This window comes from Lampris incognitus, chromosome 21, assembly GCF_029633865.1.
Source record: "Lampris incognitus isolate fLamInc1 chromosome 21, fLamInc1.hap2, whole genome shotgun sequence".
Classification (NCBI taxonomy): Eukaryota; Metazoa; Chordata; class Actinopteri; order Lampriformes; family Lampridae; genus Lampris; species Lampris incognitus.
Window position 1 is genome coordinate 4,014,500 of NC_079231.1, and position 70,357 is coordinate 4,084,856.

General features: G+C 46.2%; 3 protein-coding genes and 8 non-coding genes across 12 annotated transcripts in view; 10 read left to right on the plus strand and 1 right to left on the minus strand.

Annotated features, from left to right (window-relative positions):
• The window catches only part of LOC130131549 (N-chimaerin), a 31,275-nt gene extending 12,739 nt beyond the window's left edge, over positions 1 to 18,536 (plus strand). For both annotated transcript variants that reach the window (XM_056301282.1, XM_056301281.1), the window contains 9 exons: positions 2,079 to 2,205; positions 2,835 to 2,996; positions 10,274 to 10,351; positions 11,315 to 11,399; positions 13,950 to 14,123; positions 14,873 to 14,950; positions 15,682 to 15,819; positions 15,936 to 16,041; positions 17,700 to 18,536. In XM_056301282.1, coding sequence (XP_056157257.1) covers positions 2,079 to 2,205; positions 2,835 to 2,996; positions 10,274 to 10,351; positions 11,315 to 11,399; positions 13,950 to 14,123; positions 14,873 to 14,950; positions 15,682 to 15,819; positions 15,936 to 16,041; positions 17,700 to 17,871 — 1,120 coding nt within the window. In that variant the 3' untranslated portion in view covers positions 17,872 to 18,536. The remainder of the gene's footprint in view (positions 1 to 2,078; positions 2,206 to 2,834; positions 2,997 to 10,273; positions 10,352 to 11,314; positions 11,400 to 13,949; positions 14,124 to 14,872; positions 14,951 to 15,681; positions 15,820 to 15,935; positions 16,042 to 17,699) is intronic.
• An 8,492-nt stretch (positions 18,537 to 27,028) lies between these two features.
• Positions 27,029 to 27,101, plus strand: trnam-cau (transfer RNA methionine (anticodon CAU)). The gene has a single exon. It is a non-coding gene; the product is annotated as a tRNA-Met (tRNA).
• Positions 27,102 to 27,914: 813 nt separating this feature from the next.
• trnam-cau (transfer RNA methionine (anticodon CAU)) lies at positions 27,915 to 27,987 on the plus strand. The gene has a single exon. It is a non-coding gene; the product is annotated as a tRNA-Met (tRNA).
• Positions 27,988 to 28,624: 637 nt separating this feature from the next.
• trnak-cuu (transfer RNA lysine (anticodon CUU)) lies at positions 28,625 to 28,697 on the plus strand. The gene has a single exon. It is a non-coding gene; the product is annotated as a tRNA-Lys (tRNA).
• Positions 28,698 to 32,729: 4,032 nt separating this feature from the next.
• Positions 32,730 to 32,800, plus strand: trnag-gcc (transfer RNA glycine (anticodon GCC)). Its single transcript has one exon. It is a non-coding gene; the product is annotated as a tRNA-Gly (tRNA).
• A 2,077-nt stretch (positions 32,801 to 34,877) lies between these two features.
• trnad-guc (transfer RNA aspartic acid (anticodon GUC)) lies at positions 34,878 to 34,949 on the plus strand. The gene has a single exon. It is a non-coding gene; the product is annotated as a tRNA-Asp (tRNA).
• An 874-nt stretch (positions 34,950 to 35,823) lies between these two features.
• trnag-gcc (transfer RNA glycine (anticodon GCC)) lies at positions 35,824 to 35,894 on the minus strand. Its single transcript has one exon. It is a non-coding gene; the product is annotated as a tRNA-Gly (tRNA).
• A 1,242-nt stretch (positions 35,895 to 37,136) lies between these two features.
• Positions 37,137 to 37,207, plus strand: trnag-gcc (transfer RNA glycine (anticodon GCC)). The gene has a single exon. It is a non-coding gene; the product is annotated as a tRNA-Gly (tRNA).
• A 3,960-nt stretch (positions 37,208 to 41,167) lies between these two features.
• trnad-guc (transfer RNA aspartic acid (anticodon GUC)) lies at positions 41,168 to 41,239 on the plus strand. Its single transcript has one exon. It is a non-coding gene; the product is annotated as a tRNA-Asp (tRNA).
• Positions 41,240 to 45,223: 3,984 nt separating this feature from the next.
• Positions 45,224 to 59,187, plus strand: LOC130131466 (TSC22 domain family protein 1-like). The gene is made up of 2 exons (XM_056301148.1): positions 45,224 to 47,807; positions 59,077 to 59,187. Exons 1-2 carry the CDS (start codon positions 45,634 to 45,636, stop codon positions 59,123 to 59,125), a joined length of 2,223 nt encoding a protein of 740 aa, XP_056157123.1. The 5' UTR covers positions 45,224 to 45,633; the 3' UTR covers positions 59,126 to 59,187.
• Positions 59,188 to 70,212: 11,025 nt separating this feature from the next.
• The window catches only part of zgc:65895 (uncharacterized protein LOC393546 homolog), a 6,723-nt gene continuing 6,578 nt past the window's right edge, over positions 70,213 to 70,357 (plus strand). Inside the window, exon 1 of the mRNA XM_056301149.1 lies at positions 70,213 to 70,357. This exon is cut by the window's right edge and continues 271 nt beyond it. The gene's annotated coding sequence lies outside the window, so the exon portion shown is untranslated.

Below are 70,357 nucleotides of genomic sequence, written 5' to 3' on the forward strand. Positions count from 1 at the left end.
GCCTCTTTTCTGCCTGCTGAAGTGTCTTTCTCTGTGTCTCTCATGCCTCTCCATTATAATTGCGTTCCATAAATACCCCACCCATAAACCAGTGGCCCACTCTGGGCTGTCAGAAAAGGAAAGGTTGGATTTTGGGTTAATGATCTATGGGCGGTGTTTTTTTTTTTCCCCTCCAGGTTGTTTTATTAGTATCCGCTTAGGAGCCAAGATGAATTTGGCCCAGTTCGCAACTCTCCATCATAGGTCTGCGTCTCGAAGTTTGTACCGTTTATTCTCCAACGTTGTTTGACGTGAGCCCAGGATTGTTAATCGGGCATCATCATGTGGTGTAGTGTTAGTTTTCAGTTAAAAATCAGCAATAGGATTTGTCAAACTGTTGACTATTTTGTAAAAAGTGCAAAAAGGGGCATCCAGGTAGACTAGTGGTCTATTCCGTTGCCTACCAACATGGGGATCGCCGGTTCGAATCCCCGCGTTACCTCCGGCTTAGTCGGGCGTCCCTACAGACACAATTGGCCGTGTCTGCAGGTGGGAAACCAGATGTGGGTATGTGTTGTGGTCGCTGCACTAGCGCCTCCTTTGGTCGGGCGGGGCACCTGTTCGGGGGAGGGGGAACTGGGAGGAATAGTGTGATCCTCCCACACGCGACGTCCCCCTGGTGAAACTCCTCACTGTCAGGTGAAAAGAAGCAGCTGGCGACTCCACATGTATTGGAGGAAGCATGTGGTAGTCTGCAGCCCTCCCCGGATCGACAGAGGGGGTGGAGCAGTGACTGGGACAGCTCAGAAGAGTGGGTAATTGGCCAAATTCAATTGGGGAGAAAAAGGAGGGGGGGGGTAACTTTTAAAAAAAAAAGACAGGAAAGAAAAGTGCAAAAAGGTTTTTTTTTACTCAAGTCAGTGAGAGCAAAAATTGTAGTTGATAGTTGTGATCACATTATTGAACAAAACGATCTTAATAATTATTTTAACCATATTTGTGCAGACCTGTTTGCAGAAAGGGAAGTTATCACAGGCTGCCAAAGGAACGCTGCTAAACCGGACCAGCGGCTGTGTTGGATTATCTGCTCTGCCAGACACTGTGGCAGCCATCCAGCCACCAAGTAGAGGTTTTGTTGTGTCTATTTGCTGGTAACATAATAGAGGTGGCTGTTGAGTTTGTGACTAAATGAGCCAACTGTGGCCCACAGACACAAAAAAAAGGGTCTTCCCCTCCACTTAATACACTCTGAAATCCCACCATCAGGCCTAAAATGTTGAATGCTCCACTGCTAGACCCATGTGCTAAAGCTCAAATGAATGATATGCTTTGGATTCCAGTGAGGCATAGAAGTAAAATTTGCAATATAATGTTTCAGTCCAGGCTCCATGCATGATCTCTCCTAGTAGCACTTAACTCAATCAATCTATCTATCTATCACTGAGATCTTTCGCTGAGTCAGTTATTACTTTTTCTTTTATCGGTTGGTATGCGTCCCTCAACCTTAAATAGGAAAATGCACTAACAAAGGTGATCGAGGTCTGCAGTAGCATCACAGGTACCCAACAGGGTCTGTCTGATTTATATAACAAGCGGATGTTAAGGAAAGCAGAATCCATCCTGTCTGACAGCACCCACCCCCTCCACCTAGAGTTTCACACCATGCTCTCTGGTTCCTGCTTCAAATACCCAGTAGTCAAAACCAACAGATACAAACACTCCTTCATTCCCTCAGCCATTTCACTGCTAAACTCCAACAGTAAGAGGTAATACCAGCTCCGCCTTCATAAACACTGTTCACACTGTTTACTGTTGCATTGCTTTTTGTTGGCTTTGTTCTCCTCACTAAATGTTGTATTTATTTGTATTTATTTGCCTTATTTGTTCTATGGAGTGTTTGAAAGTTGCCGCTGCTACACAACAATTGCCCTTCTGGGGACAAATAAAAACCTACTTGACTTGACTTCTCGCTCTCTCTTGCTGAGTGTGCCCATTAATAAGTCACACAACTAGACCAACCTTCCAATGTTCGCAGCTTTCTTAACTTTTAGGTTACAAGGATACTTACCTCTGTGTGCAATCCTTCTGACCCACTCCAGGTTTGGCAACCAGACCAGAAACTTCCGCCTGTACCATGATGGGAAACATTTTGTCGGAGAGAAGAGGTTCGAGTCCATCCACGATCTGGTCACAGATGGCCTCATCACACTCTACATTGAGACAAAGGTGTGTGTATGTCGACTCTGTGTGTGTGTGTGTGAGCGTGTGTTTGTCCATCCAGTTTTCCTTCTTTTCCGACTTCTTTTGTAAAGTGTCTGTAAAGTGGTCACTCAGGCTGTGGTTCAGTCAAACATTAACTCAGTCGGTCAGCCATAGTAATTAATACACAGGGTAGTTGGCCTCTTTGTTGACCATCGGTGCCGAGCCAAGACACAAGTGTGACCTGTTCCCACATGGCTTTGTAGCCAGAGATATGCCAGTCAAATTGATGGTAATGTGTCCCACGTCTCTCTGGTTGGCACATTTGGCCCATCACATGGCTGACCTGTTTGTTCAATCATCTAAATGCCCTTATATCATTGAGTTCAAGATATTTCTACATATTTCCCCTCTGATTGCCGGGATTTGCAAACTGAGCTGAATTGGCCCAGTTACCCTTGTATCCGGCTTAGCAAAGACCGGAGATCCTAAAACAATGTAATATATTGATAGCAGGCAAAATAACAGCATGTCAGCACTGTGGCGTTTCTTCAGCGCTGACATTTTCCACATAGAGTCATATGTAGTGTGTCAGGGTTGAGAGAAGAGGCGCTTCTGTGTTCTGTTGCTCAGTAAAACCTCTCCTTCTGCATCAGGCGGCCGAGTACATCGCCAAGATGACCATCAACCCCATCTACGAACATGTGGGCTACACCACCCTGAACCTGGAGCCCACGCTGAAGAAACACCTGCCCCGCAGCCCCGAGGCCCCCGATGGGCCTGCCCCTGCCAAGGATGGGGGCAACACAGAGGAGAGGGTAAGGAGGAACACATATGTCGCCACCTGGATTCACTCAGACATGAATGAAGGGAGACAAGTGTGCATGTACACAAACATGCGTGTGCTCGTCTTCGCACTTAGATTCATCAGAGCGGTGACACTTTACAACGGGTCTTATTGGGGTGTTAACCCTGTCAAAATGAGAGTGTTTTCCCTCAGATTTTGCCTTTAAAATTTGTAATCCAGATACAAATGCAGTGATTTGCATCATTTTTTCCCCAGTATAATTGCACGCATATAATCATCACTTTAATCAAGGTGTTTCACACTGAGTAGGAAATCTTTGCTGTCGCAACACCGAGATGTGGAATAAGTACAGGAACTGTAAGAGCAAGTTGTGTTGGAGCCCTGAGATCAGCACGAGGTTATAGGATGGATAGGTCCAGGGGGAGGAGGAAAAGCTCAAGGGATGAGGAGGAGGAGGACAGATCAGAGGGGAGGTTTTATAAAATCAGCTGGATGTCAAAGCAAGCACCCACACGTTAACATCAGTACACGCGTTTTTATCGGACCCTGGAGCGTATATTTATATGAGTCGTGGAACAGCTTCGTTCCAGAGAGATGGAGAGAGAGATATGGGAGGTGAAATGGGAGGAGAATGGGTGCACGGGCGAAGCGGGGAAGAGAACAGGGTTGTGAGCTGGTATGTCGGTAATAAAAAATACCTCCAACCACTTCCACTTCTATTAGAAAATACCAAATGACGTAGAAAGCGGGGGAGTTTTTGTTGAGCCTGGAGTTCACCCCCGCAGTGTGTCGAGTCCCAGAGACCGCGCACACCAGTAATTATCAGTTGTGCTTTGTATTGTGTTTTGCTGTTTTGCATCAGTGGATGGTTTGTCTACAGCCTTTTTTATTTTATTTTTTGTCTCTGATGCTGCTCCCTTGGCCGGGTCTCCCTTAAACATCCATCCATCCATTATCCAAACCGCTTATCCTGCTCAGGGTCGCGGGGATGCTGGAGCCTATCCCAGCAGCCATTGGGCAGCAGGCAGGGAGACACCCTGGACAGGCTGCCAGGCCATCACAGGGCCCACACAGACATACACATTCACACCTAGGGACAATTTAGTACCCTTACACAGGAGCTCCTTAATCTCAGTGGGGTTACCTGTTTAAATAGGACCACTGAGTGGGGTCACCTGTTTAAATAGGTCCAGTGACACGGTTAGTCCAAGATTAATTTACATCATGTGAAGTAAAAGAGAAGGGTCAAAGTATGGGAACTTGAAAGCGAAATGTTCAGGATGGCTACAGAGAGGAAGACTACAACAGAGTAGCGGTTGTAGGTGACAGGAAGGAGAGATGATGAGGAGGGGGAAAAGAGGGGCAGGCGTGGAGGAGAGGAGGTGGCCATCGGCCAAGGGCTCTGCGGTAAAGTTACATAACGGCAGTTCTCCTGCAGAAACCTGATCTATTCCTAAACCCAACCATCTCACCAGAGACCGAGAAAGCAAGCCGATGGACACTGATCGATTAGATGGAGGGACTTGGTACCAGTCAGTGGACCTCTTCTGCAAAATGACACCGTCACGCTTACCAGTGACAACAAGAAGACACAAGTGAAAGTGCTGTGAGATGTGAGGTTCCTGCAGGACGCTGCCAATAAGCAAATGCTAATGAATGGACTGATGAGTCCAGAGCTCTGCAGTGGCGCAGGGTGTTTTAAGTGCATGCAAATGTTGGTAGGTACAAGTTAGTCAGGCAGATAATGTGGATGCGTTTGGACATTCGCTGCAAAACGACACATGCGCATGGTGTGAGGACCGTGCACATGATGTAAGACAATCGAGATAAACGTAAGAAGGTTGGCATAAATGCATGCACACACACACAGCAAAGCAGGTGTAGATTGTGCAATGCGTGCCGTGCTTTACCACTTGTGAGTCTCTTGGGGCTTTGTGGGACCCGCAGTCCATGACCACCTACACTGCACCTCATACATCACTGTCTTTGTGTGTGTGTGTGTGTGTGTATGTAGTGGGGGTAGCTCTGTGTACGTGTGTGTTTTCTTAATGGGGGGAATTTGCGGACCCAGCATTATGGCTGTGACATTGAGTACAGAGGTTGCTCTCTGTGGGATGACGACTCAGGAGGACCGGGGTATTAGGGTTAGACCCGATAGATTTGGTCACATTAAACAGGAACGTTAACAGGAGCTATGAGAACGTGAACGGGTTCTGCCTCTGTGCAGATCCACGGCTCATCCGTGGTGATGATGTTCTTTTTCTACGAGAAGCAAATCACAGGGTTTGTCTGAACATCTTCCTTTAAGGGGTAAAGATTGTTAATCTCTACACTGAACCAACTTGTACTGTTTCATTAGTCAGACACAAACAGACGTAACTAACAGCACAAAAAAAAAATTCCCTTATGGGCGTCCGGGTGGCGTGGCGGTCTATTCCCAGGGCTTAGCGTTTTCGGTTTTCAGCGATTTTCACTGAAAAATACCCAGATTTTAAACTGATTTTCACCCGGGTTTTATGTTTCCACGAATCCAGAAGTTGTTCCTGTTCGTGTGAGGTTATGTAACAGTGTTCTCTTGTGGCGAAATTCAGCATGCTGGATGGCTTTGAAAAAGAAAAAGCGAAAACGCTGAGCCTTGTCTATTCCATAGCCTACCAACACGGTGATCACTGGTTCTAGTCCCCGTGTTGCCTCCGGCTTGGTCGGGCGTCCCTACAGACACAATTGGCCGTGTCTGCGGGTGGGAAGCCGGGTGTGGGTATGTGTCCTGGTCGCTGCACTAGCGCCTCCTCTGGTCGGTCGGGGCGCCTGTTCGGGGGGGGGACTGGGGGGAATAGCGTGATCCTCCCACGCGCTACGTCCCCCTGGTGAAACTCCTCACTGTCAGGTGAAAAGAAGCGGCTGGTGACTCCACATGTATGGGAGGAGGCGTGTGGTAGTCTGCAACCCTCCCCGGATCGGCAGAGGGGGTGGAGCAGCGACCAGGACAGCGTGAACAATTGGCCGGACTGACTGAGCTGATAATTATCACTGCTTAATTTCTGCCTTTTTATTTAATTGCCCAGCGACAGGAAACATGACTAAGAGGTGAGATGCTAGGGAGAGTGGGTGAGGATTGAGGTTCCAGTGTGCGGCTGACGCTGGGTGCACACAGTGGGCTGCTTTGTCCAATGACAACCCATAAAAACGCGCCTACGATTTGTTTGATTCACCGGCCAGATTTAGCCCACACAGGAACTGCAAGAAACCCAGTGGACCTCCTCCTTAAACCATCATAAGATAAGGATGAGAGGTCTCCCGTGCGAACCAAGGGTGTGCTTTCTTGCTGAAAACATCCCTGCACCGTACATACCTGTGCTTGGTGCACTAAAATCAGCTAAACTGACTGAGTTTGGAAATCAGTGGGTTTCTCTCTACTCCAGTATAACAACACTGATCTGATTCTTAATTTATCCTCGTAGAGAAATTCTCTTTTAACTCTTCCCCCTCGCCGAATGGAGCCGGTAATGCAGGATTAGCTGCAGAACAGCGGGGCGGCATGGCTCAGGAGGTAGAGCGGGTCATCTAGTAATCGGAAGGCTGCTGGTTCGGTCCCCGGCTCCTCCAGAGAGCATGTCGAGGTGTCCTTGAGCAAGACACTGAACCCCTAGCTGTTCGTGATGAACAGGTTGGCGCCTTGCATTGCGGCCTCCACCATCAGCGTATGAATGTGTGTGTGAATGGGTGAATGTGAGGTATACACTGTAAAGCGCTTTGAGTGGTCTGTAGACTAGAAAAGCGCTATATAGGCGTCCGGGTAGCGTAGCGGTCTATTCTGTTGCCTACCAACATGGTGATCGCTGGTTCAAATCCCTGTGTTACCTCCAGCTTGGTCGGGTGTCCCTACAGACACAATCGGCTGTGTCTGCGGATGGGAACCCGGGTGTGGGTATGTGTCCTGGTCGCTGCACTAGTGCCTCCTCTGGTGGGGCGGGGTGCCTGTTCAGGGGGGAGTGGGAACTGGGGGGGAATAGCGTGATCCTCCCACGCGCTACGTCCCCCTGGTGAAACTCCTCACTGTCAGGTGAAAAGAAGCGGCTGGCGACTCCACATGTATCGGAGGAGGCATGCGGGAGTCTGCAGCCCTCCCCGGGTTGGCAGAGGAGGTGGAGCAGCGACTGGGACAGCTCAGAAGAGTGGGATCATTGGCTACAATTGGGCAGTAAAAGGGGCGGGGGGGAGTCGACAAAAAAAAAGACAATTGGGGAGGAAAAGAGTGGGGAAAAAAGCCACAGATAAAATCACTATATAAATGCGGTCCGTTTACCATTTAACAGCATCCCTGGAACCGGTATAGAGACTTAGTTTGTTGCACAAGAGCACTTGACCAGGGCGGGGGTCTTCCTTTCAGAGGATCTTGAACTTTGACCCTTAGATGAAAGGGCGTCCTCGTCACGCAGTAAGCTTTCCTTTCACATCTCTATTGGATACCAGCTTCCTAAAACAGCGTTCCCGCCACATGATTAGGACTTGTAGGTCTGGAAAAACTCACCAGCCGCTTGAGTTTTTACACCGCTCTCATTTGCTATGAGCACGATCCTTTGTCTGAGACAGGAATGTGCCACGTAACATACGGTGGACCTCAGGACGGCGGAGCGCATCACTTCACAGTGATTGGGGGGGGGGTGTCTGAAACCCCCGGCGTGCCCGTCTGTCAGTTGGCTATCACCTCACGCTGAAGGCAAGATGACATGATGGGAAAATATCTCCACAACAGGCGCACAATGAAGGTGCAGGGGTGTCGCACAGCGTTCCGGGCTGGATTGAATTGCCGGGCCACTTTTCCTCAGTCCAAATGGGGTGACAAGAGCTGCACCTTCAGAAATCCATCCTGCACTAACGGCTTCTATGGGGGGGGGGGGGTGTTTCTCTCCCTGTGTTTCTAGTTCACATGATCGACACGCTCTTTTGTCAGGGGGTGTTTTCCCACCATCCCGTGAAAACGGCCATTAAATCTCCATGACCGGTCCGACATATCAATTGTGTCGTGTGTATGTGTGAAGCGAGGACAAAGGATTTGCAGACAAATAATTCTGCAATGAAAAAGAAGGGTTTTCATTTTTTTCCCCCGAATTGTGATTTGGGCATATTGTGATCGCTGTAAAATATAATTGGTGACTTTGAGGGCAGACTCGTCACCGCTTTGCATGGATGCAGCTGTTGTATAATGAACATCTCTGGCGGTCTGTCGAGAAGAATATTCTGCAAATATTGCAGTAAATTATGAGACCGCGTGTCCAAACAAGTATATGTGAGTAACCACGGGCGACGCTTGCCACCCGCGTTCGCCCAGCGAATTGCCACCGTAAGGCTGACCCTATCAGCTACGACTGGTTCTGTTTCTTCCTTCTGATCGACAACAGCCGGGGCTCCGGCGCTCGAGTCGGTGACATCATCACGTGGCGAAAAGCAGCGCCGCTTCTCTGACAGTAAAACTATTAGAGGCTGGCTTCACGGTGCGGACACCGAGCCTCTGCACGCAGTCCACCTCTCCTGCACCCCATGTTGGACCCAACCAGGGCACGGTAGAAAGGCTCAGTTCTCTTTCGGGGTTGAGCCTGGCACGAGTGTGACTGACTGCAGAATGGACAAGTGTTGAAGGTAGGAGAGAGAGAGAGAGAGAGAGAGAGAGAGAGAGAGAGAGAGAGAGAGAGAGAGAGAGAGAGGCTGTGAGGGAAGCTAGGATGAGAAAGTCAAAGAAAGGGAAATGTAGGAGAGATGAAAAGTTACGGAGTAAGGAGGGAGAGAAAGGATGGGCGAAATTGACATCCAACCAATGTTACCCTTCAGTTACAAAAGGCAAGTGATGTTCAGCATCTATTCTGTACTACTTATTCTCTCTCTCTCTCTCTCTACTCTCTCTTTCTCCCCCCCCCCTCTCTCTCCTCCCACTGTCTCTCTCTCCCCCTCCCCCTTTCTCTCTCCCTCTCTATTCCCCCTCCCCCTCTCTTCCCCCTTTCGCTCTCCCCCCCGTCTCTCTCTCCCCCTCTCCCCCTCCTCTCCCCCCCGTCCCTCCCCCCCCCTCCCCTCTGAGATGGCCGAGGTGGCAGAATGGAGAAACAAGAATGGGTTTGTTTCAATTGGTTGATTCTCTTCTCAATGTGACCTGTGAAATCCATCTATTACTGCGCCGTAGCCCCCTCCCCCCCTCCCCTCTCTGTCTCCCTTCCTCCTTCCCTCCTTTATTGGTTGCTCCTAGTGAGTGTGTAGACTCAGAGTAGAAGGGGAAAGAGGATTAACACACACACACACTCGTGGACGCGCAGACTAAGGTGTGCTCACAGACAAGATCACCTCGCCGCTGAAGCAAGGACTCGGGACCGCACATCCTCCCGCTCTCACACAAGTCCAGTCTCCTGTCGGTCGCCGCAAATTAGCTGAATCAACAATGAAATGAGTTGAACTTTTTCTTTTCTTCCAGCCTTTTCATTTTACCTCCCTGTTTATTGTGTCCTCAGACGGCTTTATTGTTGCGTTGGCTGTTTTTTTTTTCTTTTCTTTTCTTGGTTTTTTGTTTTGGCTGCTGGCTGATATCAGCCCCATCGGGATGCAGAGCTAATCTGATTGGCTGATCTTTGCGGTTCTTAGCCGACGCGATTGGTTTGCTGCTCAGTGTGGGACTCGTCGGTGATGCATGTTGTTGTCAGAGAGGGCAGGCGCTCTCCAAGCTCCGATCCAAGCTCACCTCTCTGAACATCCAGTTGTGTGCCACCTACGCGACAAGGAGGCTGTTTGTTTCCGTCCGCACGTCAGGAATGTCTTCGTTTAGTCCTAAATTTGGGAACTTTTGCCCTATTTTTCAAAGCTGTAACCTTTGAAACAAAAGAATTTTTCCTTCGAACATTTTCTCGTTTTCCAAATCCCCGCTACGGCAAGGCAGGGCTTAGTAGTCGTGTGTTCTTCTTCGTTGCCGAGAATTTTTCCATTTATTTTACTGGATTTGCATATTCCCCTTTGGGGTTTGAACCCAACCTGAAAACGACAAGTGCCACAATGCCGAGCCGGGAGACTTACATTGTCAGGAATGGGGAGAAGCGATCTGGAAGGCGGGCCGACGTGGAGGTGAGGCAGAGCGGGTCAGCCCCGGGTTCGAAAGTCGTTTCAGTTCCCTCCCTGGCCCTCCCCTGCTCCCCCGCGGACGCCGGGTCTAGGTCAGGTGCCCGCCTCAGCCCGGCGTCGGCCCCCTCCAAGCCCGCTTCCCCCGCTTCTGCTTTCTGGCAGCCAATCAGAGCTTTTGCCCTTTCTCAGCTCACGTCGCTGGTGAGACGAGCCACCCTGAGGGAGAGCGACCTCGCGCCCAAATACGAGAAGGTCCACAACTTCAAGGTGAGACACACTCCTGACCTCCTCTGCTCCTTCCTGTATTTTCCTCCCTCTCTCTCTCTCTCTCTCTCTCTTTGTTCTTCTTTATTCTATATATTTTTTTCTGTCTCTCTCTCTTCTCCAGTTGTTTGTGGTGCCTGCTGAAATCACCGACTCAGCTTTTTTTGTTTGTTATTCTAATTCACCTCAGAGACCACTGGGTGATAAGGACACACACACACACACACACACACACACACACACACACACACACACACACACACACACACACACACACACATACACACATAGTCATTTGCATTTATATTTGGCCGGTGCCCTTCAGAGCGCTGTACGGCGTTGCAGAATACATTACATCAGTAGAATAATGTTGATTTCCTGATCAGCATCATTAGAGGCGGCAAGGAGGTCATTTGTCAGAGGCATCATGCCCTGTCACCGTGTGTGTGTGTGTGTGTGTTACAGGGAATTTCTCTTTAAATAATGGCCAGGGCCACACTAATTAATTCTCTCCAGCTGTCTCTCCCCATAGCCCCCTTCAGTTTACTCTTCATCTCATCTTCCCTCTTCATCTAATGTCTTTCAGAAAGCTACATTAAATTATTGTGATCCTCCGGACGTCTTCAGCTCCTTTTAGCCATTGTTGGGTCGTTTAATTTTTCCCCCCCTATAGTTTTTTTTAAAGCGTTACGTCATTTCCACAGTAACGCTGACCCCTATTGGTCGACAGTGGGAATAACATGCAAATCAAAATAGATGCGCGGGCGGCCTGACGCCTCCTCAAGGGGGCCTTTGAAAACAAACACAGATCAGCAGGTTTCACACCGCAGAGTTATACATTCATAATTAAAACTTTGTTTGTTTTATTTCATTAGACTCTATTCAGACTGGCGTCAAAGAGGTCCTCGGTCCCTCTTTTCTCTTTTCTTCTCTCCTCATTTCTTTCTGTCACTCTTTTCTCCCCAGGTTCATACGTTCCGGGGACCCCATTGGTGTGAGTACTGTGCCAATTTCATGTGGGGTCTCATCGCTCAGGGCGTCAAATGTGCAGGTAACAACCACCCACACACACACACACACACAGTCTCTCTCTCACACACACGCCTAGATTCTTTCTTTCTTGTGTTTTCTCCGCGACTTTCGTGATCGCCCCCTCCCTTCTCCTCCTCCTCCTCCCCTTCTGTTCTTCTTCTTCTTCCTGAATAAAAAGATCGCTCACTTGTCCCCCAGATCCTGTCCGCTGCTCACCTACACTAGTCTAAGCAAATAAAAAACTGCATCGGGCTGCGCTTAAGGGCAAGATCTGAACTACTATAAAGTCTCGCTCGTTCTCTCTCTCATGCACAATTCCTCTACTCTGTTTTTCCAGTACCCTTTCCCTCGTGCTGTGTGAAGTCAGAGCCTGTTACGAATTGTTTACCTGTCGTCTTCTCTGCTGCTGATCGTCACTGCTCACAAAAACACGCCGATATCGACAAACGTGATTTCATTTTCAATCTTTTCCACCCTCCTACACTCCCGTCTTTTCTATCCATTTTTTTTCCTCCATTGATGTGTCATGTTTTTTTTTGTTTTTTGTCCCTCACTTCCTTCACACTGTTTCTCTTGCTCTCATGTGGCTTGAAATTGAGCTGAAGTTAGCCTAGTGTGCTGTTGAGTCATCTGCGGTTTAACATTGATTTTATTTTATTTATTTTTTTAACATTAAAAATATGACTGCCAGGCCAAAGAACAGACTGTGAGCCATCAGTGACAGCTCGGTGTGGGTCGCCTTGTGAAACCATGTCAAAACAGTGACGGTGATTCGACTTGTAAATTCTATGCAATCCCCCCCCCCTTTTTTTTTTTTCCCCAATTGTATCTGGCCAATTACCCCACTCTTCCGAGCCGTCCCGGTCTCTGCTCCACCCCCTCTGCCGATCCGGGGAGGGCTGCAGACTACCACATGCCTCCTCCCATACATGTGGAGTCGCCAGCCACTTTTTTTCACCTGACAGTGAGGAGTTTCACCAGGGAGACGTAGCGCGTGGGAGGATCACGCTATTCCCCCCCAGTTCCCCCTCCCCCCTGAACAGGCGCCCCAACTGACCAGAGGAGGCGCTAGTGCAGCGACCAGTACACATACCCACATCTGGCTTCCCACCCGCAGACACAGCCAATTGTGTCTGTAGGGATGCCCGACCAAGCCGGGGGTAACAAAGGGATTCGAACTGGCGATCTCCTGTGTTGGTAGGCAACGGAATAGACCACTACCCGGATGCCCTCTATGCAACTTTTATCTGTTGTCCACACCAGAAGGATTTAAGGGGCAGGTCCAGATGCACCAAAGAAAAAATTATTTTCGATAAGGGACTGTATAGACCCGACAGAGGCAGTCAGGCCTGTGTAGGGATCGAAGCTACGCATGGAAATACTCAAGGAGATTGTGGTGTGGAGTAGCAGGGACACGTTCTCATAAAAGTCCCATTTGCATAACCAGATTTGAAAAAATGACAAGTGTAGCTATGATCTCTTAACAGCTGGAAAATAAACTATATATCTTGTCTGGGCTGCTGGCCTGGCCTGGTATCTAGTGTAGGATTATAAAATTATTTTTATCGAATCACTTGTCATCTCCTCTCTCTCTCGCTCTCTCTCTCTCTCTCCCTCTTCCTCGTTATGTCTCTCTGATGCTCTCAAACCTCTTCCAGTTTCAACTCCCAGACAACAAATATGTTGACATAACAGGAGAGTTGTTGTGGAAACAGTGCAGTGTCACGTAGTTCATGTACAAGTACACTAAGCAGTGACATTATTTTTTGGCAAACTCCAAAACTGTGCAACAAAAAAGAAATGGAACAACGATGAGAATAAAATGAAATAAAATAAAATTTAAAAAGTAAAAAAAAAAATATCCAGGGAGTATACAGAAGGTATATCCCAATTAATATCTAAATACAATGTGCAGTTACTATACAGTACAAGTCCAAGTGTGCAAATAGGCTGAATGAGTAAAGTGTGTGTGGAAAGTGTCTGAGGCAAAATGGCGGTAGTGTTACCAATGTAATTGTGTTGAGTTTAATGTCCTTATTGCCTGTGTGAACAAACTCCTGAGTCTCTCTGTATTGGCCTTGTGGCTATGGAGGCGTCTGCTTGACCGCAGCAGCTGAAACAGTCAGTTATTTGATGTTGGGGATCCATAATAATCCTTTTAGCCCCGGTCCTGCACTGCCTGGTCCTGCAGGGGTGTGAGTGTGGACCTGGAGGTACACTCAGCTGGCAGTACCCCTCTCTGCAGGGCTTTTTGGTCTTGAGAGGTACAGTTCCCATACCAGGTGGTGATGCTCCCTGCCAGGATGCTCTCAATGACACCAGAATAAAAGGTTTTCTGGGTCTGTGGGGAGACACTTCTCCAGGTGCCTGAGGTGATGGAGCCTCACCTGCATCGCCTTTTTCACCAGTGTCTCTAATCATATCTAGTACACAAAAAAGGCAGGACATTGAATCTCTCTCTCTGTCTCTCTCTCTCTCTCTCTCTCTCTCTCTCTCTCTCTCTCTCTCTCTCTCTCTCTCTGTCTCTCTCTCTCTCTCTCTCCCCCCCCCCCCTTTGTATCTCTGTCAGACTGTGGGCTGAATGTTCACAAGCAGTGCTCCAAGGTGGTGCCCAACGACTGCCAGCCGGACCTCCGCCACGTCAAGAAGGTCTACAGCTGCGACCTCACCACCCTGGTCAAAGCCCACAACACCAAAAGACCTATGGTGGTGGACATGTGCATCCAGGAGATAGAGGCCAGAGGTGAGATGGACAGTGTGTGTGTGTGTGTGTGTGTGTGTGTGTGAGAGAGAGTGACACTGATTGAAAAGGACACACAGACAGTGAGAGAACAAGAAAATGGTCCCCTTGGGACCCTTGCAGATTGTTGGAATGAGTGTCAAGCAGGAGGGTGGACGGGTGGGGGGCCTTAATGGAGGCAGTGGGTTTACTGACAGGGCTTGAAGTCTTGCCTCAAATTAATTTGTGAAATCAATACATCTGCTTCACAGGGACAGATTGAACTTGACTGGTTCTTCAGTCTCTCACACACACACACACACACACACACACAGACACATACACACACACTTTATTGACTTTCCTCTCCTTACCTGAACCTCATACCCTTTCTCTCGCTCTTTACACTCACTCTCTCGCCTTTGTCTCAGTTAATTTAGACCTCTCTTCTTTACTCTCTCTATCTGCTTCTCTCTATATCTGTTTTTTCAATCTTATCTCCTTCTCTTCCATTTTCTCTCCTTCTTGTTTTGTCTGGATTGTTTGTCAAAGCTCAGACTCTCCAATGCTCAGTGAATTTTGCCTCTCTGTCTCTCAGTTCTGATGAAATATGCTTCATGGGCAAGGCAGACACCAGTGTTATCTAAAGAGTGAAGTATTTTATCTGAAGTATTGATATTATCCGAAGAGTAGAGATATTTGAAAATTAAAAACGCTCATCACAACTCATTTAATAGTTTAAATGACAACTCAGCTTTCTTCTGTCTTTCTAGGACTCCAGTCCGAGGGTTTGTACAGGATATCAGGGTTCAGCGAGCTAATTGAAGATGTCAAGCTGGCTTTCGACAGAGGTGAGTTCTGTGTCTCTGACCCGCTGGACTCCAGGGCCTCTTTTAACAAACCCGAGTAGAAACATCATCATAGACAGGTCAGTTTTTGGTACTGTTTTGTTAAGTCATTTTAGTGATTTGAATTTGTCCAGGCGGCACAGTGGTGCAGTGGTTAGTGTGGTTGCCTCACAGCGAGAAGGTCCTGGTTTCGAACCCCAGCGTTGTCCAACCTTGGAGGTCATCCCGGGTCATCCTCCGTGTGGAGTTGCTCCGGTTTCCTCCCACAGTCCAAAGACATGTAGGTCAGGGATAGGCTCCAGCATTCCAGGCCCCTGAGAGCAGGATAAGTGGTTTGGATAATGGATGGATGGATGGATTTGTCCAAAGGGGAACTGGTTAGGTGAGGCAAGCCTGTTTGCTCACCAGTTTACAGTGAAAATGGTAGGAGCGAATCAAGGTTGCCCAGTCAAAATGGTCTGTCCTTTCTGTGGGGGAGGGCAAGTGGTAAGTGAATTGACCAGTGGCGATCAATGAAGCGACATCCAGAAATCCCTTTGAGAGCTGTATTACGCTTTAGCACAGTGACACAGAGAAGATGGATGTCTTTTCAAGCTCAGTATGAGTAATTCTTCATTTCCTCTCTTGTTTTTAGCTTGGACTTGTTTTTCCTACTCTGACTGTGATTGATTGATTGACTAATTGATTGCCTGACGAATCAGTTTGCCGATGGGTTGATGGAATTGGTTTTTCAGACGGAGAGAAGGCGGATATTTCCTCCAACGTTTACGAAGACATCAACATCATCACTGGAGCCCTTAAACTCTACTTCAGAGAGCTGCCCATCCCCCTCATCACATACGACGCCTACCCACGCTTCATAGACGCCGCAAGTAAGTCCTCACCATGCCTGCATGTGCACGTTTGTTTATTTGCGATTGCGTCTGTGCTTCTGCATTGATCTCTGTCATGTTGTGGGTCTGCATCTTTTTCCGTGTGTGTGTTGCAGAGATCACAGACGCGGAGAAGAGGCTGGAATCTCTCCACGAAGCCCTGAAGCTGTTGCCTCCGGCCCACTGCGAGACGCTGCGATACCTCATGGCCCATCTCAAGAGGTACAGACTAGCTGACCACAGAGCTACACTCTTAATGTAATGAGCTAACTGGCAAGATGGACAACCAGCAAAACTGTGGGACCCCAAGGGGCAGATTGAGAATCAACCAGGGTGAAAGTAAAAGAAGTTTTCGGGGTCTATTCCGTTGCCTACCAACACAGGGATCGGCGGTTCAAATCCTCGTGTTACCACCGGCTTGGTCGGGCATCCCTACAGACACAATTGGCCGTGTTTGCGGGTGTGAAATCGGATGTGAGTATGTGTCCTGGTTGCTGCACTAGCGCCTCCTCTGGTCGGTCGGGGCACTTGTTCGGGGGAGAGGGGGAATAGCGTGATCCTCCCACGCGCTATGTCCCCCTGGTGAAACTCCTCACTGTCAGGTGAAAAGAAGCAGCTGGTGACTCCACATGTATCGGAGGAGACATGTGGTCGTCTGCAGCCTTCCAGGATCGGCAGAGGGGATGGCGCAGCGACCAGGACGGCTTGGAAGAGTGGGGTAATTGGATGGGTACAATTGGGGATGAAAAGGGGGGAAAATCCAAAACAAAAAAAGAAAAGAAATTTCCCCCATGAATATCAATTAAGTGACCCCTTGTAGCTCCATTCTGATGGGCCACTACCCAGTAGAGGGCGCTCCAAAACTAAAGGTAGGGCCGAGTGGGGGGAATTGGGATTGGGCCTTAGTGTACACACTCTGTGTTGCACAAAATATGTCTTGGCTTTCATATTTTGTGTGACAAGACAAGAGGGCGGCACGGTGGTGCAGTGGTTAGCGCGGCCGCCTCACTGCAAGAAGGTCCTGGGATCAAACCCCGCGGTTGTCCAACCTTGGGGGTCATCCCAGGTCGTCCTCTGTGTGGAGTTTGCATGTTCTCCCCGTGTCTGCGTGGGTTTCCTCCAGGTGCTCTGGTTTCATCCCACCGTCCAAAGACATGTAGGTCAGGTGAATTGGCCATACTAAATTGTCCTTGGTGTGACTGTGTCGGCCCTGTGATGGACTGGCAACCTGTCCAGGGTGTCTCCCCGCCTGCCGCCCAATGACCGCTGGGATAGGATCCAGCGTCCTATGACCCTTAGTAGGATAAGCGGCTTGGATAATGGATGGAAGACAAGTATATCCAAGTACTATTTTTATAATGTGGTCTCATGTACCACCTCCTCACACTCTCTTTTTGCCATTGCTTTGAGGGAATTGAACTCCTCTTTATTTAGTAATTCCTCCTCCATATTAGACTCCGTTTTGCATTTTATGTGTAATTTATTATGGGTAATGTGGCCTATGAAATAGGGTTGGTACACCTTTCAATGTGCTGCAGGTTCCATCAACGATGAAAGGCAAAAATGTGTGTAGTATATCCGGCAGACTTCGTACGTGGGTTTGTTTGCTCCCTGGTTTTCAACACTGTGTAAGCACCATTATTATTGGGAGTTTGCTTCGATCACCCATTGGTTGTTGAGTTTTCAGTTTTGTAATCGTTATTCTTCTTGCTGTTTGTCAGATGAAGCACCAGGTTCTCTTTGCAGTTTTTTTCCCCCCTCTCCCCCCTGTAATGTTAGTTCCTTCTCCATTTTGCTCTTCAGCCATCTTCACATCACTCTTTCAACCTCCCACCATCTCTTTTAACCCCACCATCATCTGTCCCTCTCTTTCCCTCCAGGGTGACCAAGTGTGAGAAGGAGAACCTGATGTCCAGCGAGAACCTGGGCATCGTCTTCGGCCCCACACTGATGAGGGCCCCTGACCTGGACGCCATGACGGCGCTAAACGACATCCGATACCAGAGACTGGTGGTGGAGACGCTCATCACCAACGAAGAAGTGCTGTTCTGAGAGAAGGCCAGGAGAAGGGAGGCGGCGGGGGGACTGAAGGAACACTTCTGCTCCTTAGAGGATAAGAGACAGGAAGAAGTCATCATGAAGACGCAATGTGTCTTCGTGGGAAGGGATGGAAGGATAGAGGGAAATGTGACCAGTCCTCATTTGATTAAAAAAAAAAAAAGGAAGTAAAAACTGGATCAACAGATGACAGCTGGAAGAGGAGATTAGGATCGCCCATTTCAGATTGAAACTCTCATGATGGACGTTGGGAAGTGGAAAGGGTAGATGAATGCCTTGGATTTTTTACAGCGCATTCCTACAAACAAATAAAATTCACATTTTACCCATCCGATTAAAAGCCAGCTTGAAAATGCCATCCCTCAAATAATGTGATCTCTCAAATAATGTCATACCTTTACACATATCTTCGATGAGAGGTGGGGTTTTTCCAAATTCGTTGAATGACAACTGTATGGATTAGTATCCCCCCCCCCCCACTTCAAATAACCCCACTGGTCAGCGAGTTTGAGGGCCAGCTCGTGTGGCCTGCATACCAGTATGCACAGTGACATTATTATTTTGGAAAAACAGCAACTCATCTCTGTGAATCTTCATTCCTGATCGACACAACAGAACAATGTGTTGCACCATCCCAAGAATGAGAATATTTCCTTGTAGCAGCACAGCAGCACTGTTGCATCTGTGTAGTGAAAACCACTTGTGGTTGAAGGTACACAGGGACTTTTTTCTTTTTTACTTTTGTCCAGTGCCATTATTTCCCCCAGCCCCTTGTTATTCTGTGGGGTGGTAATGGGTTGGTTTCATGCTCCAGTTACCTTGGAAACAGCTTGTTAGCAGCGTTGTCATGTCTCGTTGGCACAGTTCGGGCACTGCTAACCACTAGCTAACTTGGAATTTCACAACACTATTTGCTTTCAAACAGCAATGCTATTCACCTGTTTCATAGGTGGCTTGAGAACGATGCTAGAACAAACCAACCAAGCTGCCAGTTCAGAAACATTTTTGCTCCATGCTGTGACAAGTTCAGGTGATGGGAGAAAAAAGTTTTACTGGGCGTCCGGGTAGCGTAGCGGTCTATTTCGTTGCCTACCAACACGGGGATCGCCGGTTCAAATCCCCGTGTTACCTCCGGCTTGGTCGGGCGTCCCTACAGACATGGTTGGCCGTGTCTGCGGGTGGGAAGCCGGATGTGGGTGTGTGTCCTGGTCGCTGCACTTAGCGCCTCCTCTGGTCGGTCGGGGCGCCTGTTCGAGGGGGGAGGGGGAACTGGGGGGGAATAGCGTGATCCTCCCACGCGATATGTTCCCCCGGTGAAACTCCTCACTGTCAGGTGAAAGAAGCGGCTGGCGACTCCACATGTATCGGAGGAAGCATGTGGTAGTCTGCAGCGCTCCCCGGATCGGCAGAGGAGGTGGAGCAGCAACCGGGACGGCTCGGAAGAGTGGGGTAATTGCGCGGATACAATTGGGGAGAAAAAAAAAGGGGGGGGGGTATATTTAAAAAAAAATGTATTGAACGTGTCAAGGTTTCTCTTTATGTCCCTTGTTAGAGGCAGCACTATGTAAAGGGAAACAACAGATTGTGGGTGGAACGACTGAATGAATGGAAAAGGTGGATCCCTCACCCATGACAAACTGTCATTCCACTGATTGGAAGTCAAGTGACTTGGACCTATTGTGTACCTGTTGAATTTTTTTATTTGTCTTTTAGTCGTTTGCTTTAAATTGCGGCTTCCTCGTCTTCATGATTACTGGGTGATTATACAGTAACGTTGCAGCACATTGTGACACAACTACTAATTGGTCCATGGTTGCACCAAAAGAGGAGTAAATAATTGCTAGCTGAAAAATAACACACACCCACGAGACAGTTGAATTTCTCCGCCCCCCATAGTTTGAAGCAGTCGTGTGTTACCTCGTTTCCCCACTCATCTGCCTCTAAAAGGGATGCGTCACTGTTTTCCATTCAGATTCCACGTGCTAAATTGAACCTATTCGCTGCCAGAGATTTTTCCTTTCTAATAGGAAACACAGGTAGGAGAAGGTTATAGTGGGGGCGTCCGGGTGGCGTGGCGGTCTATTCTGTTGCCTACCAACATGGGGATCGCCGGCTCGAATCCCCGTGTTACTTCCGGCTTGGTCAGACATCCCTCTGTGCATAACTGTGGTCCACTGACTTCCGGTTTCTACTGCAGCGGTCGTACCAGTTTCCTGTTTGTTGGCGTGAGCTATTGACAACGGGTGAAAAGTTTTTTAAGCTGTACATATCAAGTTACGTTCACAATTATGAGGAAGAGTATCCTCATCCTCATAATTGTGGACTTTTAACCCATTAGCTGGTAGGTGCAGGTGAAAGTTTGTTGACAGTTCTGTGCATGTTGTCGACATTTATCCGTGGTAAATCTTGCAGGCATCGTGAAAACTATGCCATTGTCAGTGGCACACGCCAACAAACAGGAAACTGGTATGACCGCTGCAGTAGAAACCGGAAGTCAGTGGACCACAGTTATGCACAGTCTGTTGACCGTGTCTGCAGGTGGGATGTGGGTGTGTGTCCTGGTCACTGCACTAGCGCCTCCTCAGGTCGGCTGGGGCGCCTGTTCAGGGGGGAGGGGGAACTGGGGGGAATAGCGTGATCCTCCCACGCGCTACGTCCCCCTGGCGAAACTCCTCACTGCCAGGTGAAAAGAAGCAGCTGGCGACTCCACGTGTATCGGAGGAGGTATGTGGTAGTCTGCAGCCCTCCGTGGCTCAGCAGAGGGGGAGAAGCAGCAACCAGGACGGCTCGGGGTGGGGTAATTGGCCGGATGCAATTGGGGAGAAAAGGAGGCCCCCCCCCCCCCCCCCAAAAAAAAGAAAAGGTTAGCGAAGAATTACCAGATGACAGCCAAAAAAAGGCCCAGCGTTTCGGCTGGTGCTGGAGTCCTAGTCTTACTTTCAGGACTGTCATATATACATGAGGCGGACAGTAAAGTGAGGAACACAAATGTGACTTGAAACATGAATACGTGAAACGGTATTTTTTTTTTCTTTTACATGTGTATAGATAGAGCAGTATTGTATTTAAACAGTGTTATGAAGCAGATTTCGTGTTCAAAATACAATTGACTTGTCTGAGCCCAACAAACCCGTCATTCCAGAGCCGCCCCGTTCTTTTTCATCTGCTTGGTGTCGCGAAAGAAGTTCAGACACTCGAAACAGGGACGCACCTCTCTCTACCCTGCTGGATATCAAACCTCCATATGGTTAAAATGGGATTTACACAAACATGTACACCTTCAGAGCCAGCTAGCCATGCTTAATTGGATGCTACATCCGCTTTAGTGGCAACCAGGGAGCGAGTAAGCCACTTTTTCTGTACCTGTTTGGCATTTTTAATCCCCGCTTGGAAACCTCTTGACACATGTTGCTAGCTCTTGCACAAAATCCACAGTACCCTTAAGGAACATACTTCACTGTCGTTACAGTTCAGAGCCACTCTACAGTAATACTGTCACAGTACGACTGTCATAACCTGTAAATACACGCCTTAACAAAATTCACTTCAATCCAGTGCCGCCGCACAATTCAGAAAGAGGGCTGGTGACATTTTAAACTCAAAGCAAAGCCACTCGATGGAGGATGTAAACCTCTGAAGTGATGGGCAGAAGAACGCTTACCATCCCAGTAATTTCTGCCCCCCGGGGTAGTCAGCCATCAGGGTTTGGTTTGGTTTGTCAGTTCTTTGAGACACCGTGTGGTGTAACCCGGATTCAGACTCGTAATCCGCAATGAAAACGCGGCCTGTCGGTGCATCCGTGAGTCAGAACGTTGGTGTGACGGTTTCTGTGGGGGCGGCCTAAATATGATTCACCACCTCGCATAGAGGTTTCGGTATACACAGATATGTGCCTATTGGAAAAACACACGAGCCAAGCCACCTCGCGGTTTTGTTTTGTTTCTTCTTTGTTGGGCTCCTCGGTGAACCAAACGTCGATCTCTTGTTGTCCCTTCATGCTGGCCTGTCACATGGTCAGCTCCGTTGATTTTGAACATATACAGCTGTGAAATGGTAGAAATGGAAATCTTTGTGATGCTTCTGTGCATGAAGAGAGGATTGTAGCAGCTCTGGCCAGATAGTTACAGCATAGGCCGCTTATACCCAAGGGGGTCCATGCAGGTTCATGTCAAGTAGGGGCTGGTTATTTGCTAGATTCCAGGAGCAGAAGTACAGACACTAAGTCTTTGAGGCTAGAGACGTCCTCGATGTTCGATCGGCAACTTTGTGACCAGTGCTTGTTGAAACTGTATGGTCTCGTTTCTTGCCATTGAACCCAGACAACAGATATACGTATGTCTTCCTCTCGCTTTCCCCTGACCGTTGCAAAGACAATGAAACTTGGGAGATTAGACTTTGCCGGTTGTCATTTGAGGAAAAGCATGCATGTTTACAAAAACGGGGTTCTTCAAACTGCAATAAACGAAGTGTTCGCCAATGGCAACGGCTTGTATTGCAATATTTGACAGGTATCAGTAATATTTTGAACTGGATCTGATGGGATGAAAGCAGTATTATTTGTAGGGTGGTAATAATCGCCTGTGACATGAAGGAGGGCTGTTGCCATGTTGTATATTGTGGAACAGCCGCTATGGGTGGTGTTGAATCGATGGCCTTTTGCATGTCCCCCAACCTCAACACTCACACACACACACATGCACACACACACACCCTAGGAAGTTGAAGAAGGACTTTTACTTAGTCCTAGAAGAAAACACTTAAAAATTTAATTCCTGGAGTCCTTTGTCCTTTTCAAACCCCCACTTCTGTCGGGGGTCTGTAGTTGACCAATTCAAGTGCGCTTGATTTGCAAAGCAGTGACTACCTGCCAGGTGCAGAGAGGCCTCCGTTCACTAAAATGGGCGAAGGCCGATTTGAGGTTTCAAAATCGAGTGCACCTGTAATAGGTTGTTCTGTCGCTGTAAATGATCTTGATGTAACATAGGAGTATCAACATTTTCTAACAAACTTTGGTCATAGTATTTTTTTTTTATGATTCACTTGCTCTCATTTTTTATTTCTTTTTTTTTTAAAAACATTTTTAATTCCTTTGCTGGGTGAAATCAGACCCTGTTGATTTAATTGTGTACAAAGCATCAGCCTAACAGAATAAGAACTTGCCAGCATTCAATGAACTCTTCTTTTCTTTTTTTTGCATCATGAAAACTGTCATGTTTATCATTTTTTTCAGTATTGATCTTGACGTGAAGTATTTTCTATTTGATTTATGCATGTTGGTGTTAAATTATTAAACATGGCTTTCGAATGAAAACTGACTCGAGGGTTTATTAGAAAAAAAAATGGGCTGTTTAAAAATGACATTTACCAGTACACGTGCTAAGAGGTCTCAAATCTCAGCAACCTCAGTCTCCTCGAATCGCCCTCAGAGCTGTTGAGTTTGTTTTTTTAAAGAACTTTATTAACAAAAGTGAACAAAAATAGTATACAACAATGTCAATCAACAATAGTGACATTACTAAATGTATACAACATTAACACATATATTATCATAAACATTAACATAAATACGCCAGGGGGGTTGTATAAAGTAAAACAAATAAATTACAGACTTAACTAAATATTTTGTCAATCATAAAGTGCTTATATGTTTTTACAGCTTTTTTATTTTCACTATCAGATATTGATGAAATGTATTGTTTGATATACGCAGACAGCTCAGGGAAGTTAGGTTTCTTGCTAGAGAATTTAGATCTGTGAATATAACATTTTGTTAAGATAATTAGCAAATTGGTTAAATAATACTGAGAATCGAGGTTCCTATCAAATTCAGTATATCCAAACAATACATTTTTCCAACTCAGGGTGAAATGAGGGTAAACATGATCAATAATCAAACGAGACAACCTACTCCACAGCTGTTTAGTGTGTGGGCAAGACCAAAATAAATGAACCCATGTTTCATTAAACAAACCACAGAGAGAACAACTCACATCAATGTCCTTCTTAAGTCTCTGCAAATATTGATTAGTTGGATAGAATCTATGAATAATTTTGAAAGATATTTCTTTTACTTTATTAGTCAAGAGGAACTTATGAGGTAAAAGCCACATTTTCTCCCAAACAATTTTTTCACCAACCAAGGCAGACCAATAAGAGTAGGCAGAGGGTGAGCCAATAATATCTTGTTGAAACAGTTGACGAATAATCTTGTTCTTGTTCTTGGTGATCCATGAAAAGCTTGCTTTCCCAACAGTGGTTTCAGTTACATCTACTGACACGGGGAGATTCACACTCACATTAACACCCAGTGTGACGTGGTGACTCGTGACGCCACACAGCAACAAGAGACTAGCTGATTGGTTATTAAGTTACCGCGTCCTCTGATAGGCGGCGAACGCTAAATACAGAATGTCACGTATTTTATACCTTGCAGTAATTTAGCCGGGACATAGACCGACCAACAAACTTGACTGCATCAAGCTTAAATAAAATTTCCATTATCTATAAAAATACAATATAATATCAACGTTACTTTGCCGCAAAGGCTATGTTTCCGCGGTCTTTTTAGACGGGCAAAACGTTAGCTACCGAAACACGCACTAAAAATGCGACGAGGGGGCCTTAGCCAGGACACTATTCACCCAGAGAAGCTCGTGCCGTGACACTTGTCCCCCCCCCCCCCCACGCGTAGGAGCGGGGTTAGCCAAGGCGTGGTGGCGAGCTAATGCTTAGCGCTAGCATGTTTGGCGATACATTGTTAGAAAAGCCTCCCGTTACTAAGGCCCGAACAAAAGTTAAGAGCTTGTTTAACGTGTATTTTAGGGACTTCATGTAGACGTGGGAACCTCGAAGACGACGTTTGTTTCGTACGTCACATTGTCCTGATGCTCATTCCTTGTAGGTAGGTGACTTCGTTATCGCGATTAACTACCAATTACCGACGATTTATTCTCTAAAATTGATTTCCTCGTATTTGAGATTCAAGTCAACCAGACTAGATAGTTAGCGTCTGCGTGATGTAAAAGCGGACATTTTAGCAACGCAACTGTGTTTTTGGGGCGCAGGGTTGGAATGTGGTGACTGGCCTGGGTGTATGACGGTGCTCTGCTCACCCCTGGTGGCCATGAGAGGAACTACAAGTGCCGTGCGGCTGCCGCGTCTCCCTCTCGTAGCCCCCCCCCTTCCCATCCACCCCTGTATTGTGTTTATCTGTTGTCTTGTTTCACCCCGTTTATTGTGAAGCGACTTTGGAGTATTAGAAAAGCGCTATATAAGTTTAATTTATTATTATCATTATTATTATAGATGATGGAAGGCACTGACTGACTGATCCTTCATACTTACAAGATGGCGTCTCGGTGGGGAGTGGGCCGGGACATTTTGACCGCTTACAATATGGGGTTTTCTCGTCACAGATACACTAGACGAGGTAATTAACAAAGTCTATAAAATATTGGCTAGTGTGGTATTGGGCTGTTCTTTGTTTCTAAACGACACAGGCCGTAGAGTGTGTGTGTGTGTTTGTGTGTGTGAGCGCGCTGCCCACCCACTACGCGAGAAGAAGTGGCACGTGGACAGGGCCGCAGTGTATTCTGGGAAAAATGACCAGTCGTGTTGTTCACGTTAACACTCGTCCCACATCTTTTGCCACTAGAAAACCAAGCAGTCATGAGTGATACAGCTGTAAAGTCACCGGATGTTAAATATCACGTGAGGCCAACGGTAGCAGGCGCTGCTTGACGACACTGCTGCAGCAGCGGCTCGCCAGTCAGCGACGTCATCCATTCGTCAGTCTGTTTGACTTGTTGAGTGACAACCGATTTTTATGCACGTGCTTAGCCTGGCATGCACCGAAATGATTAAATCTATTGGACCAGTTACCATGGAGACCCGTTGTTAATGTGCAGAGCCTTCCCACGTGGTCTTTGATATTGGAAGTGGTCATGTTGGGTGCAGGAAAATCACTTCATAGTTTCTGGTGACCATTCCACTGCTGTCGACAATCCCCTATCTGCACACCGACTAAGGTCGGTCACTGCTCTGCTTAATGTCAGTAGTCTCAAACGGCCCATGTCACATCTTTTTGCAGTACGCGTGTGAATAAGTTAATCGCTGTAAATCACATTTCTGTGGCCTTACGCATACCAAATGGGTAGGGGTGGTGCAGAAAACGGCTTGTGTTCTATTGTAACAGGTGTCTGACATTCAGATTTGACCAGAAATGTAAAGCGCTTTGAGTGGCTGTTGCAGCTGGAAAAGTGCTTTATAACATGCAACATGATTGATAATATATCTATTTCTCTTGGAACAAGGGATAAATTGCTGATAAGGTTACTATTCACTGGGTATTGAGTTGTGGTGTGTGCTATGAATAATGTCTGGTCACTCTCCCACAGGACTTGCTTTCATGTCTTATTTCCTAAACAGCTTTCCATAGGTGCTGGCTGCTGACTGGAGTGGGTGGAGAAGAGTGTCAGGAGTGATTTGTGACAGAAGGGTACCAGCAAGAGTTAAAGGGAAGGTTCACAAGGTGCTATGTTGTATGGTTTGGAGACAGTGGCACTGACAGTGGCACTGACGAAAAGACAGGAGGTGGAGCTGGAGGTGGCAGAGGTGAAGATGATAAGATTTTCACTGGGAGTGATGAAGAAGAACAGGATTAGGAACGAGTATATTAGAGGGACAGCTCAGGTTGGACGGTTTGGAAACAAAGCAAGAGAGGCAAGATTGAGATGGCCTGGACATGTGTGGAGGAGAGATGCTGGGTATACTGGGAGAAGGATGCTGAATATGGAGCTGCCAGGGAAGAGGAGGAGAGGAGGTTTATGGATGTGGTGCAGGAGGACATGCAGGTGGCTGGTGTGACAGAGGAAGATGCAGAAGACAGGAAGAAATGGAAAGGGAAGATCGTCTGTGGCGCCCCCTAATGGGAACAGCCGAAAGTAGTAGTAGTAGTAGTAGCTATTTACAGACTGTGTGGGCTAAAGCACACAAGAAGCCTAATTCTCCTTTCCAGTATTTCACTACATGTTTAAGATTGTGCAGGCAAACTCGTTAAAATATGCAATAATAGATCAGCGTGTATGATGCAACACTAACAGTTTGCCAGAGGCAACAAAATTTGGTGGTTTTTTTCGTGTGCTATCCCTAAGCCTCGTTGGCGCAGTAGGCAGCGCGTCAGTCTCATAATCTGAAGGTCGTGAGTTCGAGCCTCACACGGGGCAGATGTTTTACATTGTTTACATGTGTTATTCAGACTGTTTTTGTGTGTATTTTTCAGTACGCACCACTTATTGTCGGAGCACCCTTGTCAAACAAATCGTATCTTCAAATTGGCTATATTAAACTTCCAAGCCCTATTGATTGAGGAATAGAATAGATTTCCTCGCCAGATTACCTATCTCTAATCTCGATGTTGCCATGGTTACCAGTTGCCATCATAAAACATATTTCAACAAGTGGGGTTTAATCCAGTTGTCTAAAATAAACAACTGAGAATGAAAGCGCTGAGCTCCTCCCTGGTTCATCTTGCAGGAGTGACCTCAACATCGTTAGATGTGCTCGAATAACTACCTGGTCCGTGGAATTGAGAAGTCACAGATGATGTGAAATCATGTACAGTTAAACTGAGTCACTAGCTTGTTGTGTTTTTTTGTTGTTGTTGTTGTTGTTTAAAGGACGGGTTTATGGATCATGTCCCGTGGCACCACAAGACGCCGTCATAAAGCATTGTCCAGTGGTGGTCCTGCGTCCAGGAGCTCCACAATAATGCCGGTGAGTGAAATGATATATTTAAATGCACTTAAGCTGACGCCAGAGTGGGGATTAAACGGCATGATCATCACACAAGGGTTGGTTATGATGGGGCGACTCAGTTGACACTGTAGGCGGAGGTGATGGGATTTTGGTATGGGCAGGCTCCTGACGTGGTGGGGAAGGGGCGACAGAAGTTGGTGTAGGTCTGCAAAAGATGTGGAAGTCGAAAGTTATAAAAGACGCAACAAAATATGATGGTTTTTTTCCCGCGTGAAAAACAAGCCTCGTTGGCGCAGTAGGCAGCGCGTCAGTCTCATAATCTGAAGGTCGTGAGTTCGAGCCTCACACGGGGCAGATGTTTTACACTGCTTGAGTTGTTATTATTCAGACTTTGTTTGTGTGTATTTTTCAGTACCCACCACTTTCTGTTGGATCACCCTTGTCAAATAAATCGTATAGAGTATATCAAATTTTCAAGTTGGCTATTTTTAGACTTCTGAGCCCTTTTGGTTGAGGAATAGAACAAATGTGCTTGCCAGATTACCTATCATAAGGGCAGGCTCCTGACGCGGTGGGGAGGGGGCAACAGAAGTTGGTGTAGGGCTGCAAAAGGCATAGAATTATGAAGTTGGGGGCTAGAAAAAAATATTATGGGCTTTAGCCCTGGGAGCCTAGGTGACACCCTTGCACATGAGGTAGTCGACACAATTAATGCGCCCTCCGTTCACGGACTACACAGGAAAAATGACCAAATTGTGTGCACTTTGCTCTGTGGAATTGTGATCAAAATGGGATTTTTATATTATAGAGTAAACCAATGAAAATTTTAAGCATTTTCGTTGTTATTGTCCCTTCATTTGATATTGCCAGTGTAGATGGGCCAAAGCAAATTTCACCAATAATACCAGATACCACCCCAAACCCAATGTGCCTGAGGGCAACATTTATGAAAGCAGGATTGTGTAAGAATTTATGTCAGCACAGATACACAGCCCGGCTAGCTCAGTCGGTAGAGCATGAGACTCTTAATCTCAGGGTCGTGGGTTCGAGCCCCACGTTGGGCGCTAACCTTTTTTTTGTCAACTTGTCTGTGTAGGATTGCATAAACTCAAATGACAAAATACCAGGTGTCACCCGAATGGGCCGGCCTACATTTGCTTTAAGTGAACCCATAATGTTTAGAACAATGAATGAAAAGTGTCTCGTCCCTGGGTGGGCTCAAACAGCCAACCTATCGGTTAACACCGAATTCCCCACAGAGATCGTGTTGTTAATCGTGTGATTGATTCTCCAGAAGCGTCATTCTTTTACAGATGCCTGCGGTATTGATTTGGATCAGAAAGTTAATTGGGTAGTAAATTCTCATTAAGTGACTGGTAACGTTCTGCTCTTGTGCTGGTAGGGGAAGGGTGGGAAACAAGAATGTGGCCTTTGAGGTAAGGGGTTCTAATGGTACGGGTGGTGGGTGGATGTTAACAGGAGGGTTGAATAGGATGGTGCAGAGAAACTGTCTCGTGCATTCCTGATACTTTCTCGTGCGCACCCAATACTTTTGCAAAGACGGCAAATTACTTCATTTGGGTCCTTCGGCTTGCCGGTTGTGTCCGGTTCAAAACCAAAATAATCCCAAATAGGTGATTTTGTATTCTTTTTCGCAACGAGCTCTTCCATGATTGCATTTGCTGAAAATTGCCAATGCGCAAGAAATATATCGGCAGTGGACTATATGCACACTGTCTTCCACACTCCGACTCGGCCAGCTCGATCATTTCCGGGCGGCACCGGAAGTGATGCGGACAGCTGACAACAACGGCGAAGCAATGGCGTTTTTCACTCGGTCTCTCAAGAGCTACCCAGATTCACGGTTAACGATGTTAGTCGCATTATCCAAGAAGCATGCCATATGTCAGTAACCAAAAAGGTAGAAGGGCTTCAAAATTTACTTTTCAAGCTACATCCACAATTGCGAAGGTAAGATGTGGACGTGTAATGTTAGCATCTAGCACAGCGGTCGGGAACCTATGGCTCGCGAGCCATATATGGCTCTTCCGGTGACTGCATATGGCTCCCAGACAATTTTGAGTTGAAAAAAAATCAGTTTGGAACTGATTTTAAAATACTTGTGATATTTCTTAATAATACTGTGTCATTTAAAGTAAACAGAAATTAGTTTTGAAGATAAATTTCACGGGTCACGGGTCACCCGTGGGTCGGGTCGGGAACCAATGGCTCGCGAGCATGTCCGGGTCATTGTAAAGGTGAAAAAATCAATTTGATCAGATAGCCAACTAGTTTATCCGCTTCAACCCTTGTAACGGAAAAGATGGCGAAAAGAAAAAAAAACGATGATTACTGTGTATTCCAGGCTGCGTGGACAGAGGAATTTGCATTCGTGGAGAGAGCAGGATTTGCGGTATGTCTAATATGCAATGATAAAATTGCATCGATGAAACGGTCAAATATAAGCACATTTGCATGGAAATCTCCAGGGGGGGCCAGCAGGAAAAGGGCATGCGAGGAGCTACAGACGAGTCAGCAGTAACTACGTGTGTGGACCAAGCCAGGTGACGGGAATTCCGCTAGCGTTGCGGGGGCTTTGGCAATAGTAAGGAATGGAAAGCCATTCACAGATGGCGAGTATGCCAAAACATTCATGCTTGATGTGGCCAATGAACTGTTTGATGACTTCCCAAATAAAGACAAGCTAATCAAACGAATAAAAGACATGCCCCTGTCAGCAAGAACTGTGCACGATCGTAGCATCATGATGGCAAATCAAGTCGAGGAAACACAAATTAAGGACATAAACGCCGGGACATACTTTTCTCTCGCGTTAGATGAGTCAACAGACGTTAGCCATCTATCTCAGTGCAGTATCATTGCCAGGTATGCTGCAGGTGACACACTGCGTGAGGAAAGCTTGGCTGTTTTGCCAATGAAAGGGACAACAAGAGGAGAGGACTTATTCACGTCTTTCATGGAGTTTGCAAAAGAAAAAAAACTAGCGATGGATAAACTTATTTCTGTCTGTACTGATGGTGCACCCTGTATGTTGGGGAAGAACAAATGATTTGTAGCGCTTCTCCGTGAACATGAAAAGAGAGCCATCCTAAGTTTTCATTGCATCCTGCACCAGGAGGCGCTTTGCGCTCAGACGTGCGGCCAGGAGCTCGGTGAGGTGATGTCGCTGGTTATTCGAGGGGTCAACTGTATTGTTGCCCGAGCTTTAAATGATCGCCAGTTTAAAGCTCTGTTAGAAGAAGTTGGGAATCATTATCCCGGTCTGCTTTTACACAGCAACGTGCGTTGGTTGTCAAGGGGGAAGGTGCTCAGCCGTTTTGCAGCTTGCCTGAGTGAAATCCGGACTTTTCTTGAAATGAAAGGCGTCAAGCATCCTTAGCTAGACAACACTGACTGGCTCCTGCAGTTTCACTATCTCGTGGACATAACTGGCCATCTGAACCAGCTCAATGTGAAAATGCAAGGTATTGGAAATACAATCTCATCCCTTCAACAAGCAGTGTTTGCATTTGAAAGCAAGCTGGAAGTCTTTCTCAGGGACATTGAAACAGGTCGTCTTCTGCACTTTGAAAGACTGCAACAATTTAGAGATGCATGCTTAGCAAGTGACTCCACTCAACATCTGGATCTCCAGCAGCTAGCTGGCTTTACGTTCAATCTCCTGCAGTCATTCAAAGCACGTTTTGGAGAATTTCGTGCGCGCACTGGTCTTATCAAGTTCATCACTCATCCACATGAGTGTGCAGTGGACAAAATCGACCTGACATGCATCCCCGGGGTCTCTATCGGAGACTTTGAGCTGGAAGTTGCTGACCTGAAGGCATCAGACATGTGGATGAGTAAGTTCAAGTCACTTAATGGAGAGTTGGAAAGTCTTGCGCGACAGCGAGCAGAGCTGGCGAGGGAACGAACACAAGTGGACAGAAATTAAAAATCTTCAACCTGAAGACCAGCTGATTCTTAAAACTTGGAACGAGCTTCCTGTGACATACCACACAATGCAGCGTGTGAGTATTGCCGTATTGACCATGTTTGGCTCTACATATGCATGTGAACAGTCATTCTCGCATATGAGGAACATTAAGACCAACCTACGCTCACGTTTAACTGATGGAAGTCTCAACGCCTGCATGAAGCTCAACCTCACCACGTATGAACCAGACTACAAGACCATCAGCAAAACCATGCAGCACCAGAAGTCGCATTAAAAGTAAGACATATTTAATTTATTATACGTTAAAAATACTATATGGCTCTCAATGAAATATATTTAGAAATATTTGGCTTTTATGGCTCTCCCAGTCAAAAAGGTTCCTGACCCCTGATCTAGCATGTTTTCATACTAGCCAATGCTAGCGTAGTGATAAGTTAATGCTAACGTTATGTTTCTATGTGTCAACCACTGTTACAGTTTTCCTAACGTCATTATCAATCTCAGTTTCCAACAAGGATTAAACAGGAGAACTATCCATCAGGTCTGAGTGCTCTAGATCTATGAGGAAAAACCAGAAGCCTCACAGTTTGAGCGTGAGGGAAAGTCATCCTGCAGGTTCAGTGCAGACTGGTTCATGAGACAGGTTCCTGTTCGTCAGATCAATAAAAGCTTCTGTGAATCATATCACTGCTATGAATCTAATACTGTTAAATATATATTTCATATGATATATTTCTATGATTTTTTTTATTTTATTTTATTATTTTTGTTTTAAGTTTTGAATGTCGATTGTTGTGCTGATGGTGGCCGGTAGGAAAATTTTGACAAATCGTCCAACCCTGTTTTGGGCTATACAAATACACTTGATTTCCAATGTTGTATTTATTAAACAGAGGGTCGGGTTGTAAAAAATTACGCAAAATATCAGAACTGCTGTTGTGAAAATATGGCTAAAAGCCGCTTGAGAAACTATAAACAACAAAATGTGCTGCTGGTGCTAAATTACGTTATTTAATACCCTCATTTGATTAGAGAATCAATTGACTACAATCAAACCCTTCAGTAACTGATCATCCTTAAGACAGACGCTGTCGTGTTTCTCACAGATTTAACAGAAATGCTTTACACTTCATCTTTGTCAGCATTGGTGGTTCAGTGGTAGAATTCTCGCCTGCCACGCGGGAGGCCCGGGTTCGATTCCCGGCCAATGCATCATCCTTTTTTTTTGGAAGTCATAGGTTGTTGGACTCTAATCCAGTCTTTTTTTTTTTAATCTCCAAACAAAGTAATTATACAATTACAAAAACAGCAAGAACCCCCCTCCCCAAAAAAAAAGGAACTCCAAAATAAATGTACATAATATACATATACAATTATACAAAGGGCACTTCGGTCACACTATACTCCACACATCATACAAATGGAGTGAGGTATAATCACATAAGCTTACACTCTATACCACAGTTCCAAGTGTGATAATTAATTCAGAAAACAAGAGGGGGCCCTTATTTGATTTACTCAGGAACAGCCGGGAAACTGAACCCCTCCACAAGTCTTAAGAATGGGCCCACATCTTATTGAAATTATTTATTGACCCCCTGACCGTATGTTTTGTCTTCTCAAGTTTGATATGGTCAAGAACATGAACAACCCAAAGGTTGTGAGAAGGGGGTACAGAATATTTCCGTTTCAGAAGGATTAAGCGTCTGGCCAGCAAGGTGGCAAATCCAATGAAATCCGCTTCTAAGGCTGAGAGTGTTAATAATGGTGGGGCAACCCCAAATAGTGCAATCATAGCATGTGTTTTAATTGGCTTCCTGACAATGTCTCAAAAAGCTCAGACCAGAAGGTTTGTGAAGATGGACAGGGCCAAAACATAATGTGCATGTGTAGTTGGAGCTAGATGACATCTGTCACAGATCGGGTCTCCGTCAATCGTAGGAAGTCAGACCTTTGTAAAATGAGAGTGATGAATAACTTTGCATTGTATGAGCGCATGTTTGGCATAGATAAAAGGTATATACACACTATTAAGAGCTTTTTTCCCCAGAGCTCTTCTGTAATTTGCTCTCCAAGGTCAGCTTCTTCTCCCGTAGGGTTCTTGCAGAGTCTAGAGGAGCCAGCCGTAGCCAGTGTATCTCACCATAAAGATAAGACAACATGCCTTTCAACTTAGGGATAGCTGTAAGAAAGCAATCCAAAGGCGTAGTCTCGGGCCGGTAAGGGAACTGAGAGGATTTATTGCTGATAAAACTACAAACTTGTAGATATCTAAACAAGTGATGTCTAGGGAGACTATACTTCTCTGATAACTGCTGGAAGGAGGCAAAGGTATTATCAAGATAAAAGGTCCTGGAACGTTTGGATTCCAAGGTTGAACCATATTTTTAAATGCACCGTCAATCAAGGACGACGGGAAAGGCGTGGTTTGCTGTTAATGGAGCAGGAGAGGAAAATGTTTGAAAGCAAAAACAGCGTCTAAATTGGTTTCCGATTTTCAGGGAGGTTTTAATTGTTATATTCTTTATGTGTGGAGAAGGGTGTAAAATAGGGGGGTGAGCCAGAGCTACAAGTGACAGACATGGATTCTGTCATGGGGGGGATTGCTCAGCGTAACCAGTATTGTATGGTTCGAAGATTGGCAGACCAGTAACAGTACTGGAAATTGGGGAGGGACAGTCCACCTGGAGAGACATGAAACAAGTTCAGGCATTTTGAAAGAGTGGTCATCGTCACTGAATTAACTCTTGCAGCCAAAGATAAAATAAAAATATCTTGATAAATTAGCGAGAAGTGGGTCCAAATTAGCTTTATACAAATCTTTGAATTCATCTGTGGCATTAATCCCCAAATACATGAAGCAGGCTTCCTGGTGTGGTCAGACCACAAGACCTGTCCAGAAAGTGACGTGCGGTGAGGTCAGTGGCTGGGTAGGCAGTGGGCATTCGCAAATCCAAATTACACCCCTTTGTGCTCTCTATGTTTCGTAGCGTTGGCTGTGGTTGGGTAAGAAACATACAGAACGAAACCAATTAGCAGGTTAAGTTTGATTATTAGCAAGTAGATAAGTGGCTTGCAAATGGATTATATATATACATATATATATATATATATATATATATATATATATATATATATAGTCTCGTGGTCAATGGCGGCGTCATGGTGGCTTTAGTTAGCATAAAGTGAGACGATTACAGATGGGGCCAATAACACTCATGTTACATACATACATATAAACAGCTACGGTACATATGAGAGTCTATTGTGTTCAGCCATCCACAGTCACTCCTCGTTAGTATAGTGGTGAGTATCCCCGCCTGTCACGCGGGAGACCGGGGTTCGATTCCCCGACGGGGAGAACTATATTTTCACTTCGGACTGAAACCACACGATGATTAGTGTCCAGTCTGTAATGTCCTCCCCTGAGGACAGCGCGCATGTTGAAAGAAACTGAACTGCCTGTTCCAAGCTCTGGCCATGGAGTTACAATTCTTTTCTAAATGATGGAGCATGTTTAAAACAAATACTCAGCATCTAATTTCTGCAGGACAACCAACATGGATGACGACGAACTGATTCTTGAGGTAAATTCTCACTTAAGTCAAAACACATGAATGGGAGCCACGGAAGGCCTTGGTGTATCCGGTCGAAAGCGCCAACTGCTTCTGCCCTCAGGTGTAGCCTAGCCAGGACAGGAGGTCGGTAAACCAAAATGGCGTCCTGGTAATGTCTCTACAGTGCATCCGGGAAGTATTCACACCCCTTCAGTTCCCCACATTTTGTTATTTTACAGCCTTATTCCAAAATGGATTAAATTCCTTTTTTTCTCATCAATCTACACACAACACCCAATAAAGACAAAGTGAAAAAGGTTTTGTAGAAATTTTTGCAACTTTATTAAAAATAAAAAACTGAAATATTGCATGTACATAAGTATTCACACCCTTTACTCAGTACTTGGTTGAGGCACCCTTGGCAGCGATTACAGCCTCAAGTCTTCTTGGGTATGAAGCTAGAAGCTTGGCACACCTATGTCATATTCTTTAGCTTTTTTGAAGCTGAACTGACACCTAAGCATTTCATCGCCAGCGATGTCTGCCATGCTGTGTTGTTGAGCATCCATCCATCCATCCATCCATTGTCCAAACCGCTTATCCTGCTGTCGGGGTCGCGGGTGTTGTTGAGCATTTGACAAATAAAACTTGTATCTTTACCAAAGAAAAAAGTTCTGTTGCATTGGCCGGGAATCGAACCCGGGCCTCCCGCGTGGCAGGCGAGAATTCTACCACTGAACCACCAATGCTTGTGAAGAATGTGGAATATGAGAGAAAATTCCACAGCATTTCTCTTTGTTCTTCATGGCATTCTAGTATGGCAGGGTTTGATAACAGTTCATTTATTCCAATGTAACGAGGGTGTTGAAGTAATTTATCACCAGAAGCAGATTGGTTTTCAACAGCCATCCACCGGTACTCCTGCACTGACCTACAGGTTTATGGTGAGAACCCAGCCAGGGGCGTCAGTTTGTATTATTCCACCTAGATTCAAACTGAGATAATGAGAAACCAGGCACCGCGCCTCTCAGCTACATATTTCAGAAGAGACCTTATTTCATCCAAACCCAGTGCAGAAGACTGTCCTTGCTGTGCCCTTCCGCCATGAAGACGCCAGGGTTTCTCTCCTTCTGGGCAGTCTTGATGAGGCACACTGCGTACCACATAACTTTTGAGAAAAGTCAGTATAGTCCCTTCCCCTGTGAAAAACCACAGCCCATGCCCTTCTTTCTGAGCACATTCTCTTTGACCAGTGCTGACCTGTTTTGTAAGGAGGGGGCATTTTTAATTTTTCTTGCCAGGAGAGATCCTGCCACGAAAGCCCAAAGGCCCCTTCCTCCCGGAAGCCAAATTTCACTTTCACCGGGAAGATTACACCTGGCTTTTGGTACATGTTGGTGACTTCTGTACAAACAACAACAATAAAACATGCTGGTACAGTTATCGAAGTTAATTTACCTTAATTGTCATAATTATTACTTTAGTACAAATCAGAAGGGGGGAAATAATCAGAACATACCTGGTTTACTTTATACCATGCACCTTCAATGAATTATTAAGAATGACAGCTGAGCACCCTTGGAATTAAAGTCGACTCGCAGCCCAATATGTTAGAGAAATTATTACGTGTCTGAGCATGAAGTCAAAAATCAATTTCTCCCTTTCGAACCTCGCTTAGGGTTGTAATCACTGGTTGTGCAGCTGAGCCCTTACCTTCATGTATGCATTATCTCCTTTAAAATCTGTTAATGAAATTCATGATTTCTAATACCGTATTTATCAAACAGAAGGTTTGTTAATATGAATTTATGAACAATATTAGAACGGCTGGTGAAGACCAATCTGCTTCTGGTGATAATTACTTTATTTAATGCTCTCAGTTCATTGAAATAAATGGACTGTCATCAAATCCTGCCATGATTGCTGTTGATTACCATGGAGAGCCAACAGGAATGTTTCATAATCCCTTACATAGTTAGCTTGCTTTGTTAGCATTGGTGGTTCAGTGGTAGAATTCTCGCCTGCCACGCGGGAGGCCCGGGTTCGATTCCCGGCCAATGCAATATATGTTTTTTTTCCCTTGGCAAAATCAAGGAAAAACTGATTCAGTTGTCTTTGATTTTCTTACCTGGTTTATTGAGCATGCATAAAGAAATTCCTTGGTAAAAGTTCCAGATTGTTTTATTTGTCAAATGCACAATACAACATAGCACGCATTGCTGGCAATGAAATGCTTAGGCGTCAGTTCAGTCTCAAAAAGCTAAAGAATATGACATAACTGATTAAGTTAAAGCTAAAAAAAAAAATGACAAAAACATTACAAAATCACAGTATTTACAATCCAGCATGAACCCAGCCACTGAGGAGACGCAAGCCATTGCATTCTTAGTGCCAGTCCCAAGCCCAGATAAATGGGGAGGGCTGCATCAGAAAAGGCATCTGGCATAAAACCTTTGCCAAATCAAATATGTGGATCATAAAGCAGAATTGTATACTGAATCAGTTGAGGCCTGGGTTACCAAGGACCGACACCAGCACTGTTTTCCAGCAGGGTGCCGGTGGAAATTCTACTGTTGGGTGAAAGAGAAGGAGAGGGGAAAGGCATGTCTAGAGGCAGCGGGAGGAGGAAGGTAGGAGTGTGGAGGTGAGACTCGGGAATGAGAATGTTGGCACTATCGCTGGTAAAGAGAGAGAGCTGGCTGATGTGATGGAGAGAATAAAGGTAGATATACCGTTTGGGCAAGAGACCAGATGGAAGAGGAGTAAGCCCAGGAGCATCGGAGGTGGGTTCAAACTCTTCTACCATGGTGTGGATGGGAGGAGAAATGGGGTAGGGGTAATTCTGAAGGAAGAGTATGTCAAGAGTGTGTTGGAGGTGAAGCGAGTATCTGACAGTGATGAGTGTAAAGTTGGAAATCGAAGGTGTGATGATGAATGTTATCAGCGCATATTGGATGTAAGATGAAAGACAAAGAAGAATTCTGGAGTGAGTTGGATGAAGTGGTGGAGAGGGTACCCAAGGAGGAGAGTGGTGATTGGAGCGGACTTTAATGGGCATGTTGGTGAAGGGAACAGAAGTGATGAGGAGGTGATGGGTAGGTATGGTGTCAAGGAGAGGAATGTGGAAGGACAGATGGTGAACTTTGCAAAAAGGATGGAAATGGCTGTTGTGAATATATATTTCAAGAAAAAGCAGGAACACGGTGACGTACAAGAGTGGAGGAAGGTGCACATATGTGGACTGTGTCTTATGCAGGAGGCGCGACCTGAAAAGAATTGGAGGCTGCGAGGTGGTGACGCGAGAAAGTAGCTAGGCAGCATCAGATGTTGGTCTGTAGGATAACTTTGGAGATCAAAAAGAGTAAGAAAGTGAAGGCAGAGCTAAGGATCAAATCACAGAAGTTGAAGAAGGAAGACTGTTGTGTGGAGTTCAGGGAGAAGTGAAGACAGGCACTGGGTGGTAGTGAAGAGTTGCCGGAGGGCTGAGCAACCACTGCAGAAATAGTGAGGAAGACCGCTAGGAAGGTGTTTCATCTGGACAGAGGAAGGAAGAGAAGGAGACTTAGTAGTGGAATGAGGAAGTACAGGAAAGTATACAGAGGAAGAAGTTGGCAAAGAAGAAGTAGGATAGTCAGAGAGATGAAGAAAGTAGACCGGAGTGCAAGGAGTTGCGGCATAAAGCCAAGAGAGAGGTGGTGACGGGTATGAGAGATTAGACATTAATGAAGGAGAAAAGGACTTGTACCGATTGGCTAGACAGAGGCATTGAGCTGGGAAGGATGTGCAGCAGGTTAGGGTGATGAAGGATAGAGATGGAAATGTGCTGACAAGTGAGGAGAGTGTGCTGAGAAGGTGGAAGAAGTCCTTGGAAGGGTTGATGAATGAAGAAAATGAGAGCGAGAGAGAAGGTTGGCTGGTGTGGGGATAGTGAATCAGGAAGTGCAGTGGATTAGCAAGGAGGAAGTGAGGAGAGTTATGAAGAGGATGAAGAGTGGAAAGGTGGCTGATCCAGATGACATATCGGGGGAGGCATGGAGATGTATAGGAGAGATGGCAGTGGAGTTTCCAACTAGATTGAGATTTAACTAACTTGGAAAGTGGGAGGATGCCTAGCAGTGGAGAAGAAGTATACTGGTACTGATTTTCAAAAATAAGGGTGGTGTACAGAGCTGTAGTAACTACAGAGGTATAAGGTTGATCAGCGACAGCATGTAGATGAGGGGAAGAGTAGTGAAAGCTAGGTTAAGAAGAGAGGTGATGATTAGCGAGCAGCAGTATGTTTCAGGCCATGAAAGAGCACCACAGGTGCAATGTTTGTGTAACACTAACTAAGGGCCAAAGGGCCAAATGTAGAACAGGAAGGAATATGCACAATTTCTACACTATAATATCAATCAAGGTAAATCTCAATGTACAGGCTGCATCTATTGGCAGTGGCAATGTTTGGTACGCTCAAGGAGGATAGAATAAACAAGGACGAGGTTTTAGAAAAGCAGCATCACAATTAACGTTTATTCACAAACCAATACCTTCAGTGTAAGGGCTCATACGTATATCATCAACGGGTCAAGTAAAATAACCATTCAGTGTATGTTGAATTCTTTCCAACAGGAAAAATACCACTAAGTATTAAGATTTTAGTATCGAATGCACTTGTATAGAAATAACAAAATAAACTGGCCCAGTAAAAGGAAAAGGAAAAAAAAGTCTTTCTGTGTTCAGTTAGTGTCCATCTACCCGGGTAGTGTGATTTTGTTTTGCAGAGCTCTTAGCTGAGTAGAAGAGACGAGTGTGCTCCTTGCCCTTGGACACACGATGAAGCAAAAGTTGAAAAGTCACATCCTCCACGCGTGCTGGCCTGCACTCTGCACCACGAGGTTCACTGGTTTGGGCTCTGGCTCGCCATCTTGTTTCAGAATCCACTTTTGCAAACGGATATATATAAAACAAAACAAAAACAAAACCAATCTGCATCTCTACGCTGTACACTAAAATACTATATATATATATATATATATATATATATATATATATATATATATATATATATAAATCCAATGAGTCAAGTAAATTCTTTATGAGACAGTACAGTTGATGATGGCTTATGGCATGAAACAGGCTTGTACTGTCTCATAAAGAATTTACTTGACTCACTGGATTACTTTGCTCATTTGTTGAGCACTTTCCCTGCTGTTGAGTGTTTCTTTTAACAAAGTTTTATATATATATATGTATATATATATATATGTATATATGTGTGTGTGTGTGTGTGTGTGTGTGTGTGTGTGTGTGTGTGTGTGTGTGTGTATATACACACACACACACACACACACACACACACACACACATATGTGTTTGAGAAATTATCAGGTGTCTAATTGTTTTACTAACCCCTTGATTGTTTAACTAACCCCTTGGCTACACCTAACTTGAGCGGAGCAAAGTGCCGAGCACGGAAGCAGATAGAGCTTTCTACCGGATACACCAAGGCCTTCCGTGCCGAACTTTTATGCATTTTGACATAGTGGGAATTTACCTCGAGAATCAATCTGTCGTCATCCATGTTGGTTGTCCTGCAGGAATTAGATGCTGAGTGTTTGTTTTAGATATGCTGTGTCATTTTGAAAAGATGAAGAACTCCTCTGACAGAGCTTGGAACAGGCAGTTTCGTTTCTTACAAAGGCTGCTGTGGAAGCAAGGGGAGCGGCTGTGGTTGAGTAAGAAGCATACTGACCGAAACTAATTACTTAGCAGATTAGGTTTGGTGATTAACAAGTAGATAAGTGGCTTGCAAATGGAATGTTTTGTTTTTTTTTCTTTTTTTTTTTCTTTTAGTCTCGTGGTCAGTGGCGACGTCATGGTGGCTCAGTTAGCATAAAGTGAGACGATTACAGATTTCAGATGGTGCCAATAACACTTATGTTACATACATACATACATACATACATACATGCATGCATACATATGTAGATACAGCTAAGGTAAATACAAGTCTATGTTGTGTTTGGGGCTTAGCAGTCACTCCTCGTTAGTATAGTGGTGAGTATCCCCGCCTGTCACGCGGGAGACCGGGGTTCGATTCCCCGACGGGGAGAGCTACATTTTTCACTTTTTGACAGACCTGATGTCACAGTAACAAGTTATCAACCTTCAATGACACCAACTGTTGATCCAAAGAATGAAAAAATCTTTTCACTTTATTTTAACAACTTGTCATACATATAGAAAAAAATGAATTCTACCTCTTTCATTCACTTATTTAATACATATACCAATGATCATCATCATCACAAACATGTCATACTTATATCCATTCTTGAGTATTCATATTCTGTTTATTCATTATCATCATCGTCAACCAGTCTCACAACAACTTCTACATCCTCATCCTTCTCCTCCTCCTCCCTCTGATTGCTGCAGGTTTGTAGATTATACATTTCTGTGTACTTTAGTCTGCTGGCAAGGCAGGAGCAGTCTGGAAGCTTGCAGGTCCATACACACTTGCAGGCCGTAAGTTCCAGGATGGCCATTGGTGCTGGGGGGGTCCCCGCATACCAGTCTTAACATCAGCATACCTGTAAGAATAAGTGGAAACTATTTCTCATCCATTTCAGTGAGGAGCCCAAAGGTCTAGAAATTACCTATACGTATTTATACTATTTTATTATCAGAGCAAGATTGTGAACATTTATTTATTGTATTTATTATAAGCCTAGCTTTGTCATCAGTTGTCCATCCATGTCCTTTTGGCTTTGGTATGTCTGGCTGTCCTTCCAGGTAGTGCCTCCAGACTGCTGCCTGGTAATTGGTATGCTGTATATGCAGCTGTAAGCAGTCCCTGCAAGGGGAAAGTAGGCTGGACTCCACTTCACCCCTTCTGGTGCAGAACAGCAGGTAATGCAGATCATTGATATCACATACACTAGAACTAGATGATGGTGCATACATCCTGCAGACAAATGATTCCATGTTGCTGTATAATTCATCTGATACATCCCAGGGATTTGAAGGACTCTTGGGATGTGCTGTTTCCTTTGAGAAGTTTGAGAGCCCCGACTTTTCCTCGTCCTGCAAAAGCACTTATGCTCTCACAACCCGTAAAGGCATGTACACCTACAAGAGCATCACATAGGTCATCTTCAAGGGGCCGAGCAAGGTCACTGATGTTGTACCTTCTCCGATTCTGAGAGCCACATTTCTGATACAGGAGTCAGTTTATCTTCTTGCAGTATCTGAGACAAAAGATCATGACACTGGTATCCTCACTCACAATAACTGTGGTTTGATAGCCATTCTGGATGGCATGATTTGCATGTTGGAGTATATGGTTATCCGCCTCCTCATGGGAAGAGTTCAGCTCTTCAGCAGCATTCCAGTCTTTGATAGGGTCCAGTCGCTGAGGTCACTTACATGAATCATGAAAAGTTTCTCTCAATAAACGCTGTGTCCAGATGAACTGATTCAACTTTCTGTGATTGCATACTATAATTTTCTCCGTTGTTGGCATTGATTGCATTGGATCATTGCATAGATTGCATTGAATATAAAATTTGTGTTTAATATTCTATGCAGTCTGACAGCAGCCTGCCTCTCCGCTCTAGCTGAGGATGCATGGTGACAGCTTCTAGTGACTGTCCCATACAAACACTATATTTTCCCTTTTCTTACAAACCCCCCGGTCACGTGGATCATGTATGGTACTTAAGCATAATAAACAGTCTTGAAGTTCAGGTTGACGTTTACAGAAAGTGTGGCGTGATGAATCTCTGTTTATTCTGTACAGTTTCAGGATTGCGCAACCGTTGGGCGTCATACTTCAGAGTGGAACTTTCCCACAGCTCTCCCACCCCTGCAGGTGCATGTGATATGTTCATGAGTGACATGTGTACAGAATAACGACAGGTGTGTCTTGACCGTGACTCTTGTCCTTCCAGGTTTGATTGCCGTACACTGTGCTTACTGTCCTGGCGTTTTATCAAAAGCACCAGAGTCTGTCACCCGAAGGCAGGGAGGAGGAGCAACAAGGTTTTTCACCTTCAGAAACTGAGTGATTGCTCACCTTCCATGTGTAAATTATTTGCACAGGGATTTGTATGAGGCCCCGAGTCACAGGGTCTTAACCAGACACAACAGGCTGGTATATGAAGAGATGAGTCTATCCTATCTTTTTTCAGCAGAACCTGTTTGTAATGCATAGTTATGTCATGCATAATTATGGCCTTGTTTGCCTTTTGGGCTTTTTCTCTTTTATACATCATTTGAATACATCAAAAAGACCGTGTTGAAAATGAGGAGTGTTTTTCTAAGTTCTATATATTAATAATAATTTTTTCAAGGTTATTGTTCAGTATTTCTAACTTGCAGAAGGACATGTCATTATGTAGTTTTTTTGGGGGGGGGGGCATTTTCCACCTTTATTGGCTAGTGACAGTAGAGAGAGACAAGAAGGGCAGGGGACGACATGCAGCAAAGGGCCCAGGCCGGACCTGAACCCCAGGCTGCCGCAGTAAGGACCCAGCCCCATGCTACACACGCTCTACCAGGTGAGCCACTGGGGCGCCCCTTTTTTAATTCTTAACCAAACACTTGTAGCTGAAAGTGCAATCCCCCCCCCCCCCGATTTACTATTGTGCTATCAATAAGTGAGTTAGTGTCATTCTTTTCAAATGGTTGCAACTTTAAACATATTGGACCTTTGCTATACGTCGATATTTTATATTCAATATTGAAACCAAACAATATATTCCCCACTTGACACGACGGTGCACAGATACACAACTGAATGTCACCAAGAAAATAGAGCTCCTCATTACTAACCCTAATTCTTGCATTTCAGTCCACAGCCCTGCACTCATCCACAAAGCGACTGTTGAACTTGTGGACTGGTAGCTTGGACTCACTCTGGACAATAGACTCTGTTTGGACCAACACACCCCCTGAGATCCTTAAACGCTGCCAGCAAAGACTCTCTGTCCTTCGTAAACTTGAGGCACTTTCTGTCGAACCTCACCTTCTGTAATTCTGCCCGTACTACTTTACTGCTCCCCCTGTTTCTTCACCGTCATCAATGGGAACCGGCTCATCGGCATCTCGCACAGCGCATCCAAAACCACCGGCCTTCCCACCCTCAACCTGTCAGACCTCAATAGCAAAGCCACAATACACTGATCACCAGCCATAACGCAGATCCCCCTCACCCCCTTTAACCCATTCTTCACATTGCCTCCATCTGGTCTCAGGTACAGGTCCCTCACCTGGAGACGGGCCGCTTTAAAATGCCACTGAAGCTCAGAGCTGTTGTGTTACTATATAGTTGCCTCCCCGTTCTCTACATATATCGGGTGGTATGTGCATATGGATTTACTGTATGTGAGGCTTTGTGCAAAAGGGGGAAACAAATCTCCTCATCCAGGACAACAAACTGTCTGCCTGTCTGTCTGTCTGCAGCAAAATAAACGTCTCCCACACCCTAAAAAGCGGTAAATGTGTACGTTTATGCCCCTCGTTGGTTGCATTTAACTGTATTCGCGTGATCCCTGCCTTTCTCTGTAGTAGTCTGGGGCTTTTTTCCTGCAATAAAAACTGTGCATTGTCACTTGTTTGAAAAAAGAAAGAACTAGGGTTCCGTGGCTGGGGCTGCGCATGCGCAGTTGGTCGTGTTTGCGCCCCCCCTCCTCCTCCTCCTCCCGGACTGACAGCCTGTTAGCCGCTATCGAGTCGCCGGCAATGATACAGCAAACACCGCCTGGACCCCACACGCCGGGATGGACTTAGAGCGCGCCGCCTCTCCTCACCACGCACACGGGATCCTTTCCGCGCGGCGCTTTCCTTGACCGGCCGAGCGCGCGTTTCGTTTTGGTCGCCGGGGCGACGTTTGGACCGTCCGGTCCGGGGGGGAGGACAAGAAAAAGAGAGAGAGGGGGGGGAGACTCGACGTCTGGAAACGGGATGGACGACTCGGTGCGCCAGACGTCGGCAAGCTAGAGCTGCTCCCGCGTATTGAGTCTCGTCTCGGCCGGACCCGAATCACTCAAAGTCGGCGAGCCCGTTGGGACGCGTCGGCGAGGAAGGGGAGAAGGGCCGTGAGCTGGTGAGTAAGGCGGGCCGGGGGCGCCGGAAGAGCCGCGGGTGTCGCTGCTAGCCGCTAGCTGCCCGACTTAGCTTAGCGCTAGCCCGCTAGCTAGCTAGCTAGCTACACACCGCTCGCTCGCTCGCTCGCCTTTGTTTATTTTCCCGGCGGCGCTGAACACGGCGGCGAGAGACTCGCTCCGGGAACCAGGACGCCGCCGCCCGGCTGCCCGTGACAAAGGGCCGGGGCTTGGGACGCCGGGCTTGCTTATCTGGTGACGGAAATCGGCTCGACTTCCCACCGATGGCTCTTTAGTGTCGCCGCCCAGCCAGCTAGCGTCCGCCAGTGTTGGCTAGTAGTTAGCGCGACAGCCGGCGCACTCTCTCTCTCTCCGGGTCGGTAACCGCTCAGCGATCAAAATGCATCATCAGGACTATTCTGGAGACTCGTCCGGGACCAGGAAAATGCCCCATCCCACAAGTTTCCACCACAGACGGGGCAGCAGCGGCGCCCCTGCATCATCATCCTCCGCAGCCGGCGGCGGCGGCGGCGGTAGTGTTATTGCCGGTGAGGACAACCCGACCCAGGCCGGATCCTCCTCCCCTGGACTCCACCACCAGCCGCCGTCCCAAGTGGCAGGGGCTCAGGTGAAGAAAAAGAGTGGCTTCCAGATCACAAGTGTCACCTCGGCTCAGATCAACGTGAGCGCTAACAACAGCCTGGCGGACGACACCGAGAGCTACGATGACATGGATGAGTCGCACACCGAGGACCTGTCGTCGTCTGAGATGCTCGACGTGTCTATGTCCAGGGCGACAGACACGGGGGTGCCGGAGAGGAGCTCCTCTGACGAAACACTGAATAGCCTCCATGGGGTTGACACTCCTGGCCTTGTGTCACCTAATGAGCCGCTGCACCTGCACTCCATTCCCCAGGGGTCTCAGCACCAGGCCTCTATGATGAACGGGAGTGTGCATCATCAGCAACATAGCCACTCTCACCATCACCATGGTCACCCCTCTGACGTTATAGGCGGAGTGCAACTTCCTCCGACAGCTACAGTGGGTGCTCCCGCTGTTGCTCCCATAGCTAGCTCCACAGCTCAAATTTCCAAAGGAGGATCTGGGCCTGGCCAACCACAGATGCAAACAGTGTTTGATAATACTGCACCTGCTGGTAAGGCAAACCAACCATTAACCATGGTTGCTGGTGGTACAGCTGCAGAGACACTGGGAAATGTGAACATTGCCAACGTGTCTGCTGTCGGTACTCAAGGAATGATCCCTGCTGGCCTCACAGCGCTTGACAACACAGGTGTGGTTGGACAGATGGCATCCACCGGAGTGGGAACAAACCCTGTGGCTCAAGCCCAGCCTGCTGCTCCCAACCCTCAGATCCAGCACACCCAAACCCAGACAGCAACTGGCTCTCGCTTCAGGGTGGTCAAACTGGACACCAATTCTGAGCCGTTCCGCAAAGGCAGGTGGACATGTACAGAGTACTATGAGAAAGAGGTTCCCCAAGCAACTATATCTGAGGCACCCAAGGCACCTGAGGCATCTGCAGAGGCTGAGCCCGGAAATGGGGGCCCTGCTATGGCCAGCCCAGGCCCAACAGCTCTACAACCACCCCAGACACTGCAGCCTTATCAGCAACCAAGCCAAGACTTCACCAGTCCCCAGGTCATGCAGAGCCCCCCACAGGGACTAGTCCAGAACCTCCCTATGGCCCAGATGCCACCCCAGGAGATTGGCAGTGGTGGTCACATGCTTCAGCAGCCTATGGTTGCCCCTCCTGTCACTCTGCCCGCACCAACACCACAGGTGATGGCGCAGAGTAATGTTAGTCAACCTCCCCCTGTCATGTCCCAGCAGTTGCCCTATGTTGTTGACCCACACCAGGCCCAACCACAAGTGGGTTTTCCTGTACCCCAACTCTCCTCTGGGATCATGCCCCAAGGAGGAGGTCGCCCGCCGGACTTTATCCAGCCCACTGCTCCCTTTCAGAACCAGGTTCAGCCTCCTCTGCCTCATGTTACCGCGGCAGTCTCCATGGCAGCAGGACCTGTGGCTGGAGGGCAGCCATCAGTCACTGTCACTCAACAATTGCCCCCTCAGGGCCAAGCCACCCCCCCTGCTCAGGCTAGCTTTGCCACAGCTCAGCCCCAACAACGCCAACAGCAGCTGCACCCTCAGATCCCACAGGCTCAAGCCCAGCCCCCCTCCACCACCCCAGGCCCTGTAAGCACCACCCAGGGGACCCATTACGTACCTCTGACGGCACTGCAAGCAGACCTACAGCCCATCTTGACCCCGGGCACGACCCTCACACAGCCCTCCCTAGCCACCCAGGCCCCCGGAGGAGGAAGCTTCTTGAGAACCACCCAGTTGGAGGACGCTCAGAGGCTGCTGTTCCAGCATCAGAGCCTGCTGAATCTACCAAAGCTAGGGACAGCCACAAGCGGAGAGGGAGCCGCAGTAGCTGGTGGGGCCTCAGGAGCCCTAGCCCACATGGGGATGGCTGCAGAGGCCAGCGCCTTGATGGCTGCTGCTGCCGGCCTCAGGTCCCAGCCTGCTGAGGGCGAGGAAGACAGGTGAGGATGGATCTAATATAACACTTGACCATGTTTTGTTAGGACACAATGTTGTCAATGGAGATTTATTAGCAGTGAAAACAATAATTATTAACTGGTTATAATTGAAAATGTATAAGAATACATTGTTATAGTTTCTACTTTAGATCATTATAGAGTTTTAATGTTATGAAAAATTGATCAAGATAAGACTTACAAGTATAATTGTTAGTCCTATCCAGGAAGAAAGTCAAGATTATATCATTAAACCATAATTGTGCAGACCCAGTTGTAATAACATTCAACATTTGCTTTGTATTTTCTAAAACACAAAGACAGGGTCTTCACTCAGTGGACTTAGTTCAAGAGTTCAGGTCCAAGGTCAGATGGCATGCAAATGATTTGATCCCGCATCCCTAAGAACACTTAGTCAGCCTCCAGACATTTTAGCTGAGACAGTGAGGGAAAGGCAAATCACTGGACACTGATGATGAGCAAATTTCTGTGGCTGGAGTGAATGTGTTGGAACTGCTGAGTCACTGAGGGGGCTGTGTGGGCGGTTGTCTTAGTAAGCCCACAATGCACTGCGCATCTTGACCACCCAGCACCATACATCTGTCTCCACTAGCTGAGGCCTCTATACATACAGCCTATGTACATTTTTTTCACCCTTTGTTCTCACTTTTCTACTTTCGCTTTGGTCTTTTTATCTATTTCTCTCTTTCTCCGTCCCCTGTTACTCGATGTAGTCTTTTATTAGCCACCGGATCTGTTTGGTTGTAGCACCTCGAGGGAGCTGAGCAATGGTTTATTCATGTACATTTCACTATAGGCCAGCTATGTGCCATGGACCCATTAGCGTTCCCATTCAAGTTTTCTGTGAGAAGGGGTCATTGCAGTTGCAGGTCGTTTTTTAGTTGACATTGTGTTATTAGTGAGACGGATAAACGAAATCAATATTTTCAAAAGGCAGAATCTGCAAAGTACTCAATGAGAAGATGAGAAGGAATAAATGTAAAAAACAAGAGAATACTGAGGCTGTAAAACACATTTTATTAAATGTAAGGCAGAGGTGGTTAAAAATAGAATAAACAGTCTGTCATAGACTAAATATCTCCGTTGTCCATGCCATGTGAAGATGCAGTGGAAACAGTTGTCCTCTGTCCCGAGTTAGCGGATGAGAGCTGCTTTGAGACCCGACCATCTGTGCCCTGGTGCTACAAGGAAATGTTATATAGTCTAGACAACAATCTACTATTACCCCTGGTCCTTTGGTTTGGCTGGAATAATTCTACCGTTTCTATAGCAGCGACACCCCATGGGGTTCATTTTTACTGTGATCGCGAGTACAAGGCAGGATGATGTTCTCCCAACCCTGGTGCCTATGGTCCCAGTAAAGAATGCCATTTCAGGTAATTGGGCTTTGAGGCAATGGTTGCCAACCAACATGTATCGTCTTAAAAATTTTCTCCAAAGACGGTCTTTTACCAGCTGTCCAATTTATCTGTTCTCAGTTAAATTTAGGGCCATGGGTGTCTGTAACATATATATATAAACAACATGAATTAAAGGAGAAAGATTGCTCCACTAGGTTCATGCATGTGTACATACCCATGTGCATAATTGAAGGGGGGGGGGGCAGACAGACACAAAGGGTGAGAGAACCCTTGGCTTTGTCTTAGCCTTAGTCATACTCATTTGTAGAGACAGAACAGCAGCATTCTGACTGTGGGGCTTTTGTCAGGCCTTTGTGGCATGTCCCATTGTGAGCCCCCCCCCCTGTTGTGACAGCTGGGGCTGCAGAGTGCACACTTCTGTGCGTCTGCCCCCTGTCTGCTCCCTCTGCGGGTGAATGCATATGTAGTTTGGTTGTGTGTTTGTGTTTCCATCCCCCTGTCTGTGCGGCGGACGATGGCTTTTGCCACGAACCAGCGGCCCCAGTCTGTGCTGCAGCAGTCACAGGTCATCACAGCATTTGTGCGCTGGCGGGTGTTTGTGTTCATACTTTGTTTTCTGGTCGTGGCGTGATCTGTCTCTTTAACTTTGGCTTTCTCTCTCTCTCTCTCTCTCTCTCTCTCTCTCTCTCTCTCTCTCTCTCTCTCTCTCTCTCTCTCTCTCTCTCTCTCTCTCTCTTTTGATATCTTCATCCACCCTTATAGAGTTATCTCATGTCTCTCTCTGTGTTCCTCTGCAGCCCTCTCATTTACTTCAGACAGTAGCCTGTTTTTTATCCACTCAGATCTTTCTCTCTCCACTTGTTGTTTGCATACCTCTCTGATCTATCCTCCCATTTACCAAATGGTTTCTTGCGTTTTCGTCGCACTGAGTGCTAGTCATGATTTCCCTCTTGCTTTCTGTTTCGTCTCCCTGATGGTCTCTTAATTGTGGCTCATATTGAGTAAGTCTGTAGTGGATAAGAGGTCTTATCCCTGTGTAATGTGTGTGGAAATGGTCTTGTGACCCAGTGTGTAGAACATGAGTCTTTGCCTTTAAAGTTTAGGGGATTTGACTCCTGACCAAGGTCACCCCTATTCATTAGTACTGTAAAATATTCATGGCTTCTTTTTTTTTTCTTTTGCTGCAAAGACCTTGAAGCGAGATCGAAACAGCAAGTAGTTTAACCTGATAGCTGTATTGGAAGGTGTGGTGTGCTTGTGCGCTGCAGAGGGTAAACGCTTGTCTTTATGTTTTGTAAAGTTAAAGCGTGTTTCCCTCAATTTCTTCCACTCTTAATTTCTGTCACCGTGAATGAAATTGATGTCAGCAAAAGTGGCTGAAGGATAGTGCTGTCTTCAAGCTTCCCCCTGGATGGAATTTCAGCCTGAAGGCTAACACAAGTATAATTTCGCTTATGGTTCCCTGTTAGATGGCACTAACAAGAGACCGCAGGTACTCCCACAGACAAACTTTCTGTGTATGTTATGTCTCTCGCCAAGGTTGCATCCAGTTGTCTCAACCGCTCTTTTCCAGCTCTGCATCAACAGTTTGAACATACTTGTTGGCTGTTGCTGTGCTACTGTACCCTCAAGGCCACTGGAAATATTAAGCAGTACACTGCTATTACATGTTGATTGCTAGTTAAAGGTGCTATTAAGAATATTTTGGCTTTCCTGAAGCCTGATATGAGTGGTAATTATCCTCAGAGGTTGCTGAATGCTGCTGGCTGAAGCACAGTCACACCCGCCAACCACCCACACACACTGACTCCCACGATTCCTGCATCCAAAAGCGCAAGAAGTGGACCAGCTGAGTTGTTTTTGTTGTCGTGCGATGCCCCGCCTCCAAAAGACCCGGCTGTCAGTCTCAGTCCTCAGCAAACCACCCACCACTCACTGGTGACGTTCAGAAATGTCCGATGTCACCAGATGCGCTGTGGCCGCCATCTTTCTGTTGAATTTTTTTGTGAGACTAACAAAGCAGAGCAGAGAAGACGTAAGATTAGCCTTGATTTGTTGTTGTTAGTCTCACAATGTTGAATGACAAAAGTCAAGCTTGAAGTAGAATTACACATTGCACTTTGTGAGAAGCCGTCTTTGCTCGATTAATTGTCTGCCTCTCTTTGAAAAGATCGTTTATGCCTTAAAATCAAGCTGTGTGCTGATGCAAGCTGTTTAGATGCTGAGGGAGAGAGAACGGTGCGGGCAGGAGACAAAACGTTTTTTGTGAATATGGCCAGTGCTTTTCTGTTAATGCAAATTGATGTTGGCAATCAGCCAGAGGGATTATTGCGCTGCTACTGTAGTGTAAGATAAGGTCGAGGTGTGGTTGTGGGCGAGGGTAAAGGGTTTTCAGTGACCAGGGCATGTGGGGCTATGTTGTGCAACATCTATATAACCGAAGACAATCGACTTGCAGAGCATAGACTCAGGCCAAACCTCTTTTTTTTCCTTCTCTGGATACACAAGCTGTATGCAACAGACTATCTCTGTCAACCCCGCAGTCTTCTGATGAGTAGACTATGAACGACATTTCAATGTCAGTGCTTGAATCAAAATGATTCAGTCGCAAGTTACGTAGAGGTTCTTCCCCGCCCAGGTGATATCGGCTCCTGTGATGAATAGAATTAGTGAAAATGCTTTGAGTGGCTATTCAATGTTTTTCTTCCAAAATGTTGGCGCAAAGAATTGAGATATATTATGCAGAAATCAAATGTTAAGGATTTATGGGGTACCTCTTACAGCTTAGGATGTGCCATTTGGGGCTCTGCAGGCAAAGAGGAAATGTAATAAACATAATCATGCACACACACACACACACACACTCATAAATGAATATTAAATCTTCTGAAGCTTTTTTCTAATTCCATCTGTCTGACAAGGCTCCCTCTGTAACAGCTAGCAAAAGTTCAGTTCAAGTTCAACTTTACTGTCATGTGTATTGGAATACAAGGAAATTCTTGTGCTGTTGCTCTGTCTGCCTTAACATAAAGGACACACCACCCCCCCCAAAAAACAACAACATTACAGACCTACATATGACTATGTACACACATGAATTCATACATTTTATTTACACATTATATAGAAAAGTACACGATAACACAACAATGTAAGGTGCATATGGGTGCGTCAGCTGTTCAGCAACCTGACTGCCTGTGGAAAGACACTATTACTGAGACGGGTGGTGTGTGATTTGATGCTCGGGTAATGTTTTTTTTAGATGGAAGGAATGAGAACAGAACAGGAGAAGGGTGGCTGGTGTCCTTGATGATGTTCTGGGCTTTCCTTTTGCAGTGAGCAGTGTAAATATTATGAAGCTGTGGTAGTTCTATGCCAGTGATTTCTGCTGCTGTCTTTGCAGTCCTTTGCAGCAGTCTGCAGTCCTGAGCAGTTGCCAAACCAAACTGTGATGCAGCCTGTCAAGACACTCTCCATGGTACTGCCATAAAAGTTGATAAGAGTATTGGTGCTCATCCCAAAGCTCTTGAGACGCCTCAGAAAATGCAGCCTCTGCTGTGCCTTCTTCAGGATGCAATTGGTGTTGAGAGACAGGGTGAGGGTGTCTGTGATGTGTATACCAAGCAATTGAAAACTGCCCACAATTTCAACAGGTGACCCATTGCTGGAAATAGGAATGTGATTTCCTCTTATCTTTCTAAAGTCAACAATGATTCCTTGTGTCTTACTGACATTTACAGAGAGGTTGTTATCATTTCACCATATGGTTTTTAAGATTTTTAGATTGCCCAAAGTATGATTCCCATTTTCTATTTTTCCATTTTATCTTCAATATTCTATTTGTTGTAGAAAAGGAGAGGAATGTAATCCTTACACAGATGCAAAGATGGAAGGGGGGGGGTTGTCAAGTTGAATCAAGTCACTGTTTTTTTCCTCAGGCATTTGAGTTGTTGTTGAGTGGAGACTGAAATATGTCAGTTGGTAGATTTATAAAGAGGAAGTTTTGCAGTTTTATTGAATCGCAAGGTTGCATTAAATAGAGGACATTATATGATATATTTTTTTCCTCTGTACTGATAGGTGGTGTATCGTTGATTGCTTTTTCAACATATCTTCTCTGTCTCCTCAGGAAACGTTTTCCCTTCAGCAGAGTTAATTTGCATGACATTGGACGGATTTATCTTTCTTTTTTTCTTTTTTCTTTTACGATGAATAGAGTTTTCGTAAACCTCGAAGGGAAAAAGCCCAGACTCTCCAAGTTATTGGTTGCACTGTTTGTTGATATTGCCATCGAGACAAATCCTGACACCACTGATGGCTTGTGAATTGGACACTGTCTTTAGGAAAAGCAGTTACAGAGACCGTTTTCCTTTATACGGAGATGTGAGCGTGTTTCCTCGTCTCACATTGTCACCGCTGTATGAAATGAAGCTCATTTAGACAGGAAGAGCTAAAGAATCATCCTTATATTAACTGTTCTGTTGTTTCTAGCTTTGGGACAAGAAGTGATAAACAAAATCTGCGACTTGTCAGTTGAAGGTAGTTTTTGTGTCTCCCAACTCGGCGAACTTGTTTCAGTACCTGCCGCTTTGGCGTTTTGCATTTCTGATAAACACTTGACTACTGGCTGGTATCAGCTGAGCCACCGAGGTTAGATATTGGTTGTCTTTCCACTTTGTGTTTACAATGTCATCGTATAGGCCAGCTGCTCTGCACTTGCATCGAGCTCGTTTGTCTAGTTTGAATCAGCTCCATTTGCTTTAGTGCAAATAAACTGTCATTGAGAAGCTGCAGGCATGGTTTATCCTGATGCTTAAACCAGTTTTAAGCTGGCCTGTCACATCCAAAACTGAGCTGGCGGTGTTGTTGGATCCCTCTGACAGCCAAGCCCAAATATGGGCCGCTGCCTGGAGCTGCTGTAGGTAGGAAGGTTACTGGTAGGACTCCTGCCTGCTGTTAGACAAAGGCTGAACCTTACGGGAGCCAGGCTGCCTTATGTCAGAATCTCTGCGGTCTCTTTTAACCTTCTTTTACCCCTGTTGGTGCAACTGTAAAAAAAGTCACATTTTTGGCACGGTGGCCCAGTGGTTAGCACTGTCGCCTCACAGCAAGAAGGTCCTGGGTTCGAACCCCAGGCCGTCCCAGGTCCTTTCTGTGTGGAGTTTGCATGTTCTCCCCGTGTCTGCGTGGGTTTCCTCCCACCATCAAAAAAGACATGCATGTTAGGGTTGATACTCCTGTCTGTGCTCCTGACCAAGGCAATGGGAAGAAGAACTGGAGTTGGTCCCCTGGTGCCGCAGTTGCCCACTGCTCCTATACAATAGGAGGGGTTAAATGCAGAGAACACATTCATTGTAAGAATGCAATGACAAAATAATAAAGTGGCTTTCTCTTGTGATGGTCAAACTGCGGTCGCTTCCCGGTTCTTGAGGGATCCCCCCCCCCCCAGCAAAATGGGGACCTCCTTAATTTCATTTTTTTGTTTTTCTCAATTTATAAGAAGTGAAGTCTGCAGAGGAATCTTATCGGAATGTCACTTGTAATTACAGGTTTCACCGCTCTTCTGTCTCCCTCCATTAGAGCCACATCTAAAATCACAGCCACTAAATCAGTTTGACTATTAAACATTTCCGGCTGTGTTTCTCTGAGTCAATGGTAAGCCCCCTGCTAGGTTATTTACAACAGTAGGGTAGCCAGGTGTGTAGTTAGACCAATCTTCAAGTGGACCCCCAACCAAGCCCCAGCACCACAGAAGCATGTGCGCCCTGCAAGGATTGTAAACACTGTCCCTGCCCACTCCTGGGGTCCCACTCTGTCGCTGACTCTGCTGTCTGACACCTGTGAGAAGAAGGGGCCACTGAAAAGAAGATCTCCCCACAGGGATAAAAAAAAAACAGGAGTCACACGATCAGTAGTATATTTATATGAGTCCAGTCCACTGACCTTGGAAACTCGGCCCAGAGTGTGTTTTATGTAATATGTGGTTGCGGTGTGAAGACACCTGTAGAAATATCCGCTGGCGTTTTTCTTGCAGCAGCATGTCTTTAAAACGTTCCAACCCCCAGGCTGCAGGAGACGGCGTTGTGTTTATGTAAGAGTCTTTTAACTCGACTATACAGTCGCTAACGAAAATACACCTCCCATTCGGACCATCCTGTGTCCTCTGTCAGTGGTTTTCAATCTGGTACTCCGGGGGGGGGGGGGACCCACTGACTGCTGTTTTTTCTCTTCTGCCAGGTAGTTAATTAATTACGGCAAATGGTTCGTGTTAAGGTGTCCCAGCCATCTAATTGGGTTTTTGTAGCGTTGACAACAGGTGAACTTGATGAACGACCTTGCAGAATAGGAAACCAACATCACTGGTGCTCCCCGAGGACCAGTTTGAAAACCACTACTCTAGATCAGTGGTACTCCAACTTTTTGGGGTCCTGGACCCCCTGCGTATTTTTGATCTACCCTGAGGACCCCTCCACCTGATCTTGGGGGAGGGGGGTTGCAATTTGATAGAAACAGTAGAAACTGCATTTTAAATTGCATTATAGCATTTATTCACTCTTTGGGGCAAAAATAAGAGCTTTCAGTTGTAACTTAGATATAGTTAACAAAACAGAATTCTTATGCAGTAACTTTCAGATATATGTAACAAGACAGAATATGTATTCAGTAACTTTTAACAATGCAAACGGGAGCGAGATCTCTTATTAAAATACAATAGATTACACTTGTGAAACAGATGTAATTAGAGAAAAAAGTCCTGTTACCCTTTATAGTTTAGGTAGATAAAGGTCTCAGTCACATTTGAGTAAAATAATCCTATTTCTATAAATGTCATAGGATCTTTTTTTAAAGCTTTTTTTTTTTCACGGACCCCTTGCAATTACACCACGGACCACTAGGGGTCCGCGGACCCCCGGTTGAGAAACACTGCTCTAGATGACAGACCAGGGTAAACGAGTGTGTCAAAAGGAGGAGGCCTCATCTTAAAATCTACATTTACAATCACACACTCAAGCCATTTGGGTTTTTCTTTGAGGTGAGTTTAATTTTCGAATATAAGTTGTTTTTTTGTGGCTTGGGTTTCTTGGGAGGAATGTGATGCGGAACAGACTCGTTTTTAAGCCTCGAGATTGAGGACAGATTTGTGTAGACTGATTAGAGATGAAACTGAAGGATGTTTAGAAAAGGCCTGTTAACTCGGAGCTGTCATGTTGTTGTACTCCCATTCCGTCGCTAGGTGGCAGCCGTGGCTCATAAAGGCAGCCTGCCGGCCCAGAGTTCTTTACATAACAGTAACGTGCTTCGAGAAGCGCTGATGGGAAATATGCCCCCCTGGCTAAGAGGAAGTGGCTTTCCTTTGCCTTCGTTTCCGTGCTTGTGATGGATGGATCCTCTGTAAAACAGTGGTTCCTGGTTCGGTGTCCTTGAAAATGCATCACCCTATGTATTCACACGATTTACAGTTTACAACTAATGATGTGCAGCCTGAGGAGGGACCCCTGGGTTGAAATGTCAGTGGGATTGAGAAAAGATATCCATCACAGGCAAACTCTGTCTGTGAGTTGTGCTTATTTTTTACCGATAGACTGATTCCCATCAAACGTATTGGCTTCAGTCCCGGTGGCATATTCTTTTGGTTTTTTAGGCATGGCTATTGTTCTGAATATGATCTAAAATAAAATGAAAACGAGAGGTGTTCGTAACTCCCCCTAAAGTGATTCATTACTCTTAGGGGGATTTTCCGGTAATTATTTTTTAGATGTATTTTGACAACAGGTTTATCATGTTGTGTAACCTCATGGATCGTTTGGTTTCTTGCGTGTTCGTTATTTCTTTTAGAGGGTTAATTGTGTTCAGTGTGGATGTGCAAATTAAGGTTAATGCGGAGAAATTGATGCTCTCAGTCTTTGCCAAAGACTCTAAAGGAGAGAGAGAGAGAGGGTGTGAGTTAGTGAGATTGGATGTGGAGTTTATGCAGCCAGATCAGCACATCAGGCCCTGACACTTTCAGCGTCAGGCAGAGTTGGTGAATGTTTATGGGACGGAGCTGAGGAGCTTGTGTGTCACGTTTGCTCGCCTTGTGCCCTCACGCTGAGTCTTGAGGCGAGCCACGGGCGGGAGAAGCTGTGTGTTTGTGAATTTATGTGTGTGCATGTGTATATGTGTGTCCTGTGTATGTGTTTCTCAGTGGAAATGTGTTTTTCTTGGCTCATCACGGTGCTCAGAGGTGTGTGTGTGTGTGTGTGTGTGTGTATCTGTCTGTTAAATGGTAAAGAAATGGTAAATGGACTCCATTTATATAGTGCTTTTCTTGTCTACCGGCCACTCAAAGCGCTTTACAATGTATGCCTCACAGTCACCCATTCACACACACATTCATACACTGGCGGAGGCTGCCATGCAAGGTGCCAATCTGCTCATCAGGGGCAATTAGGGATTCAGTGTCTTGCTCAAGGACACTTCGACACGCTCTCTGGAGAATCCGGCAAGCGAACTAGGATTCTTCTGGTTATTAGACGACCCGCTCAACCCCCTTAGCCATACTGCCCCTAATCATAGTTATTTTTTTAAACTGTACAACTATTGTACAATTTATTTTTAAAAAAAATGAAACATACAGAGTAGTATAAGTAATAAAGTCAAAATAACAGTAAGGGCTGTTTAAGTTTGTGCCGACTACAAGCAACGTTTCACATCCACCATGGATATTTGCTTGAAAATGAAGTGGTCAAGTATGAGGCCTGCTCTACACTTGCAATGACTGATGACATTCCATTGTATAACCATAATACAAATTAGGCCTATTTATAGGCTTACACATACAAAGTTGTATATGTGGTAAAGTAAACAAGAATGCGCGCATATTACATTGTACCTAGCTTGATTGAAAATGATGGGGCGTCGGGGTAGCGAAGCGGTCTGTTTCGTTACCTACCAGCACTGGGATCGGCGGTTGGGAAGTCGGGTGTGGGCATGTTTCCTGGTCGCTGCACTAGCGCCTCCTCTGGTCGGTCGGGGCGCCTGTTTGGGGGGGAGGGGGAACTCGGGGGGAATAGCGTGATCCTCCCACACGCTACGTTCCCCAGGTGAAACTCCTCACTGTCAGGTGAAAAGAAGCGGCTGGCGACTCCACATGTATCAGGGGAAGCATGTGGTAGTCTGCAGCCCTCCCCAGATTGGCAGAAGGGGTGGAGCAGTGAATGGGACAGCTCAGAAGAGTGGGGTAATTGGCTGGATACAATTGGGAGAAAAAGGGGAAAAATCCAACTAAAAAAAAAGAAAGAAAGGAAATTATATACATTTCATGTTATTGTGTACGTGAAGATTTTTTAAATGTTCACCTATTTGTTTTCTGGCCAGATGACTGACGCCGTGTCCCTGAGGTCACCCCGTCGATGTCTGGTGTTAGGTCTTTTGTACGATAGCGATCCATAAAGCAGCGTGGAGGTTGTCGCGGCTATTTTGAGACGCTAGAATCTTGCGTATACTAACATCTAGCAGCTAGACATCAGTATACTACAACAGAAATATTCACACCTCCAGTGCATTGATAACAAAAACCATGATGCATTCTGGGAGGTGTAGTTTATGGACGCTGTACTCCGTAACGCAGCATAGAATTGTATTGTGCAAATAATATTCTATGAAAGCTCTCGCGGGCCACATAAAATGAGGTGCCGTGCCGAATTCGCCCCGCGGGCCTTGAGTTTGACACGTGATTTAGAGGCATTATGAAAGAGTTGCTGTATCTGCTCCCTTAGTTAGGAAGTGTGTTTAAAGACAACTGAGGTGGAGTAAAGGGAGGCATTTTTATTTCAGCTTGTTATTCCACACATTCTCTGTTTAGCTCTTTAATATGAAGTGTGATCTTATCCTTTTCCCATTTCTATTGTCAGATTAAAAGCAACACTGTGCAAAGGAAAAGGAAGATATCGGACACCTTAACTGAATCCATAATGGTTGGTCTGCAAAAGCACCTGCTATAAGCTGATGAACGGTCTCCCAACTTACTGCACCCCCCATACCGCCCAAGACATTTCTAGTTATCCTATACGTATCCTACACTTTGTCAACAGCTGTTGCATTGAATCCTCAACACTTTAGGTTCCCGGTGTCAAACACACATAACTGTTGGGGATTATTTTGAGGAATGTGATTAAACTCAGAAACGTCTTTTCTTCACAGCTTCTCAGGTCTACTTTGGATGCCTGCTATGTGAAAATAACCCCAAGTAGTAGCCCAGTTGTATGGAGAGATGGTTCAAACTCACAGATACGTGACCATCCAACTGACGGCTAAAGCAAACATCTATTCCTAGAACATGTGAGGATTCCCTGAAAAGGTTTGATTTCTCAGTAAAGAATGTGCTTCTTTAAAAAAAACAAAAAGTCAATTCAACTTGAAGTCCATTCTGATTGTATGTCTGATCCTTGACCCCTGCTAGTATGTCAGCACTTTAAAAACACCCCATGGAGCCAAGTGTATTGCAGGTTACATAGGGTAGCAGTTCTCAGTTGATGCCCCTGGGGGAAGAGCTGTTGGCATGGGTTTGCGCTCACCGGGGTCACCCTAATGTGGCAACCCTGTACGGCTCAGCCTGCACCCCACTTCTGTTTACATTGGAAATGATCCTTCAAGTACGATGGGCCACAGCTTTGTCAGATCTTTAGAAAGAAACCCCACTGTGACCACGTCCACGTGACTGAAGAGTCTTCACAATAGGCAACTTCCTGGGGCGTCAGTCATTGTTGCCGTATTGTGAGGTTACATAATGTGCCATTCTATAATGACCATTCTTGTAAATGGGCGGCAGTTGATATAGAGTAGGCTCCGAATGGAGAACATTTTCTACTTGGGTGTGGTCATGCACATTTCTTGTGTGCATGCACCGAGAGTCACAAATATACAAACTACCCTCTTTTACCCGTTTTTCAGGTAAGACACATCACTGAGGGGGTGTCTGCATTAGTTTTGACAGTTTTTAGGCAGATTTCATGTAATCCTTTAATCCATGGGATGTGTGCCAAATCAAAACCTCAGTGCAGCAGTGCCCCCGCTGTGTCTGTGTGCTTGTGTGTGTGGAGGTAAATGCATAAATGCTTGCTGCTTTTCGGTTTCTATTTTTATCAACTCATACCTGTTATATATAAAAAAAAAAAAAGCCAGACCTTGCCAGGTAGCTGAAGACGCCCCTGTCAAATACCTGTATTATAGTGTTAACCGTTTTCAGCGGGGCGGGCAGTTTGAGAGTGACCCATGGTTCATTAATGGAACCCAGCCCTATCTGGTCAGTCACTCCAGTCCAAGTCAGTGCTGTGAGAGCAAACGGCTCAGTCCAAGTAAGGTGCCTGTCCACAGAGCTCTCCATCTCTGGCACTTCCTCTCTCTCATGGCCCATATGGCACAGAGGCTGCTTATGTAAGGCATTGCGTGCGCGGTGGAGGCCGAATCACTTATGCTCCAACGAAGCGCTTTTCCTGAAGCATTGCTATGCAGGGAGAGGAGGGACATTATTTTTGTTTGTGTTTGTGTGACGAGAAAAGGGTTGATCCCCGATTACAACTAAAATGATGCACTTGTTTTGGACGGTGGTCTTCGTATGCACTGTAGTCCCCTCTAAACAGGTGCTTATTAGGACACTGGGCTTGCCCGCTCGCCCAAGGCGCCATAGCAGGCAGTCATCTGTCTTCTCACTGGCTTCTCCACCAGGCCTCTTACTGGAATACCATTTTACTCACATGTACTTCAAAATAAAGTGACACAGATCTTTGAAATTGGTAAAAAACTTGCGCACATGAAGATTGAAAGTCATAATGGGGTTGTTTTACCATTTTGCGCCGAAATATATAAAAAGTATTCAGTTTTTTCCCCCCAAATTAGGATTACTGTGCACTTGCTCATGAGGGTGGGCAGACTCTTGCTCTTCACTGCTCAAATTGACTTTGTTGTTGGCCTCTGAAACCGGATTCCGCCAGTCTATGTAGCCTCATACACACGAGAAAAAAAAAACCTCCACTGGCTCACACGGGATGCACAAACTCGTACAGACACACACAAGCCCCAGCCTCTGACTGCTTAGGGGCACATGATGCAGATGGAAGTGGGCGAATCGGAGAGCACTATGCACAGTGATGTCACAGGGGAAGAGAAAAAAGGGAGAGAGAAGGACACGAGGAGGAGGAGAGGGAAAGGGAGACGTTGGAAAACATGATGTGAGGATTCTGACTCTGCTGAGTGTGAAACCATCCCATCTACTAAATTCTCACTGGAACAACTAACCATTAATTTCATTATTGATGAATCTACTGATTAATTTCTAAGTCCAGCGTGATGTCCTGGTCTTGTTAATTTAGTCAGACCAGCCGCTAATAAAACATTTAAATATTCCCTTTTTTTTTTTTATATCCGATACAAATCAGATATAGCCAAGCAAATCTTAGCATTCGTGAAGCTGTAACAGGCAAATGTTTGGTATTATAACTTGATAAGTGACAAACAATTGATTACCAAAACTAAGATTCATTTTTTTGTTGGTTGATTAATTGGCCAGTTGTTTCAGCATCATTGCTCACTCCCCATTGCAGCCGTGCACCTCCATCACAACATCTAGTACGACGTCTAAAACTAGACTCAGGATATGTGCTACTGCTCTATTCCCATCTTTGCATTGTCCATGTGTGCGCGTGCTCTCGTCTCTCATTCACACATAACCATCACCTGTTTCGTCTCGTGATTTGCCGATGGCGTCCAATGTTGTTACCAGGGAACGAATTACCAGTGGAATACCGGTTTTTCTTCTACCCCATACACTCAAGGGTTAGTAATATTTTGAGTACACAGTTGGTTTGGTAGCTGTTGTGCATGTGTGTGTGTGTGGGTGGGGTCAAATAGTCTGTCTTGACTTTCCTGAGCTAGGAACCACTCGTGTAGACCTCCCAAGTAGACGGAGTCGTTTGTTTTGAAGCCATCAGCTGGATGGGATCCTTTTGTGAGCGCACACACTGTATCCCGAATGACAGCTCCCTAATTGAGCCACAAAGGCTTCAACACCGTGCAGCGAGGCAGCAGTGTTACTTGGACTCAGCTGGAGGCCTTTGTTGAGAGTGCGTGGATGCAGGGAGGATTGGGTGGGGGGGGGGGGGGGAGAAAGAAGATGAAAAGGAGGCACTTTACCAATAATAACCAAATACAGGCTTCAGCAGAATGGATTGAAACTCCTCTGTGAGCGCGGTATTGATCGGTCACTTTTCTGGAGCTCTCGGCAATCTCGGTTCCTTTAGCCTCCTCCACTCCCACATGTGTCTTTTGTTTTGGGGCATCGTCCAAACTGTTGTGTTGGTTGTGTAGTGTTTCTTGCATTGAGTTTTATTGATCCAGCTCCTCTCGTTTTTTCTTTTTTTGAGTGATGTAAATATACTACTTAAGGATATGGCATCACGTTTATGTGCTAATTCAACCCATCCTAGTCAGCCACTTTCACTTCTGTTGTGTGCTTGAAGGGCTGTTTCTCAAGGGTCCATTTTGTAAAAAATAAATAAAACTCATCACCTGATATTGAATCTGTAAAATACAGCTCGAGGAAATTGCCAACCAAGAACTGCCATGTAATATTCTCATAAATGTTTTCAGTTTTTTTTTTCTTTTTTTTTTCAATTTTATGAGAAAAGGAACTCCCTTTCCACCGAGCTCGGATGCCTCAGATTGTGGGGAAACTCTACTGGTAAGCTTGGCCAACAAGCCACGTCTTATCCAGCTGTTTATTTTCGTCTGTTGCTGCGTCCAGAGCATCGGTGCAGGCTGCACAGCTGCCACACATCCAGCCTTACATAAGCTGCTATCTTCGTGCGGGGCGTGGCGACGGTGGCCAGGAGCGCCATTTTCTTTTGTGCTCATGTCCACTCAAGCCTGAGAGACATGTTCAGAAAATGGGCAAGCAGACTCATCTGAGCTTGAATAAAATGGGCCCTGAATTCCAAAATGGTGTCCCGAGGGGCACCGAGCGCCAGCCAGGAAACATTTCGTCCTGTCGCAGCAGCCAGAGAGCGAACTTCCCTCGTCTCTCGAGTTTGTTTTCTGAGAAGTGCAAATGCGGCACAATTTCCTAAAACAAATTATACCAAGTGTCAAGCTGTTGCTAGCAGCAAATGGACTGTACATCATGTACTGTTGGAGTGTCGCTCAGACTTCCTGGCAGTTATAACGAGCGGCTCCTAATAATTGTTTTATCTGTGATTTGCTCTGGATTAGAGCTCATTATCCAACGAGGGGACCCTGAAAGCTTAAGTGAAACATCAGTGGCAATTAGATTTGGCACACTAACAGGGAAAACTTGGGTGTAGAGTCGCAGTGACGGAAAAAACAAACTCATCCTGGGATTGATATTGTCATGGTCTCCTTATTTGAATCCATGAGTCCATGTTCCTCATACACTCGGTGTCTTACCCAGTACGAGGTACACTGAAGTCTTGGAGATTATCTAATCAGCAGAGTGTATCTATACGCTCAAATGCACCGGTTAGGTAATATCTGGGTCAGCGCTGTGTATGGGCCGTGTAGCCTATGACGCGCACACACAAATACACACACACACACACACACACACATGCACACACATGCACAAGGAGCAGCTTTAGATAGAAGTGGATTTATAATGAATGAAAGCACTCTACTTTGGAGCATCTGTGATGTCATGGCTTTATCGTCTCTCGCTATTGGCAGTAGAGAAACTATTGTGCTGTCAACGATCGACTAAAATGAAACCTGCCTCCATCATAGTTGGTGCTTCCCTCAGATCAGTGTTGTGCTTTTCACTCAAACGGTAGGCGTACTGCCAGGGATCACAAGCCAGTGCATGTTTAGGGGTGGGACGATTCACAAATCCCACGGTTCGATACGTCTCACGAGTCAGGGCTCACGATTCCGAGTCAATACGATATGGTGGATGCCTTGGTAAGCAAGAGACAAAACACCATTGCAGTTCTCTATTTTTCCTTTATTTTAAGAATTAGGCTCAACATTTTGGCATTATCAAGGCACGTAGTCAAACCCAATGCCAAGTGCAAAAGTTCTGATAAAATTTGTACCATCTTTTCTTGTTGTGTATTACAATTGCTTTACTTTTGACCGTTTTGGATTTTCAAAGTTTAATAACTTTGTGGAAAGAAAAAAAGATACAGACCCGCCACTCCCTGAATGCTGCTGAAATGGCATATATTTGCAAATGAGTTTTAGATCAATTGCACACAAAAAAAGTTATGATCTACCTAAAACGGCGATGAGCGTTCAAAATGACCGCGTGTAATTTGCGCGTCATTGTGCACGTCATGTCACTATGACGTGTGTTGTTCTCGTCATTTCCTTCGCAACGTTCAGTTCTTTTTTTACATTTAACGTTTTATAGGCGTTGTTGCGTTTGTTAGATTAGCAATATGTGTTTTCCATTTTGTTTTTCAGGTATTATTTCCAACATGTCTGGGCACAGCTGCCGTTTCAGACACACCATGGCTGCCGTTTCAGACACACCATGGCTACCACCGAGGCATTGCAGTATTTACAGGCGTTGGACAGTGGCCATTTTAAATTGTTTGAAAAATAGCATTGTAACAATCCCGGGTGTGTAGACTCGCTAGCCCGTTGGCTAACGGGTCGGACCCTTGAGTCGACCGCTTAACGTAGTCGCCCGTGGTGCGGGAGACCCGGGTTCGCGCCCCGGTGTCGGTACTTGGTCTACTCGCCCTACCAGATGTGCTCGGGGTCCTGCGACTACAGATGACATCACTACTTCACGCATTATGATTGGGTAGGGGCTTGAGGAGGGGGGTTGTTCCATTTAGGAACAGCAGGAAACAGTAGATTGACGTTAGACGCAGCTCGGGCCTTCAGCCCTCGCATGTGTTCGCTCGTCCGGGGGTCCTGAGCCTGCAGCCTCGCACCTTAGACGCAGCTCGGGGCTTCGGCCCTCGCACCTTTACTAACCAACTCTTGGTCAACATAGATTGTAAAAACACACAGCTAAATAGCTATAAAGCTAGCGTTAAACAACGCTAGCTAGCAACATAATCCGTGACGTCCTATGTAGTCGAAGGACCCCGAGTCGATATTGTACCCGAGCAGAAAGGGAACCCACACTGGCTGCGGCGGTTCCTGGCTGCACCCAGAATTCGCTGCAGTATTGCGGTTGTTAAAATGTTAATTTTGGTGTCAGTCGTTTCCTAACAGACACACTAACATATGCAGTGCATTAATGTTTCAATTGGGTATTTATCTTGACAGAATATGGAGTTTAAAAACCGGTGGTCATTTTGACCGCCCATGGTCGTTTAAGGTAGGAGTGAAATCTTGGTTGTTCTAGTGTTAATAACACATGATCTCATGAAATGGGGAGCGTCTCGAACCGTGGAGACCGTATGGAACGATTGGGAATTTGATCCAGTATCGTCCCACCCCTCGTACAGATATACACAAAGGATTCGAAATAACAAAATTCACCACTTTGAACGACTGCACTGTTTGTTAATAAGTATTGGGACAATCTTCAGGCTGTATTTCCTTTGCTTTGGAGTTCTGGGCTTTGGAGCGCCTCATCTGGACTCTGCATAGAGCCTGCTGGTCATAAAGGATAGACTATGGTCCGCTATCAGTGCCTCAGTGTCCCACCATTGACTTCCCCTTGACTATGAGCGACCGACTGCCTCCTACTTTTCCAGTTGTACTGCACCACAGTAGTTCGTAGATGTGCCCCTCCTGTCCTTCTTTCCTTTTGTATTTTGAAGTGCCGTAGGATACAGCTGAGGGAATTATTTGACCTCCACCAAATGAGGTCGGGCGTTTCACCGCCTGGGAGCCACATTAATTCAGACCGTATCGTTCGTTGAATGTGAACGACAAACTGGCTCCGTGCGCCCCTCTCCGCCATTTTATGTCACCCTCTACCCTGCCTCTTCCTACAACCACTTTGTTTTAAAAAGAAATAAATGAATAAAGGCAGGCGGGTTCATACTTTGTTCTCTAATGGTAGTTGTTGCTGCAGTGTTTTGATGCTGAGGTGCAGTGTGTGTGGTCTTAGTGTGAGAAGGTCTCTGTTCGCTCTTTGTATGAGTTGTCAGCCAACCCGCTGTCTTGTTTCAGGCTTTGTGTGTCTGTGTGTCTGTGTGCGCGCATTGATGTAAGGGAGACCGTTTGCTAGCTGCTAGCATGGAGGTACACGTGAGCCGTGATCCAGCAGAGACCTGTGATCTTTGTCTGTGTGTGTGTAAGTGTGAAGTGTGCACCCGCTGATGAGGAGTGACAGGATGGCTATAGGCACATCGACTGTTTCAACACACACATTCCTCCTTTTTGATTAAGGAGGAAAAACTGAATCTGACCGCTGTTGGAAAACAAAAGGGGGTACGGGCGATTGGGTGGGAGGATTTACCTCTGGCGTTCACCAAAAAAAGAAAAGAAAGCTGGCTTGAGACCAGCACATTACACCTGTCCCCATGACTGAGACAGGAGAGGTAATGATAGTATTGCAGGAAAGACTCTGGAAGAGCGAGAGGTTTGAGGCGGGGGGGCTTGTAGGTAGCCGTTCGCGCGCTAACGGGGTGTGTGGTCGAAACCGGCTCATCCCATTGGATGGATCAGCCTAATCTTTGCTGGCAGTTTACATAACAACAGGGTGTTGAGAGTCACGTGACTCATTATACGGTGACATCACTGCCCGCTCTCTCTCTATAGTCTTTCTGCTGTCCAATCGGCTGAGAGCCTGTATGTGGTACAAGCATGGGCGGCTCAATGAGGGAGTGATAGAAAGGACTTGCGCAAAAAAAGTGTATGTGTGTGTGCGTGGGCACACTCTCTCTCTCTCCCTCTCCCTCCCTCTCCCTCCTAGCCGCCATACCAAGCTCCCTCCAGGTCCCCATTGTCAGCCAGGCTCCTCAATGTGAGGCTCCCTAGAGCTGAGAGGAGCGGGGTCAGGGGTTGTAGGGCGCTGGTCAATCGGCGGAGGGTTCGTGGTGGTGGTGGGAGAAGTGTTTGTTTTGGGGTGGGGATCAGTGGGGGGGGGGGGTCGGACCTCTGCATGATCGAAGTGTGTGTGCTCGGCCGGCTAGCATCAATGAGAGAGAAGGGGCTTGCCGGGGCAGGAGGAGCGCAGGGCAGGAACAAGATGGCCCTAAAGCTGCTCTTCTGGGAGCTGGAGAAGCATCTGAAGAGGTAACTCTGGCCGTGGTGCTGTCAAACTGTGGTGTTCTGGAAGGAGGGGGGTAGTCTTGCTCCTAACGTGGTATGTTGGGGGTTAATTTTGTGTCGATCAGTCGGTGTTTATTTCACATAGGGCATTGTTTTGAAGGTCCGTCACCGTGCACCGTCCACGGTGTCCTGCTTAAATGTGCGGTGTGGGGTTAAACGTGTATTCGCGGCCACATGTTGTGGAAACAATTTTCAACCAGTTCAACCCTTGCGGTTTTCAGGTCTAACTTGGTAATAACAACCTTTCTGCAGTGATATTGGTGCATGAAATTACCACACACTGATACGTAAGGTGAAGCATCATGGCACATCACCTTCACATGTCAAAAAGATGAGTTCCTTCATATCAGCTGCCCCGGAGCGTTCAATGCTGTGTTTAAGTACATGGTGTTCTTGTTTGTGTGCCTTGGTGTTCTGCCTGACTGTGTGCCAGTGTTTGCAAGTGGTAGGCTGATGATCATTTACAAAAACATCTGGTTCTGGTGGGACAGAGACCAACTGCAGTTATCCCACCCTGTTATATTTTTATTATTCCCTCCAGTTTGAAGCGTCATTGATAAACATCTGATTCCAGGTCAAACTGAACTCTGGTTGCTTCCCTTCTCAATAGTCATGTCGCCAACAGACGCCAATTTCCAAAACCCAGTAGCCCTGTGGGTACTCGGCCTGATCTGTATTCATTACATTTAGTCTGCAACCTACAAATCAAACCTTTTTTATTTTTTTTTGGTCAACAAATGTGTTCCACAAATGCCCCGTGCCATTTGTATTTTGCTGCCTTTGCTCATTTCCATCTGCCCTCGTGATGTAGCTCAAGCACCCCCCCCTTCTTTTTTTTACCTTACCACCAAAATATTTTAGTATTTGGATCTAATGTGCATTCCTAAGCATGGATAAATAGAGTGCCAACTCCTCTGCACCATACACCTGTTTGTGACGTTGGCTCGAAGAACCCAACACGCCTCCAGGAAGTGCTATGTTTAAGTTGTTTAAAAATGTTCCCTCTGTCCCTGTCAGCTTCCCCTGAGCTTTGACATCTTGACTCTTCCCAGACGGGTTTGTCTTCCCAGGTTGACAAGGAGTCTTCATGGTTAACCATGCGTCATTCTGTGAATGTCCCAGCCAAACACAGTTATAACACCACTAAGGTGCTTAGAGTTGGCCTGAGAGGTGCCCTGCCACTTAAACCCGGTGCTGACAGACTCATCCAAGTGTCCCCAATCCAGTCCGACTCAATCAGACATGAATGAGTAGTGCTCAAATGTCAGCCAACTGTTTTTTTTTCTCTTTTCTTTGTAATTACCAACACAAAATACATGAAAACATTAAATCACAGTCTTTAACGTCATGGAGACAGTTGATTTTCGATGTCTTACATCAACCCAAGTACATCACATTATGAAATAAACAGTCGTCTCTTGTACAAGCACACGACCAAAAAACAATGAAACTCCAGGCTCGGCGTAGCACATTTGACCTCGTCTCCCCTCAGCCGCTCATGTAATGGCGCTAAATGAGCTAATAAAGCCAGCAGGTATAAAACACAGCCCTTTTTTGAAATACGTTGCTCTACTTCAAGTCACGGTTATTTGTATAGCCCTCAGTCACATACAATCGCAGAGGACGTCACATTGCCATGGTGAGAAATGGGTAAATACAGCGAATGATACCCCCGTACCCTTAGACCCTCGAATGGGAGGAAGGGTCCGTGGAAACCCCTGCTCAACATAATCACGATCATAATCATAACGGCTTATCCCAGTGACTTAAATACTCTATATCTGAGGGCAGATACTGTTAAATTACAAAGGGAGGGGCTCAGGATTTCAAGCATTGATATTATTACACAGAGGTGTTATTTATTAGGCTACCCACAATGAATAGTTTATTATAGATAAATAAAATATTGGGCAAAAAGGCCAAAAAGGTGTTTCTTTATAGGACCCACTAAGAACAGTGTTCCCGCCTCCCCCAGTCAGTCCAAATAACGAAGCGAGAAGAAAGAAACTTAGCCCCCCTATACTGTACAGTGGTTTCATAATCTAGCCGTCTTCTGGAGGCAGACTTTAGTCAAGTTTCAGCGGTGTGTTTTTATTGTCCTCCATATACACTCGGTGAAGTTGGTCGGTTGTCGTGACAGCGGAACAGAATGGCAGCAGCCCTGAGCATCTCCTGTCCACCACTGATGTGTGGTGGCGAGGTGGACAGTAGGTAACACGTTGCCTACCGTCAGTGGTGGATCTAGAGAGGTTTTCCTGGGCTGGCAAGACTGTGTCCCAGAGGTGGCAGCTGCCACCCCCTTTGCCACCCTGTAGATCCGCCCCTGCCTACCGTCAGTGGTGGATCTAGAGAGGTTTTCCTGGGCTGGCAAGACTGTGTCCCAGAGGTGGCAGCTGCCACCCCCTTTGCCACCCTGTAGATCCGCCCCTGCCTACCGTCAAGTGTGCGTGCGGTTAACGTCAATATGTGTAGATGAAATATCATGTTTTCCCTTCACCATATGTGGCCCCTGAAGACCTGGGTTATAACCGACAGGTGGAGGCAGCGCCTCACATTACATCAGGCTAGCCAGCTGCCCTCCGTTCTGCCCATGCGCTTCGCAGACCCACGGTGACGCGTCGCTCCGCCATTAAGCGGCAGGTAACGGCGCTGCTCCGTGTTCCTGTTCCACGGCGTCCTGTCACTCAACGCACGACACGCCGTCACACAGCCGGGGCCGCCGTCCTCGGACGGGCCTGCTTTATACGGGCCGCGTGCCCGGTAGGGGCGGGGCTGGCGTGGCTTACGCAGACTAGGGGGCGGCAGCGCCCCGCCAATCCGGCGCGGCGCTGTGGCGTTGTCGCGCATAGCTTATGTAATGAGCGGACGGCGGTGCGCAGATCCGCAGCCTGGCGCTGCGAGCCTGGGGGGAGCTGGGCTCTTTGTGCTGAGCTGCGCTGCGAGCAG

What these genes read in the sequence shown, in the direction of transcription:
- LOC130131466 (XM_056301148.1), top strand. Translation starts at nt 45,634, where the DNA reads ATGCATCATCAGGACTATTCTGGAGACTCGTCCGGGACCAGGAAAATG. An exon ending in GCTGAGGGCGAGGAAGACAG is followed by an intron (nt 47,808 to 59,076) that starts GTGAGGATGGAT and finishes TTCTATTGTCAG; the next exon opens with ATTAAAAGCAACACTGTGCA.